The sequence below is a fragment of the Xenopus tropicalis genome, chromosome 4 (genome assembly GCF_000004195.4).
Source record: "Xenopus tropicalis strain Nigerian chromosome 4, UCB_Xtro_10.0, whole genome shotgun sequence".
NCBI lineage: Eukaryota > Metazoa > Chordata > Amphibia > Anura > Pipidae > Xenopus > Xenopus tropicalis.
The window spans coordinates 153,017,032-153,087,452 of record NC_030680.2 but is presented as its reverse complement, the minus strand read 5'-3'; the positions used below and the strand labels follow the sequence as shown (position 1 = coordinate 153,087,452).

Genomic DNA, 70,421 nt, shown 5'->3' with positions numbered 1-70,421 from the left:
GTAACGCTGGGGCATCACAGAGCCCTTATGTGTAACGCTGGGGCATCACAGAGCCCATATGTGTAACGCTGGGGCATCACAGAACCCTTATGTGTAACGCTGGGGCATCACAGAGCCCATATGTGTAACGCTGGGGCATCACAGAGCCCATATGTGTAACGCTGGGGCATCACAGAGCCCATATGTGTAACGCTGGGGCATCACAGAGCCCATATGTGTAACGCTGGGGCATCACAGAGTCCCTTTGTGTAACGCTGGGGCATCACAGAGCCCATATGTGTAACGCTGGGGCATCACAGAGTCCCTTTGTGTAACGCTGGGGCATCACAGAGCCCATATGTGTAACGCTGGGGCATCACAGAGCCCCTATGTGTAACGCTGGGGCATCACAGAGCCCATATGTGTAACGCTGGGGCATCACAGAGCCCATATGTGTAACGCTGGGGCATCACAGAGCCCATATGTGTAACGCTGGGGCATCACAGAGCCCATATGTGTAACGCTGGGGCATCACAGAGTCCCTTTGTGTAACGCTGGGGCATCACAGAGCCCCTACGTGTAACGCTGGGGCATGACAGAGCCCATACGTGTAACGCTGGGGCATCACAGAGCCCCTATGTGTAACGCTGGGGCATCACACAGCCCATATGTGTAACGCTGGGGCATCACACAGCCCATATGTGTAACGCTGGGGCATCACACAGCCCCTATGTGTAACGCTGGGGCATCACAGAGCCCTTATGTGTAACGCTGGGGCATCACAGAGCCCTTATGTGTAACGCTGGGGCATCACAGAGCCCTTATGTGTAACGCCGGGGCATCACAGAGCCCATATGTGTAACGCCGGGGCATCACAGAGCCCTTATGTGTAACGCTGGGGCATCACAGAGCCCTTATGTGTAACGCCGGGGCATCACAGAGCCCCTATGTGTAACGCTGGGGCATCACACAGCCCATATGTGTAACGCTGGGGCATCACACAGCCCCTATGTGTAACGCTGGGGCATCACAGAGCCCCTATGTGTAACGCTGGGGCATCACAGAGCCCTTATGTGTAACGCTGGGGCATCACAGAGCCCTTATGTGTAACGCTGGGGCATCACAGAGCCCATATGTGTAACGCTGGGGCATCACAGAGCCCCTATGTGTAACGCTGGGGCATCACAGAGCCCTTATGTGTAACGCTGGGGCATCACAGAGCCCTTATGTGTAACGCTGGGGCATCACAGAGCCCTTATGTGTAACGCTGGGGCATCACAGAGCCCCTATGTGTAACGCTGGGGCATCACAGAGCCCTTATGTGTAACGCTGGGGCATCACAGAGCCCTTATGTGTAACGCTGGGGTATCACAGAGCCCCTATGTGTAACGCTGGGGCATCACAGAGCCCTTATGTGTAACGCTGGGGCATCACAGAGCCCTTATGTGTAACGCTGGGGTATCACAGAGCCCCTATGTGTAACGCTGGGGCATCACACAGCCCTTATGTGTAACGCTGGGGCAGGGAACAGTTTATTACAATGTAGGAAAATGAAACATTTGCACAATTTAACTGTAAATGCCATTTGGGTTGTACAGTCCCCCCCAAACCTACTGTCACTAATGGAATAATTCCCTGTAGTGTTTGTGGGGGGTTGTTCTTTATGATCCTGAGTTTAATGTACTTGTGCAGTTTGTTCTGTTTCTCCATTTGCCCCCTGTTGTGTTGCAGGCAGAGGGGGAGGAGCTGAGGCATCTCACGTGGGCATCACTGCTGCTTTATGGGACCCCCGATACAGAGTTTCCATCCTGCATTTTACTTTCAACACAAGCTGTTTATTTTCTCTTGGATGATACTCAGAACCCCAAAGAAGAAGGTGAGTAGGACGTCCCCTTCTGTTCCCCTTCCAAATCATAGCTGGGCTGTTCCCTGCTCTGATAGGCTCTCCCTGACTGAAGGGTGGTCCCTGTACTGCAGTCTCTGTACTGTACGGTGGTCTCTGTACGGCAGTCTCTGTACTGTACGGTGGTCTCTGTACCGCAGTCTCTGTACTGAAGGGTGGTCTCTGTATGGCAGTCTCTGTACTGTACGGTGGTCTCTGTACTGCAGTCTCTGTACTGAAGGGTGGTCTCTGTACTGCAGTCTCTGTACTGTACGGTGGTCTCTGTACTGCAGTCTCTGTACTGAAGGGTGGTCTCTGTACGGCAGTCTCTGTACTGTACGGTGGTCTCTGTACTGCAGTCTCTGTACTGAAGGGTGGTCTCTGTACGGCAGTCTCTGTACTGTACGGTGGTCTCTGTACTGCAGTCTCTGTACTGAAGGGTGGTCTCTGTACGGCAGTCTCTGTACTGTACGGTGGTCTCTGTACCGCAGTCTCTGTACTGAAGGGTGGTCTCTGTACTGCAGTCTCTGTACTGAAGGGTGGTCTCTGTACAGCAGTCTCTGTACTGTAGGGTGGTCTCTGTACTGCAGTCTCTGTACTGTAGGGTGGTCTCTGTACGGCAGTCTCTGTACTGTAGGGTGGTCTCTGTACTGCAGTCTCTGTACTGAAGGGTGGTCTCTGTACGGCAGTCTCTGTACTGTAGGGTGGTCTCTGTACTGCAGTCTCTGTACTGAAGGGTGGTCTCTGTACGGCAGTCTCTGTACTGTACGGTGGTCTCTGTACTGCAGTCTCTGTACTGAAGGGTGGTCTCTGTACGGCAGTCTCTGTACTGTAGGGAAGTTCTATTATACAATGTTACACATAACTCCCTAGTTCATTCACTGCTGATTAATAATTCATAATGCTCTGTGTGTTGTTGCAGTAAACTGGGCAGAAAACTGTCAGAATAGTCAGAAAACTGGCGGAATAGTCGGAATGGGTAGAAAACTGTCGGAATGGGCAGAAAACTGTCAGAATGGGCAGAAAACTGTCGGAATGGGCAGAAAACTGTCGGAATACTCACAAGACTCACAAGAATTGGCAGAAAACTCAGAATAGGTAGAAAACTGTTGGAATGGGTACAAAAACTGTCGGAATGGTCATAAAATTGTCGAAATGGTCATAAAACTGTCGGAATAATCAGGAAACTGTCGGAATAGTCACAAGATGGGTGGAAAACTGGTGGAATTGGCAGAAAACTGTCGGAATGGGCAGAAAACTGGTGGAATAGTCACAAGACTGTCAGAATGGACAGAAAACTATTGAAATGGGCAGGAAACTGTTGGAATAGTCAGAAAACTGGCGGAATAGTCACAAGACTGTCAGAATGGGAAGGAAACTGTCGGAATGGGCAGAAAACTGTCGGAATGGGCAGAAAACTGTCTGAATGGGCAGAAAACTGGTGGAATGGGCAGAAAACTGTCGGAATGGGCAGTTTTTGTAGAAAACTGTCAGAATAGCCAGAAAACTGGTGGAATAGTCACAAGACTGTCAGAATGGGAAGGAAACTGTTGGAATTGGCAGAAAACTAGTGGAATTGGCAGAATGGGCAGAAAACTGGCAGAATGCTGGCAGAATGGGCAGAATACGGGCAGAATAGTCAGAAAACTGGTGGAATGGGCAGAAAACTGTCGGAATAGTCAAAAAACTGGTGGAATAGTTACAAGACTGTCAGAATGGGAAGGAAACTGTCGGAATGGGCAGAAAACTGGCGGAATAATCAGAAATCTGGTGGAATAGTTACAAGACTGTCAGAATGGGCAGAATACTGATAGAATGGGCAGAAAACTGTCGGAATAGTCAAACTGGTGGAATGGGCAGAAAACTGTCGGAATGGGCAGTTTTTGTAGAAAACTGTTGGAATAGTCACAAGACTGTCAGAATGGGAAGGAAACTGTCGGAATGGGCAGAAAACTGTTGGAATAGTCAGAAAACTGGCGGAATAGTCACAAGACTGTCAGAATGGGAAGGAAACTGTTGGAATGGGCAAAAAACTGGTGGAATTGGCAGAAAACTAGTGGAATTGGCAGAAAACTGGCAGAATGGGCAGAAAACTGGCAGAATGGGCAGAAAACTGGCGGAATGGGCAGAAAACTGGCGGAATGGGCAGAAAACTGACTGAACAGTCAGAAAACTGGCGGAATAGTCAGAAGACTGTCAGAATGAGAAGGAAACTGTCGGAATGGGCAGAAAACTGGCGAATAGTCAGAAAACTGGCGGAATAGTCAGAAAACTGGTGGAATAGTTACAAGACTGTCAGAATGGGAAGGAAACTGTCGGAATGGGCAGAAAACTGGCGGAATAATCAGAAATCTGGCGGAATAGTCACAAGACTGTCAGAATGGGCAGAAAACTCAGAATAGGTAGAAAACTGTTGGAATGGGCAGAAAACTGTCAGAATAGTCAGAAAACTAGCGGAATAGTCACAAGACTGTCAGAATGGGTAGAAAACTGTTGGAATAGTCACAAGACTGTCAGAATGGGAAGGAAACTGTCGGAATGGGCAGAAAACTGGCGGAATAGTCAGAAAACTGGCGGAATAGTCAGAAAACTGGCGGAATAGTCAGAAAACTGGCGGAATAGTCAGAAAACTGTCAGAATGGGAAGGAAACTGTCAGAATAGGTTGAAAACTGTTGGAATAGTCAGAAAACTGGCGGAATAGTCACAAGACTGTCTGAATGGGCAAAAAACTGGTGGAATTGGCAGAAAACTAGCGGAATGGGCAGAAAACTGGCAGAATGGGCAGAAAACTGGCAGAATGGGCACAAAACTGTTGGAATGGGCAGAAAACTGTCAGAATAGTCAGAAAACTGGTGGAATAGTCACAAGACTGTCAGAATGGGAAGGAAACTGTTGAAATGGGAAGGAAACTGTTGGAATTGGCAGAAAACTAGTAGGAATTGGCAGAATGGGCAGAAAACTGGCGGAATAGTCAGAAAACTGTCAGAATGGGAAGGAAACTGTCGGAATGGGCAGAAAACTGGCGGAATAGTCAGAAAACTGTCAGAATGGGCAGGAAACTGTCAGAATGGGCAGAAAACTCAGAATAGGTTGAAAACTGTTGGAATAGTCAGAAAACTGGCGGAATAGTCACAAGACTGTCAGAATGGGCAGGAAACTGTCAGAATGGGCAGAAAACTCAGAATAGGTTGAAAACTGTTGGAATAGTCAGAAAACTGGCGGAATAGTCACAAGACTGTCAGAATGGGAAGGAAACTGTTGGAATGGGCAAAAAACTGGTGGAATTGTTAGAAAACGAGTGGAATTGGCAGAAAACTGGCAGAAAACTGGCGGAATGGGCAGAAAACTGGTGGAACAGTCAGAAAACTGGCGGAATAGTCAGAAGACTGTCAGAATGGGAAGGAAACTGTCGGAATGGGCAGAAAACTCAGAATAGGAGGAAAATTGTCCGAATGGGCAGAAAACTGTCGGAATGAGCAGAAAACTGTCGGAATGAGCAGAAAACTGTCGAAATGAGCAGAAAACTGGCGGAATCGGCAGAAAACTGTCAAAATGAGCAGAAAACTGGCGGAATCGGCAGAAAACTGGCGGAATAGTCACAAGACTGTCAGTTATAGTTATAGGCCTGGGCAGTTATCCTCCCTGGTTTAATGAAGGGCACATAAAGTTGTAATGGAGACACACACACTCTCTCTCTCTCTCCTCTCTCTCTCTCTCTCTCTCTCTCTCTATATGCAGTTGGGGCACCATTTGCAGGTAATTCTGTTGAATGAGGGGCAAATCATGTCAAACAACTTTACTTGCTTTTTATGACAAAGGATGTTTGACAGTGGGGGGTGCAGTAGTCAGAAAGTGGGGGTACAGTAGTTGGACGGTGGGGGTTTAGTAGTTTTACAGCGGGGGGGGGTGCGGTAGTTGTGCAGCCAGGGGTACAGTAGTGGGACGGCGGGGGAGGTGCAGCAGTGGGACGGCGGGGGTGCAGCAGTGGGGCGGCGGGGGTGCAGCAGTGGGACGGCGGGGGTGCAGCAGTGGGGCGGCGGGGGTGCAGCAGTGGGATGGCGGGGGTGCAGCAGTGGGACGGCGGGGGTGCAGCAGTGGGACGGCGGGGGTGCAGCAGTGGGACGGCGGGGGTGCAGCAGTGGGACGGCGGGGATGCAGCAGTGGGGCGGCGGGGGTGCAGCAGTGGGGCGGCGGGGGTGCAGCAGTGGGACGGCGGGGGTGCAGCAGTGGGACGGCGGGGGTGCAGCAGTGGGGCGGAGGGGGTGCAGCAGTGGGACGGCGGGGGTGCAGCAGTGGGACGGCGGGGGTGCAGCAGTGGGGCGGCGGGGGTGCAGCAGTGGGACGGCGGGGGTGCAGCAGTGGGACGGAGGGGGTGCAGCAGTGGGACGGCGGGGGTGCAGCAGTGGGGCGGCGGGGGTGCAGCAGTGGGGCGGCGGGGGTGCAGCAGTGGGGCGGCGGGGGTGCAGCAGTGGGACGGCGGGGGTGCAGCAGTGGGACGGCGGGGGTGCAGCAGTGGGGCGGCGGGGGTGCAGCAGTGGGACGGCGGGGGTGCAGCATTGGGACGGCGGGGGTGCAGCAGTGGGACGGCGGGGGTGCAGCAGTGGGGCGGCGGGGGTGCAGCAGTGGGGCGGCGGGGGTGCAGCAGTGGGGCGGCGGGGGTGCAGCAGTGGGACGGCGGGGGTGCAGCAGTGGGACGGCGGGGGTGCAGCAGTGGGACGGCGGGGGTGCAGCAGTGGGACGGCGGGGGTGCAGCAGTGGGACGGCGGGGGTGCAGCAGTGGGGCGGCGGGGGTGCAGCAGTGGGGACGGCGGGGGTGCAGTAGTGGGACGGCGGGGGTGCAGTAGTGGGGCGGCGGGGGTGCAGTAGTGGGGCGTCGGGGGTGCAGTAGTTGAGATGTATTTGGATGGTGCCCCACAAATGGCTGCTTACCAAGCTGCGGGCTGTTGGGTAGAATGACTGTATATAATATATATAATAATTCTGTATAAGATACACGGGGCTGAGTTAGTAATGGGGTAACAGGGGTAACAAGGGCACCTTCCCTATTGGGGTCTCTGCTTTTATTCCCACAGATTATTGGAGGAAGAGACCAGCGCGCAGCCCCCTCCAGATTTCCTTCTGTTTCGCCATCAAATTCAGCAGTTTACAGTCCGTCAATATCGGACTTTTTGATCAGTATTTCAGGATAACAGGTACGAGCATCTGTGCCAATGGCTTGGTATAATGGGTGGCACTGGGGCACGACTGGCACCGACACCCTCACCCTGACGGATAAACAGCGGAGAAAGCCGGGTGGCACAGCACTGGGTGTTACATAGATCTACACTAATACATGCCTGGCTTCTGCCCCAGGGCATTAATGCATCTCAGGTTTGTACCCCTGGGCACCTCATACATCTCAGGTTTGTACCCCTGGGCACCTCATACATCTCAGGTTTGTACCCCTGGGCACCTCATACATCTCAGGTTTGTACCCCTGGGCACCTCATACATCTCGGGTTTGTACCCCTGGGCACCTCATACATCTCAGGTTTGTACCCCTGGGCACCTCATACATCTCAGGTTTGTACCCCTGGGCGCCTCATACATCTCAGGTTTGTACCCCTGGGCACCTCATACATCTCAGGTTTGTACCCCTGGGCACCTCATACATCTCGGGTTTGTACCCCTGGGCACCTCATACATCTCAGGTTTGTACCCCTGGGCACCTCATACATCTCAGGTTTGTACCCCTGGGCACCTCATACATCTCAGGTTTGTACCCCTGGGCACCTCATACATCTCAGGTTTGTACCCCTGGGCACCTCGTACATCTCGGGTTTGTACCCCTGGGCACCTCATACATCTCGGGTTTGTACCCCTGGGCACCTCATACATCTCGGGTCAGTACCTCAATGTGTCTCAATGACAATTTATGTTCCTGCTCAGTTTGGGGGGAACGGTGCCAGTGCTGTGCCAGTCCGTAGTGCCAACTGTACCAACCGTATTTAGGATTCACACAAACTGCTCAGTGGAAATAAGAATCTTTTTGAATTTGTTGTTTTCAGGTTCTTCCCCCAGTCAGGTGGTCACGTGTCTGACCAGGGACAGTTACAGCACCCACTCCTTCATCCAGCAGCTCATGTCTGCCCTGTCCCTCCTGGCACGGGCCCCGTCCCCCGAACCCCTGGAGAAGGATTTCTACTCGGAATTTGGTACAAAGAACACGGGTAAATAATACAGACCCTGCCGTTCCTACCCCTGCCCTGGTCTCCCTACCGGCACCGCCCCTCCCCTAGGGCTCGGCACAAAGTACAAACAGGGATATAATATAAGGATTTGGTTTCCAGAATGTGACTTGGCTCCATCCCTGGTTTGGGCTTCTATCCCGTGCCGTTAGCCAGGATTGGGCAGGAAGTACATGGGATAATGGCCCCTCTCCCATTGGTTTCTGTGCCAGGGTTACGCCCCTATCCCGTGCCGTTAGCCAGGATTGGGCAGGAAGTACATGGGATAATGGCCCCTCTCCCATTGGTCTCTGTGCCAGGGTTACGCCCCTATCCCGTGCCGTTAGCCAGGATTGGGCAGGAAGTACATGGGATAATGGCCCCTCTCCCATTGGTTTCTGTGCCAGGGTTACGCCCCTATCCCGTGCCCTTAGCCAGGATTGGGCAGGAAGTACATGGGATAATGGCCCCTCTCCCATTGGTCTCTGTGCCGGGGTTACGCCCCTATCCCGTGCCCTTAGCCAGATTGGGCAGGAAGTACATGGTATAATGGCCCCTCACCCATTGGTTTCTGTGCCAGGGTTACGCCCCTATCCTTTGCCCTTAGCCAGGATTGGGCAGGAAGTAAATGGGATAATGGCGCCTCTCCCATTGGTTCAATCGCTCCTATCCTGTGCCATTAGCCAGGATTGGGCAGGAAGTACATGGTATAATGGCCCCTCTCCCATTGGTTTCTGTGCCAGGGTTACGCCCCTATCCCGTTCCGTTAGCCAGGATTGGGCAGGAAGTACATGGGATAATGGCGCCTCTCCCATTGGTCTCTGTGCCAGGGTTACGCCTCTATCCCGTGCCGTTAGCCAGGATTGGGCAGGAAGTACATGGGATAATGGCCCCTCTCCCATTGGTCTCTGTGCCGGGGTTACGCCCCTATCCTGTGCCCTTAGCCAGGATTGGGCAGGAAGTACATGGGATAATGGCCCCTCTCCCATTGGTCTCTGTGCCGGGGTTACGCCTCTATCCCGTGCCGTTAGCCAGGATTGGGCAGGAAGTACATGGGATAATGGCGCCTCTCCCATTGGTTCAATCGCTCCTATCCTGTGCCGTTAGCCAGGATTGGGCAGAAAGTATATGGGATAATGGCCCCTCTCCCATTGGTTTCTGTGCCAGGGTTACGCCCCTATCCCGTGCCCTTAGCCAGGATTGGGCAGAAAGTATATGGGATAATGGCGCCTCTCCCATTGGTTTCTGTGCCAGGGTTACGCCCCTATCCCGCGCCCTTAGCCAGGATTGGGCAGGAAGTACATGGGATAATGGCGCCTCCCCCATTGGTTTCTGTGCCAGGGTTACGCCCCTATCCTGTGCCCTTAGCCAGGATCGGGCAGGAAGTACATGGGATAAAGTCCCCTCTCCCATTGGTCTCTGTGCCAGGGTTACGCCTCTATCCCGTGCCGTTAGCCAGGATTGGGCAGGAAGTACATGGGATAATGGCCCCTCTCCCATTGGTTTCTGTGCCAGGGTTACGCCCCTATCCCGTGCCGTTAGCCAGGATTGGGCAGGAAGTACATGGGATAATGGCCCCTCTCCCATTGGTTTCTGTGCCAGGGTTACGCCTCTATCCCGTGCCGTTAGCCAGGATTGGGCAGGAAGTACATGGGATAATGGCGCCTCTCCCATTGGTTTCTGTGCCGGGGTTACGCCTCTATCCTGTGCCGTTAGCCAGGATTGGGCAGGAAGTACATGGGATAATGGCGCCTCTCCCATTGGTCTCTGTGCCAGGGTTACGCCCCTATCCTGTGCCCTTAGCCAGGATTGGGCAGGAATTACATGGGATAATGGCCCCTCTCCCATTGGTTTCTGTGCCAGGGTTACGCCCCTATCCCATGCCCTTAGCCAGGATTGGGCAGGAATTACATGGGATAATGGCCCCTCTCCCATTGGTCTCTGTGCCAGGGTTACGCCCCTATCCTGTGCCCTTAGCCAGGATTGGGCAGGAATTACATGGGATAATGGCGCCTCTCCCATTGGTTTCTGTGCCGGGGTTACGCCCCTATCCTGTGCCGTTAGCCAGGATTGGGCAGGAAGTACATGGGATAATGGCGCCTCTCCCATTGGTCTCTGTGCCAGGGTTACGCCTCTATCCCGTGCCGTTAGCCAGGATTGGGCAGGAAGTACATGGGATAATGGCCCCTCTCCCATTGGTTTCTGTGCCAGGGTTACGCCCCTATCCTGTGCCGTTAGCCAGGATTGGGCAGGAAGTACATGGGATAATGGCCCCTCTCCCATTGGTCTCTGTGCCAGGGTTACGCCCCTATCCCATGCCGTTAGCCAGGATTGGGCAGGAAGTACATGGGATAATGGCCCCTCTCCCATTGGTTTCTGTGCCAGGGTTACGCCCCTATCCCGTGCCCTTAGCCAGGATTGGGCAGGAAGTACATGGGATAATGGCGCCTCTCCCATTGGTTTCTGTGCCAGGGTTACGCCCCTATCCCGTGCCGTTAGCCAGGATTGGGCAGGAAGTACATGGGATAATGGCGCCTCTCCCATTGGTTTCTGTGCCGGGGTTACGCCCCTATCCCGTGCCGTTAGCCAGGATTGGGCAGGAAGTACATGGGATAAAGTCCCCTCTCCCATTGGTCTCTGTGCCAGGGTTACGCCCCTATCCCGTGCCGTTAGCCAGGATTGGGCAGGAAGTACATGGGATAATGGCGCCTCTCCCATTGGTTTCTGTGCCAGGGTTACGCCCCTATCCCGTGCCGTTAGCCAGGATTGGGCAGGAAGTACATGGGATAATGGCCCCTCTCCCATTGGTCTCTGTGCCAGGGTTACGCCCCTATCCCGTGCCGTTAACCAGGATTGGGCAGGAAGTACATGGGATAATGGCCCCTCTCCCATTGGTTTCTGTGCCAGGGTTACGCCCCTATCCCGTGCCGTTAGCCAGGATTGGGCAGGAAGTACGTGGGATAATGGCGCCTCTCCCATTGGTTTCTGTGCCAGGGTTACGCCCCTATCCCGTGCCGTTAGCCAGGATTGGGCAGGAAGTCCATGGGATAATGGCGCCTCTCCCATTGGTTTCTGTGCCAGGGTTATGTCCCTATCCCGTGCCCTTAGCCAGGATTGGGCAGGAAGTACATGGGATAATGGCCCCTCTCCCATTGGTTTCTGTGCCGGGGTTATGCCCCTATCCCGTGCCCTTAGCCAGGATTGGGCAGGAAGTACATGGGATAATGGCCCCTCTCCCATTGGTCTCTGTGCCAGGGTTACGCCTCTATCCCGTGCCGTTAGCCAGGATTGGGCAGGAAGTACATGGGATAATGGCGCCTCTCCCATTGGTTTCTGTGCCAGGGTTACGCCCCTATCCTGTGCCCTTAGCCAGGATTGGGCAGGAAGTACATGGGATAATAGCCCCTCTCCCATTGGTCTCTGTGCCGGGGTTACGCCTCTATCCTGTGCCGTTAGCCAGGATTGGGCAGGAAGTACATGGGATAATGGCGCCTCTCCCATTGGTTTCTGTGCCAGGGTTACGCCCCTATCCTGTGCCCTTAGCCAGGATTGGGCAGGAAGTACATGGGATAATGGCCCCTCTCCCATTGGTCTCTGTGCCGGGGTTACGCCTCTATCCTGTGCCCTTAGCCAGGATTGGGCAGGAAGTACATGGGATAATGGCCCCTCTCCCATTGGTCTCTGTGCCGGGGTTACGCCCCTATCCCGTGCCCTTAGCCAGGATTGGGCAGGAAGTACATGGGATAATGGCCCCTCTCCCATTGGTTTCTGTGCCAGGATTACGCCCCTATCCTGTGCCGTTAGCCAGGATTGGGCAGGAAGTACATGGGATAATGGCCCCTCTCCCATTGGTTTCTGTGCCAGGATTACGCCCCTATCCTGTGCCGTTAGCCAGGATTGGGCAGGAAGTACATGGGATAATGGCCCCTCTCCCATTGGTTTCTGTGCCAGGGTTACGCCCCTATCCCGTGCCGTTAGCCAGGATTGGGCAGGAAGTACATGGGATAATGGCCCCTCTCCCATTGGTTTCTGTGCCAGGGTTACGCCCCTATCCCGTGCCGTTAGCCAGGATTGGGCAGGAAGTACATGGGATAATGGCGCCTCTCCCATTGGTTTCTGTGCCAGGGTTACGCCCCTATCCCGTGCCCTTAGCCAGGATTGGGCAGGAAGTACATGGGATAATGGCCCCTCTCCCATTGGTTTCTGTGCCAGGGTTACGCCCCTATCCCATGCCGTTAGCCAGGATTGGGCAGGAAGTACATGGGATAATGGCCCCTCTCCCATTGGTTTCTGTGCCAGGGTTACGCCCCTATCCCGTGCCGTTAGCCAGGATTGGGCAGGAATTACATGGGATAATGGCGCCTCTCCCATTGGTCTCTGTGCCAGGGTTACGCCCCTATCCCGTGCCATTAGCCAGGATTGGGCAGGAAGTACATGGGATAATGGCGCCTCTCCCATTGGTTTCTGTGCCAGGGTTACGCCCCTATCCCGTGCCCTTAGCCAGGATTGGGCAGGAAGTACATGGGATAATGGCGCCTCTCCCATTGGTTTCTGTGCCGGGGTTATGCCCCTATCCCACGCCCTTAGCCAGGATTGGGCAGGAAGTACATGGGATAATGGCGCCTCTCCCATTGGTTTCTGTGCTGGGGTTACGCCCCTATCCCGTGCCCTTAGCCAGGATTGGGCAGGAAGTACATGGGATAATGGCGCCTCTCCCATTGGTTTCTGTGCTGGGGTTACGCCCCTATCCCGTGCCCTTAGCCAGGATTGGGCAGGAAGTACATGGGATAATGGCCCCTCTCCCATTGGTTTCTGTGCTGCGGTTACGCCTCTATCCTGTGCCCTTAGCCAGGATTGGGCAGGAAGTACATGGGATAATGGCGCCTCTCCCATTGGTTTCTGTGCCAGGGTTACGCCTCTATCCTGTGCCCTTAGCCAGGATTGGGCAGGAAGTACATGGGATAATGGCCCCTCTCCCATTGGTTTCTGTGCCAGGGTTACGCCTCTATCCCGTGCCGTTAGCCAGGATTGGGCAGGAAGTACATGGGATAATGGCGCCTCTCCCATTGGTTTCTGTGCTGGGGTTACGCCTCTATCCTGTGCCCTTAGCCAGGATTGGGCAGGAAGTACATGGGATAATGGCCCCTCTCCCATTGGTTTCTGTGCCAGGGTTACGCCTCTATCCCGTGCCGTTAGCCAGGATTGGGCAGGAAGTACATGGGATAATGGCGCCTCTCCCATTGGTTTCTGTGCTGCGGTTACGCCTCTATCCTGTGCCGTTAGCCAGGATTGGGCAGGAAGTACATGGGATAATGGCCCCTCTCCCATTGGTTTCTGTGCCAGGGTTACGCCTCTATCCTGTGCCCTTAGCCAGGATTGGGCAGGAAGTACATGGGATAATGGCGCCTCTCCCATTGGTTTCTGTGCCAGGGTTACGCCTCTATCCCGTGCCCTTAGCCAGGATTGGGCAGGAAGTACATGGGATAATGGCCCCTCTCCCATTGGTTTCTGTGCCAGGGTTACGCCTCTATCCCGTGCCCTTAGCCAGGATTGGGCAGGAAGTACATGGGATAATGGCGCCTCTCCCATTGGTTTCTGTGCCAGGGTTACGCCTCTATCCCGTGCCCTTAGCCAGGATTGGGCAGGAAGTACATGGGATAATGGCGCCTCTCCCATTGGTTTCTGTGCCAGGGTTACGCCTCTATCCCGTGCCCTTAGCCAGGATTGGGCAGGAAGTACATGGGATAATGGCGCCTCTCCCATTGGTTTCTGTGCCAGGGTTACGCCCCTATCCCGTGCCCTTAGCCAGGATTGGGCAGGAAGTACATGGGATAATGGCGCCTCTCCCATTGGTTTCTGTGCTGGGGTTACGCCTCTATCCCGTGCCCTTAGCCAGGATTGGGCAGGAAGTACATGGGATAATGGCCCCTCTCCCATTGGTCTCTGTGCCAGGGTTACGCCCCTATCCCGTGCCCTTAGCCAGGATTGGGCAGGAAGTACATGGGATAATGGCGCCTCTCCCATTGGTCTCTGTGCTGGGGTTATGCCCCTATCCCGTGCCGTTAGCCAGGATTGGGCAGGAAGTACATGGGATAATGGCCCCTCTCCCATTGGTCTCTGTGCCAGGGTTACGCCCCTATCCCGTGCCCTTAGCCAGGATTGGGCAGGAAGTACATGGGATAATGGCCCCTCTCCCATTGGTCTCTGTGCCAGGGTTATGCCCCTATCCCGTGCCGTTAGCCAGGATTGGGCAGGAAGTACATGGGATAATGGCCCCTCTCCCATTGGTCTCTGTGCTGGGGTTATGCCCCTATCCCATGCCGTTAGCCAGGATTGGGCAGGAAGTACATGGGATAATGGCCCCTCTCCCATTGGTCTCTGTGCTGGGGTTACGCCCCTATCCCGTGCCGTTAGCCAGGATTGGGCAGGAAGTACATGGGATAATGGCCCCTCTCCCATTGGTTTCTGTGCCAGGGTTATGCCCCTATCCCATGCCGTTAGCCAGGATTGGGCAGGAAGTACATGGGATAATGGCCCCTCTCCCATTGGTCTCTGTGCTGGGGTTACGCCCCTATCCCGTGCCGTTAGCCAGGATTGGGCAGGAAGTACATGGGATAATGGCCCCTCTCCCATTGGTCTCTGTGCCAGGGTTATGCCCCTATCCCGTGCCGTTAGCCAGGATTGGGCAGGAAGTACATGGGATAATGGCCCCTCTCCCATTGGTCTCTGTGCTGGGGTTACGCCCCTATCCCGTGCCCTTAGCCAGGATTGGGCAGGAAGTACATGGGATAATGGCCCCTCTCCCATTGGTCTCTGTGCCAGGGTTATGCCCCTATCCCGTGCCGTTAGCCAGGATTGGGCAGGAAGTACATGGGATAATGGCCCCTCTCCCATTGGTCTCTGTGCTGGGGTTATGCCCCTATCCCATGCCGTTAGCCAGGATTGGGCAGGAAGTACATGGGATAATGGCCCCTCTCCCATTGGTCTCTGTGCTGGGGTTATGCCCCTATCCCATGCCGTTAGCCAGGATTGGGCAGGAAGTACATGGGATAATGGCCCCTCTCCCATTGGTCTCTGTGCTGGGGTTATGCCCCTATCCCATGCCGTTAGCCAGGATTGGGCAGGAAGTACATGGGATAATGGCCCCTCTCCCATTGGTTTCTGTGCCAGGGTTACGCCCCTATCCCGTGCCGTTAGCCAGGATTGGGCAGGAAGTACATGGGATAATGGCCCCTCTCCCATTGGTTTCTGTGCCAGGGTTACGCCCCTATCCCATGCCGTTAGCCAGGATTGGGCAGGAAGTACATGGGATAATGGCCCCTCTCCCATTGGTCTCTGTGCTGGGGTTACGCCCCTATCCCGTGCCGTTAGCCAGGATTGGGCAGGAAGTACATGGGATAATGGCCCCTCTCCCATTGGTTTCTGTGCCGGGGTTACGCCCCTATCCCGTGCCCTTAGCCAGGATTGGGCAGGAAGTACATGGGATAATGGCCCCTCTCCCATTGGTTTCTGTGCCGGGGTTACGCCCCTATCCCGTGCCGTTAGCCAGGATTGGGCAGGAAGTACATGGGATAATGGCCCCTCTCCCATTGGTCTCTGTGCCAGGGTTACGCCCCTATCCCGTGCCGTTAGCCAGGATTGGGCAGGAAGTACATGGGATAATGGCCCCTCTCCCATTGGTTTCTGTGCCGGGGTTACGCCCCTATCCCGTGCCGTTAGCCAGGATTGGGCAGGAAGTACATGGGATAATGGCCCATAAATCTAGTAAATATGAAAATAAACCCCCCAAACCCACGCAATGTTCTTTTCCCAAGACGGGTGGGTTGGGCCAGTTGTAGTTATGGGTCTGTGTGGTTCTGCTCATTGGCCCATAACATTCAGCCCGTGACTTCATTCGTCTCTTTAACCCTTTCAGGGAGAATGGAAAACTACGAACTGATCCATTCCAGCAGAGTGAAATTCGTTTACCCAAACGAGGAGGAGATGGGAGACCTGACGTTCATAGTGTCGGAGAAGATGGACCCTTCCAGCCCCATCCAGTCGCTAAACATTCTGCTGTACGTATTGGGCTTCCGGGTCTCTTGTGTGGGCAGAACCGACCCGCCGCCCTCCCTGCAGCCCAACAGCCTCATCCTCACCAGCTCCGACCTGTTTCTGTTCAATGAGGATTATATCAGTTACCCGCTGCCAGACTTTGCCAAGGAACCCCCCAAGAAGGACAAATACCAGTTAGTTGATGGGAGGAGAATCAGGGATTTGGACCGGGTGCTGATGGGATACCAGACCTACCCTCAGAACCTCACCTTGGTGTTTGATGATGTTCACAAGCAGGATTTCATGCACAGCGTCTCTCTCGATCACTTTGGGGAGACGCTGGGGGGCTCTCCCGGGGCTGTGGGAGCCAATAAAGAGATCCAGTGGAACATTTTTATCCCAAGCGCAGACTCCCGGGAGAAGCTGATCTCTCTGCTCGCCCGCCAATGGGAGAGCTTGTGCGGCAGGGAGCTTCCCATCGAACTCACCGGCTAATAGAACGGCAAAATATTATATATATATATATGTAAATACAGTATATACAGCTGGGATTGTATCATGTGTGGCCTCCTGTTGTACAGCCTGTACTCTAACACTCACACTGGGGCCTCCTGTTGTACAGCCTGTACTCTAACACTCACACTGGGGCCTCCTGTTGTACAGCCTGTACTCTAACACTCACACTGGGGCCTCCTGTTGTACAGCCTGTACTCTAACACTCACACTGGGGCCTCCTGTTGTACAGCCTGTACTCTAACACTCACACTGGGGCCTCCTGTTGTAAAGCCTGTACTCTAACACTCACACTGGGGCCTCCTGTTGTACAGCCTGTACTCTAACACTCACACCGGGGCCTCCTGTTGTACAGCCTGTACTCTAACACTCACACTGGGGCCTCCTGTTGTAAAGCCTGTACTCTAACACTCACACTGGGGCCTCCTGTTGTACAGCCTGTACTCTAACACTCACACCGGGGCCTCCTGTTGTAAAGCCTGTACTCTAACACTCACACTGGGGCCTCCTGTTGTACAGCCTGTACTCTAACACTCACACTGGGGCCTCCTGTTGTACAGCCTGTACTCTAACACTCACACTGGGGCCTCCTGTTGTACAGCCTGTACTCTAACACTCACACTGGGGCCTCCTGTTGTACAGCCTGTACTCTAACACTCACACTGGGGCCTCCTGTTGTAAAGCCTGTACTCTAACACTCACACTGGGGCCTCCTGTTGTACAGCCTGTACTCTAACACTCACACCGGGGCCTCCTGTTGTACAGCCTGTACTCTAACACTCACACTGGGGCCTCCTGTTGTAAAGCCTGTACTCTAACACTCACACTGGGGCCTCCTGTTGTACAGCCTGTACTCTTAACACTCACACTGGGGCCTCCTGTTGTAAAGCCTGTACTCTAACACTCACACTGGGGCCTCCTGTTGTACAGCCTGTACTCTAACACTCACACCGGGGCCTCCTGTTGTACAGCCTGTACTCAATGGGGATAAGGGGTATATTCCATATAACTGAGGGATTGGGCCGGTATAGGGAGCGCAGGTACCACAGGGCTCCCCCCCCCCACACAGTAACCATGGGGATAAGGGGTATATTCCATATAACTGAGGGATTGGGCCGGTATAGGGAGCGCAGGTACCACAGGGCTCCCCTCCCCCCCCACACAGTAACCATGGGGATAAGGGGTATATTCCATATAACTGAGGGATTGGGCCGGTATAGGGAGCGCAGGTACCACAGGGCTCCCCCCCCCCCCCCCCACACACAGTAACCATGGGGATAAGGGGTATATTCCATATAACTGAGGGATTGGGCCGGTATAGGGAGCGCAGGTACCACAGGGCTCCCCCCCCACACAGTAACCATGGGGATAAGGGGTATATTCCATATAACTGAGGGATTGGGCCGGTATAGGGAGCGCAGGTACCACAGGGCTCCCCCCCCCCCACACAGTAACCATGGGGATAAGGGGTATATTCCATATAACTGAGGGATTGGGCCGGTATAGGGAGCGCAGGTACCACAGGGCTCCCCCCCCCCACACAGTAACCATGGGGATAAGGGGTATATTCCATATAACTGAGGGATTGGGCCGGTATAGGGAGCGCAGGTACCACAGGGCTCCCCCCCCCACACACAGTAACCATGGGGATAAGGGGTATATTCCATATAACTGAGGATTGGGCCGGTATAGGGAGCGCAGGTACCACAGGGCTCCCCCCCCCCCACACAGTAACCATGGGGATAAGGGGTATATTCCATATAACTGAGGGATTGGGCCGGTATAGGGAGCGCAGGTACCACAGGGCTCCCCCCCCCCACACAGTAACCATGGGGATAAGGGGTATATTCCATATAACTGAGGGATTGGGCCGGTATAGGGAGCGCAGGTACCACAGGGCTCCCCCCCCCACACAGTAACCATGGGGATAAGGGGTATATTCCATATAACTGAGGGATTGGGCCAGTATAGGGAGCGCAGGTACCACAGGGCTCCCCCCCCCCACACACAGTAACCATGGGGATAAGGGGTATATTCCATATAACTGAGGATTGGGCCGGTATAGGGAGCGCAGGTACCACAGGGCTCCCCCCCCCCACACAGTAACCATGGGGATAAGGGGTATATTCCATATAACTGAGGATTGGGCCGGTATAGGGAGCGCAGGTACCACAGGGCTCCCCCCCCCCCACACACAGTAACCATGGGGATAAGGGGTATATTCCATATAACTGAGGATTGGGCCGGTATAGGGAGCGCAGGTACCACAGGGCTCCCCCCCCCCCCACACAGTAACCATGGGGATAAGGGGTATATTCCATATAACTGAGGGATTGGGCCGGTATAGGGAGCGCAGGTACCACAGGGCTCCCCCCCCCCCCACACAGTAACCATGGGGATAAGGGGTATATTCCATATAACTGAGGATTGGGCCGGTATAGGGAGCACAGGTACCACAGGGCTTCCCCCCCCCCCCCCCCCCACAGTAACCATGGGGATAAGGGTATATTCCATATAACTGAGGGATTGGGCCGGTATAGGGAGCGCAGGTACCACAGGGCTCCCCCCCCCCCCACACAGTAACCATGGGGATAAGGGGTATATTCCATATAACTGAGGATTGGGCCGGTATAGGGAGCGCAGGTACCACAGGGCTCCCCCCCCCCCCCACACAGTAACCATGGGGATAAGGGGTATATTCCATATAACTGAGGATTGGGCCGGTATAGGGAGCGCAGGTACCACAGGGCTTCCCCCCCCCCCCCCCCCCCACAGTAACCATGGGGATAAGGGGTATATTCCATATAACTGAGGATTGGGCCGGTATAGGGAGCGCAGGTACCACAGGGCTCCCCCCCCCCCACACAGTAACCATGGGGATAAGGGGTATATTCCATATAACTGAGGGATTGGGCCGGTATAGGGAGCGCAGGTACCACAGGGCTCCCCCCCCCACACAGTAACCATGGGGGATAAGGGGTATATTCCATATAACTGAGGGATTGGGCCGGTATAGGGAGCGCAGGTACCACAGGGCTTCCCCCCCCCCCCCCCCACAGTAACCATGGGGATAAGGGGTATATTCCATATAACTGAGGGATTGGGCCGGTATAGGGAGCGCAGGTACCACAGGGCTCCCCCCCCCCCCACAGTAACCATGGCGATAAGGGGTATATTCCATATAACTGAGGGATTGGGCCGGTATAGGGAGCGCAGGTACCACAGGGCTCCCCCCCCCCACACAGTAACCATGGGGATAAGGGGTATATTCCATATAACTGAGGATTGGGCCGGTATAGGGAGCGCAGGTACCACAGGGCTCCCCCCCCCACACAGTAACCATGGGGATAAGGGGTATATTCCATATAACTGAGGGATTGGGCCGGTATAGGGAGCGCAGGGTACCACAGGGCTCCCCCCCCCCACACAGTAACCATGGGGATAAGGGGTATATTCCATATAACTGAGGGATTGGGCCGGTATAGGGAGCGCAGGTACCACAGGGCTCCCCCCCCCCCCCACACAGTAACCATGGGGATAAGGGGTATATTCCATATAACTGAGGGATTGGGCCGGTATAGGGAGCGCAGGTACCACAGGGCTCCCCCCCCCCCCCCCACACAGTAACCATGGGGATAAGGGGTATATTCCATATAACTGAGGATTGGGCCGGTATAGGGAGCGCAGGTACCACAGGGCTCCCCCCCCACACAGTAACCATGGGGATAAGGGGTATATTCCATATAACTGAGGGATTGGGCCGGTATAGGGAGCGCAGGTACCACAGGGCTCCCCCCCCCACACACAGTAACCATGGGGATAAGGGGTATATTCCATATAACTGAGGGATTGGGCCGGTATAGGGAGCGCAGGTACCACAGGGCTCCCCCCCCCCACACAGTAACCATGGGGATAAGGGGTATATTCCATATAACTGAGGGATTGGGCCGGTATAGGGAGCGCAGGTACCACAGGGCTCCCCCCCCCACACAGTAACCATGGGGATAAGGGGTATATTCCATATAACTGAGGGATTGGGCCGGTATAGGGAGCGCAGGTACCACAGGGCTCCCCCCCCCCCCACACACAGTAACCATGGGATAAGGGGTATATTCCATATAACTGAGGGATTGGGCCGGTATAGGGAGCGCAGGTACCACAGGGCTCCCCCCCCCACACAGTAACCATGGGGATAAGGGGTATATTCCATATAACTGAGGGATTGGGCCGGTATAGGGAGCGCAGGTACCACAGGGCTCCCCCCCCCCCACACACAGTAACCATGGGGATAAGGGGTATATTCCATATAACTGAGGGATTGGGCCGGTATAGGGAGCGCAGGTACCACAGGGCTCCCCCCCCCCACACAGTAACCATGGGGATAAGGGGTATATTCCATATAACTGAGGATTGGGCCGGTATAGGGAGCGCAGGTACCACAGGGCTCCCCCCCCCCACACACACACAGTAACCATGGGGATAAGGGGTATATTCCATATAACTGAGGGATTGGGCCGGTATAGGGAGCGCAGGTACCACAGGGCTCCCCCCCCCCACAGTAACCATGGGGATAAGGGGTATATTCCATATAACTGAGGGATTGGGCCGGTATAGGGAGCGCAGGTACCACAGGGCTCCCCCCCCCCACACAGTAACCATGGGGATAAGGGTATATTCCATATAACTGAGGGATTGGGCCGGTATAGGGAGCGCAGGTACCACAGGGCTCCCCCCCCCCCCACACACAGTAACCATGGGGATAAGGGGTATATTCCATATAACTGAGGGATTGGGCCGGTATAGGGAGCGCAGGTACCACAGGGCTCCCCCCCCCACACAGTAACCATGGGGATAAGGGGTATATTCCATATAACTGAGGATTGGGCCGATATAGGGAGCGCAGGTACCACAGGGCTCCCCCCCCCCCACACAGTAACCATGGGGATAAGGGGTATATTCCATATAACTGAGGATTGGGCCGGTATAGGGAGCGCAGGTACCACAGGGCTCCCCCCCCCCCCACACACAGTAACCATGGGGATAAGGGGTATATTCCATATAACTGAGGGATTGGGCCGGTATAGGGAGCGCAGGTACCACAGGGCTCCCCCCCCCCACACAGTAACCATGGGGATAAGGGGTATATTCCATATAACTGAGGGATTGGGCCGGTATAGGGAGCGCAGGTACCACAGGGCTCCCCCCCCCCCACACACACAGTAACCATGGGGATAAGGGGTATATTCCATATAACTGAGGATTGGGCCGGTATAGGGAGCGCAGGTACCACAGGGCTCCCCCCCCCCACACAGTAACCATGGGGATAAGGGGTATATTCCATATAACTGAGGATTGGGCCGGTATAGGGAGCGCAGGTACCACAGGGCTCCCCCCCCCCCCACACACAGTAACCATGGGGATAAGGGGTATATTCCATATAACTGAGGATTGGGCCGGTATAGGGAGCACAGGTACCACAGGGCTCCCCCCCCCCACACACAGTAACCATGGGGATAAGGGGTATATTCCATATAACTGAGGGATTGGGCCGGTATAGGGAGCGCAGGTACCACAGGGCTCCCCCCCCCCCACACAGTAACCATGGGGATAAGGGTATATTCCATATAACTGAGGGATTGGGCCGGTATAGGGAGCGCAGGTACCACAGGGCTCCCCCCCCACACAGTAACCATGGGGATAAGGGGTATATTCCATATAACTGAGGGATTGGGCCGGTATAGGGAGCGCAGGTACCACAGGGCTCCCCTCCCCACACAGTAACCATGGGGATAAGGGGTATATTCCATATAACTGAGGGATGGGCCGGTATAGGGAGCGCAGGTACCACAGGGCTCCCCCCCCACACAGTAACCATGGGGATAAGGGGTATATTCCATATAACTGAGGATTGGGCCGGTATAGGGAGCGCAGGTACCACAGGGCTCCCCCCCCCACACAGTAACCATGGGGATAAGGGGTATATTCCATATAACTGAGGATTGGGCCGGTATAGGGAGCGCAGGTACCACAGGGCTCCCCCCCCCCCACACAGTAACCATGGGGATAAGGGGTATATTCCATATAACTGAGGGATTGGGCCGGTATAGGGAGCGCAGGTACCACAGGGCTCCCCCCCCCCCACACAGTAACCATGGGGATAAGGGGTATATTCCATATAACTGAGGGATTGGGCCGGTATTGGGAGCGCAGGTACCACAGGGCTCCCCCCCCCCACACAGTAACCATGGGGATAAGGGGTATATTCCATATAACTGAGGGATTGGGCCGGTATAGGGAGCGCAGGTACCACAGGGCTCCCCTCCCCCCCACAGTAACCATGGGGATAAGGGGTATATTCCATATAACTGAGGGATTGGGCCGGTATAGGGAGCGCAGGTACCACAGGGCTCCCCCCCCCCCACACAGTAACCATGGGGATAAGGGGTATATTCCATATAACTGAGGGATTGGGCCGGTATAGGGAGCGCAGGTACCACAGGCTCCCCCCCCCCACACAGTAACCATGGGGATAAGGGGTATATTCCATATAACTGAGGGATTGGGCCGGTATAGGGAGCGCAGGTACCACAGGGCTCCCCCCCCCCCACACACAGTAACCATGGGGATAAGGGGTATATTCCATATAACTGAGGGATTGGGCCGGTATAGGGAGCGCAGGTACCACAGGGCTCCCCCCCCCCCCCACACACAGTAACCATGGGGATAAGGGGTATATTCCATATAACTGAGGGATTGGGCCGGTATAGGGAGCGCAGGTACCACAGGGCTCCCCCCCCCCACACAGTAACCATGGGGATAAGGGGTATATTCCATATAACTGAGGGATTGGGCCGGTATAGGGAGCGCAGGTACCACAGGGCTCCCCCCCCCCCACACACAGTAACCATGGGGATAAGGGGTATATTCCATATAACTGAGGGATTGGGCCGGTATAGGGAGCGCAGGTACCACAGGGCTCCCCCCCCCCACACAGTAACCATGGGGATAAGGGGTATATTCCATATAACTGAGGATTGGGCCGGTATAGGGAGCGCAGGTACCACAGGGCTCCCCCCCCCACACAGTAACCATGGGGATAAGGGGTATATTCCATATAACTGAGGGATTGGGCCGGTATAGGGAGCGCAGGTACCACAGGGCTCCCCCCCCCCCACACACAGTAACCATGGGGATAAGGGGTATATTCCATATAACTGAGGGATTGGGCCGGTATAGGGAGCGCAGGTACCACAGGGCTCCCCCCCCCCCCCCACAGTAACCATGGGGATAAGGGGTATATTCCATATAACTGAGGGATTGGGGCCCGGTATTGGGAGCGCAGGTACCACAGGGCTCCCCCCCCCCACACAGTAACCATGGGGATAAGGGGTATATTCCATATAACTGAGGGATTGGCCGGTATAGGGAGCGCAGGTACCACAGGGCTCCCCCCCCCCCCACACAGTAACCATGGGGATAAGGGGTATATTCCATATAACTGAGGGATTGGGCCGGTATAGGGAGCGCAGGTACCACAGGGCTCCCCCCCCCACACACACAGTAACCATGGGGATAAGGGGTATATTCCATATAACTGAGGGATTGGGCCGGTATAGGGAGCGCAGGTACCACAGGGCTCCCCCCCCACACACAGTAACCATGGGGATAAGGGGTATATTCCATATAACTGAGGGATTGGGCCGGTATAGGGAGCGCAGGTACCACAGGGCTCCCCCCCCCCCACACACAGTAACCATGGGGATAAGGGGTATATTCCATATAACTGAGGGATTGGGCCGGTATAGGGAGCGCAGGTACCACAGGGCTCCCCCCCCCACACACACAGTAACCATGGGGATAAGGGGTATATTCCATATAACTGAGGGATTGGGCCGGTATTGGGAGCGCAGGTACCACAGGGCTCCCCCCCCCCCCACACACAGTAACCATGGGGATAAGGGGTATATTCCATATAACTGAGGGATTGGGCCGGTATTGGGAGCGCAGGTACCACAGGGCTCCCCCCCCCACACACACAGTAACCATGGGGATAAGGGGTATATTCCATATAACTGAGGGATTGAGCAGTCACTATCCCCAGTAATAAGAAAGATCTTTATTAGAAGTTCCAATGAGAAACTACAGGCCGGTAGAGAGCGGGCAGCCAATCCCCTGCCTCCATTCGCTGCGCTACACGTTTCCTCACGTCACTCCATCCTACTCACGCCCACTCCCCAACCACGCCCACTCGTTCGCTCCTTCCTCCTTCCCAGTCCCGCACTGACCCCCGGAGTCCTCCCCCCCTACAGGTGGCGCTGTGTAACCTTGGCCCTGCTGCGCATAAGGAAGCGCTCATTCGCCCCATTCCGCGCCTGCGCATAAGGAAGCGCCCTCTGCTCCCAGCCCTATTCTGCGCCTGCGCGTCCCTGTCCTGTGCTAATGTCAGCGGGAAGATGGCGGCTTCAGTGTGCAGAGCCGGTAGCTCAGTAGGGAAAGCGCTGTTACGGGCCCGCTCGGTGAGTAGCTGTGGGGGGCAGGGCTCTGAGTGGGACAGGGGGGTGCTTGGGGCACACGGGTTTCCCGGAGCGGTAGGTGCTGCCCGGAGTGGGGGAGAGACTGTTGGGGGGAAGGTCACACACACACTTACTGACAGGATCTGAGGGCAAAGTCCCAGGCATAAGGGGAACCGCCCCCCAGCCCCTCTCTGTGTCTCCTTATAAACTGCTGCTCATTCATGGCTACTTATATCCCAGCGCAGCCTTAATACCCTGTGAGTGTGAGTCCCCTTGGCCCTCACTGCTCCCCCCCCCCCCCAGCCCCTCTCTGTGTCTCCTTATAAACTGCTGCTCATTCATGGCTACTTATATCCCAGCGCAGCCTTAATACCCTGTGAGTGTGAGTCCCCTTGGCCCTCACTGCTCCCCCCCCCCCCAGCCCCTCTCTGTGTCTCCTTATAAACTGCTGCTCATTCATGGCTACTTATATCCCAGTGCAGCCTTAATACCCTGTGAGTGTGAGTCCCCTTGGCCCTCACTGCTCCCCCCCAGCCCCTCTCTGTGTCTCCTTATAAACTGCTGCTCATTCATGGCTACTTATATCCCAGTGCAGCCTTAATACCCTGTGAGTGTGAGTCCCCTTGGCCCTCACTGCTCCCCCCCCCCCCCAGCCCCTCTCTGTGTCTCCTTATAAACTGCTGCTCATTCATGGCTACTTATATCCCAGTGCAGCCTTAATACCCTGTGAGTGTGAGTCCCCTTGGCCCTCACTGCTCCCCCCCCAGCCCCTCTCTGTGTCTCCTTATAAACTGCTGCTCATTCATGGCTACTTATATCCCAGTGCAGCCTTAATACCCTGTGAGTGTGAGTCCCCTTGGCCCTCACTGCTCCTCCCCCCCCCAGCCCCTCTCTGTGTCTCCTTATAAACTGCTGCTCATTCATGGCTACTTATATCCCAGTGCAGCCTTAATACCCTGTGAGTGTGAGTCCCCTTGGCCCTCACTGCTCCCCCCCCCCCCCCCAGCCCCTCTCTGTGTCTCCTTATAAACTGCTGCTCATTCATGGCTACTTATATCCCAGTGCAGCCTTAATACCCTGTGAGTGTGAGTCCCCTTGGCCCTCACTGCTCCCCCCCCCCTCACTGCTCCCCCCCCCCCAGCCCCTCTCTGTGTCTCCTTATAAACTGCTGCTCATTCATGGCTACTTATATCCCAGTGCAGCCTTAATACCCTGTGAGTGTGAGTCCCCTTGGCCCTCACTGCCCCCCCCCCCCCAGCCCCTCTCTGTGTCTCCTTATAAACTGCTGCTCATTCATGGCTACTTATATCCCAGCGCAGCCTTAATACCCTGTGAGTGTGAGTCCCCTTGGCCCTCACTGCCCCCCCCCCCCCAGCCCCTCTCTGTGTCTCCTTATAAACTGCTGCTCATTCATGGCTACTTATATCCCAGCGCAGCCTTAATACCCTGTGAGTGTGAGTCCCCTTGGCCCTCACTGCTCCCCCCCCCCAGCCCCTCTCTGTGTCTCCTTATAAACTGCTGCTCATTCATGGCTACTTATATCCCAGTGCAGCCTTAATACCCTGTGAGTGTGAGTCCCCTTGGCCCTCACTGCTCCCCCCCCCCAGCCCCTCTCTGTGTCTCCTTATAAACTGCTGCTCATTCATGGCTACTTATATCCCAGTGCAGCCTTAATACCCTGTGAGTGTGAGTCCCCTTGGCCCTCACTGCTCCCCCCCCAGCCCCTCTCTGTGTCTCCTTATAAACTGCTGCTCATTCATGGCTACTTATATCCCAGTGCAGCCTTAATACCCTGTGAGTGTGAGTCCCCTTGGCCCTCACTGCTCCCCCCCCAGCCCCTCTCTGTGTCTCCTTATAAACTGCTGCTCATTCATGGCTACTTATATCCCAGTGCAGCCTTAATACCCTGTGAGTGTGAGTCCCCTTGGCCCTCACTGCTCCCCCCCCCCCCAGCCCCTCTCTGTGTCTCCTTATAAACTGCTGCTCATTCATGGCTACTTATATCCCAGCGCAGCCTTAATACCCTGTGAGTGTGAGTCCCCTTGGCCCTCACTGCTCCCCCCCCCCCCCAGCCCCTCTCTGTGTCTCCTTATAAACTGCTGCTCATTCATGGCTACTTATATCCCAGCGCAGCCTTAATACCCTGTGAGTGTGAGTCCCCTTGGCCCTCACTGCTCCCCCCCCCCCCCCCCCAGCCCCTCTCTGTGTCTCCTTATAAACTGCTGCTCATTCATGGCTACTTATATCCCAGTGCAGCCTTAATACCCTGTGAGTGTGAGTCCCCTTGGCCCTCACTGCTCCCCCCCCCCCAGCCCCTCTCTGTGTCTCCTTATAAACTGCTGCTCATTCATGGCTACTTATATCCCAGCGCAGCCTTAATACCCTGTGAGTGTGAGTCCCCTTGGCCCTCACTGCTCCCCCCCAGCCCCTCTCTGTGTCTCCTTATAAACTGCTGCTCATTCATGGCTACTTATATCCCAGTGCAGCCTTAATACCCTGTGAGTGTGAGTCCCCTTGGCCCTCACTGCTCCCCCCCCCCCAGCCCCTCTCTGTGTCTCCTTATAAACTGCTGCTCATTCATGGCTACTTATATCCCAGCGCAGCCTTAATACCCTGTGAGTGTGAGTCCCCTTGGCCCTCACTGCTCCCCCCCCCCCCCCCCAGCCCCTCTCTGTGTCTCCTTATAAACTGCTGCTCATTCATGGCTACTTATATCCCAGCGCAGCCTTAATACCCTGTGAGTGTGAGTCCCCTTGGCCCTCACTGCTCCCTCACTGCTCAGTTACACTGGGACCCCCCCAGTTCCCTCTGACTCCCCCATAAGCACATTTACACATTAAACCTTTATTATCCATAGCAGCCTTTTCCATGGGTCCCACTGTCTAAGCTTGTTGGGCGCCCGGCCGCTTTGCCCCACCCCCCTAGGTGTCCCGGCCACTTGTCTGCCTCCCCCCCCCGACCACTTTGTCCTGTAGGGGGCGCACTCCTACAAGAAGAAGAGCTGACAGGAAGTAGAGTTCATTGTCCCTCTGTGCCACTGTACACTCACTGATCATTGGTTGATTTCCCAGCCGGCGTTGCTGAACCCCCAGAGGAATGGCAGCGCGGTGCCCTATACCCGGGCAGTACAGAACATCCCCGAGACCCAGATCTCCAGCCTGGCCAATGGGCTACGTGTTGCCTCCGAGGAGTCTGGCCAAGCCACCTGCACTGTAAGTACAACTGTTGTTACTTTAAAGGGGCGGTTCACCTTTAAGTCACATTTTACTGTTATAGAACGGCCAATTCTAAGCAACTTTCCAATTGGTCTTCATTATTTATTTGTTATAGTATTTAGGCTATTCGCCTTCTTCTTCAGACTCTTTGCAGCTTTCAAATGGGGGTCACTGACCCCGGCAGCCAAACCCTATTGCTTTGTGAGGCTCCAGTTTTATTGTTACTTTTAATCATTTGTTTTTCTATTCAGCCCCTCTCCTATTCCTATACCAGCCTCTCATTGCTAAGGTCATTTAGACCCTAGCAACCAGACAGCGGCTGGAACTCCAAACTGGAGAGCTGCTGAACAAAAATTTAAATAATGGGAAAAAACCCCACAAAAAAATAAAAAATGAAGACCAATTGCAAATTGTCTCAGAATATCACTCTCTACATCACTTTATAAGTTAACTTAAAGGTGAACCCATCCCTGTAGGTTAGTTACCCTTTATAAAGGCAGAGAGGGGAGGTGTTTGTGTCCCTATGGGCCCCACATTAGTTATGTGTGTGTTACAGTAGGTTAGTTACCCTTTATAAAGGCAGAGAGGGGAGGTGTTTGTGTCCCTATGGGCCCCACATTAGTTATATGTGTGTTACAGTAGGTTAGTTACCCTTTATAAAGGCAGAGAGGGGAGGTGTTTGTGTCCCTATGGGCCCCACATTAGTTATATGTGTGTTACAGTAGGTTAGTTACCCTTTATAAAGGCAGAGAGGGGAGGTGTGTGTCCCCCTATGGGCCCCACATTAGTTATATGTGTGTTACAGTAGGTTAGTTACCCTTTATAAAGGCAGAGAGGGGAGGTGTTTGTGTCCCTATGGGCCCCACATTAGTTATATGTGTGTTACAGTAGGTTAGTTACCCTTTATAAAGGCAGAGAGGGGAGGTGTTTGTGTCCCTATGGGCCCCACATTAGTTATGTGTGTGTTACAGTAGGTTAGTTACCCTTTATAAAGGCAGAGAGGGGAGGTGTTTGTGTCCCTATGGGCCCCACATTAGTTATATGTGTGTTACAGTAGGTTAGTTACCCTTTATAAAGGCAGAGAGGGGAGGTGTGTGTCCCCCTATGGGCCCCACATTAGTTATATGTGTGTTACAGTAGGTTAGTTACCCTTTATAAAGGCAGAGAGGGGAGGTGTTTGTCCCCTATGGGCCCCACATTAGTTATATGTGTGTTACAGTAGGTTAGTTACCCTTTATAAAGGCAGAGAGGGGAGGTGTGTGTCCCCCTATGGGCCCCACATTAGTTATATGTGTGTTACAGTAGGTTAGTTACCCTTTATAAAGGCAGAGAGGGGGAGGTGTGTGTCCCCCTATGGGCCCCACATTAGTTATATGTGTGTTACAGTAGGTTAGTTACCCTTTATAAAGGCAGAGAGGGGGAGGTGTGTGTCCCCCTATGGGCCCCACATTAGTTATATGTGTGTTACAGTAGGTTAGTTACCCTTTATAAAGGCAGAGAGGGGGAGGTGTGTGTCCCCCTATGGGCCCCACATTAGTTATATGTGTGTTACAGTAGGTTAGTTACCCTTTATAAAGGCAGAGAGGGGGAGGTGTGTGTCCCCCTATGGGCCCCACATTAGTTATATGTGTGTTACAGTAGGTTAGTTACCCTTTATAAAGGCAGAGAGGGGAGGTGTGTGTCCCCTATGGGCCCCACATTAGTTATATGTGTGTTACAGTAGGTTAGTTACCCTTTATAAAGGCAGAGAGGGGAGGTGTGTGTCCCCCTATGGGCCCCACATTAGTTATATGTGTGTTACAGTAGGTTAGTTACCCTTTATAAAGGCAGAGAGGGGAGGTGTTTGTCCCCTATGGGCCCCACATTAGTTATATGTGTGTTACAGTAGGTTAGTTACCCTTTATAAAGGCAGAGAGGGGGAGGTGTGTGTCCCCCTATGGGCCCCACATTAGTTATATGTGTGTTACAGTAGGTTAGTTACCCTTTATAAAGGCAGAGAGGGGGAGGTGTGTGTCCCCCTATGGGCCCCACATTAGTTATATGTGTGTTACAGTAGGTTAGTTACCCTTTATAAAGGCAGAGAGGGGAGGTGTTTGTCCCTATGGGCCCCACATTAGTTATATGTGTGTTACAGTAGGTTAGTTACCCTTTATAAAGGCAGAGAGGGGAGGTGTGTGTCCCCCTATGGGCCCCACATTAGTTATATGTGTGTTACAGTAGGTTAGTTACCCTTTATAAAGGCAGAGAGGGGAGGTGTTTGTCCCTATGGGCCCCACATTAGTTATATGTGTGTTACAGTAGGTTAGTTACCCTTTATAAAGGCAGAGAGGGGAGGTGTTTGTCCCTATGGGCCCCACATTAGTTATATGTGTGTTACAGTAGGTTAGTTACCCTTTATAAAGGCAGAGAGGGGAGGTGTTTGTGTCCCTATGGGCCCCACATTAGTTATATGTGTGTTACAGTAGGTTAGTTACCCTTTATAAAGGCAGAGAGGGGGAGGTGTTTGTCCCTATGGGCCCCACATTAGTTATATGTGTGTTACAGTAGGTTAGTTACCCTTTATAAAGGCAGAGAGGGGGAGGTGTGTGTCCCCCTATGGGCCCCACATTAGTTATATGTGTGTTACAGTAGGTTAGTTACCCTTTATAAAGGCAGAGAGGGGAGGTGTTTGTGCCCCTATGGGCCCCACATTAGTTATATGTGTGTTACAGTAGGTTAGTTACCCTTTATAAAGGCAGAGAGGGGAGGTGTTTGTCCCTATGGGCCCCACATTAGTTATATGTGTGTTACAGTAGGTTAGTTACCCTTTATAAAGGCAGAGAGGGGAGGTGTGTGTCCCCCTATGGGCCCCACATTAGTTATATGTGTGTTACAGTAGGTTAGTTACCCTTTATAAAGGCAGAGAGGGGAGGTGTTTGTCCCTATGGGCCCCACATTAGTTATATGTGTGTTACAGTAGGTTAGTTACCCTTTATAAAGGCAGAGAGGGGAGGTGTTTGTGCCCCTATGGGCCCCACATTAGTTATATGTGTGTTACAGTAGGTTAGTTACCCTTTATAAATGCAGAGAGGGGAGGTGTTTGTGTCCCTATGGGCCCCACATTAGTTATATGTGTGTTACAGTAGGTTAGTTACCCTTTATAAAGGCAGAGAGGGGAGGTGTTTGTGCCCCTATGGGCCCCACATTAGTTATATGTGTGTTACAGTAGGTTAGTTACCCTTTGAATGCCCTACTTGCCCCCTATGTAAGAGGATTTGTGCAGATATTTGCCCCGTTACAGTAACTGGGTTTCTTGCTGTTTCCAGGTGGGCGTATGGATCGGAACTGGCAGTCGCTATGAGAACGATAAAAACAACGGCGCTGGCTATTTCCTAGAACATCTGGCATTTAAGGTTTGTGCCGCGATATCATTATGGGTTTCCCTAGTGTGGGATCGGCTTCCTGTAGGAAAGGGCTTTTTCACCTTTGCAGTTGGTCTTTTTTTTTTTTTAATTTCACTTTTTGTTCACTTTTTGTTACACAGTTTGGATTTAGAGCAGCTATCTGGTTGCTAGGGTTCAAGTTACCTTAGTAACCAGAAAGTGGTTTGAATAAGAGACTGGTATAGAAAAATTAGTAATATAAAGTAAAACTGGAGCCTCACAGAACAATAGGATTTGGCTGCTGGGGTCAGTGACCCCCATTTGAAAGCTGCAAAGAGTCGGAAGTAGAAGGCAAATAATTAAGACACTATACAAAATAAATAAGGAAGACCAATTGCAAAGTTGCTTAGAAGTGGCCATTCTTTGACATACTGAAAGTTTGTATTTCATTTCTGGGAAATGGCAGATATAAGAGACAGATAATATTGTTTGTTCCGAATTTCCCCCAGGGAACAAAGAAACGCCCCCAGGCAGCATTGGAACAGGAAGTGGAGAGCTTGGGTGCCCACCTAAATGCCTACACCACTCGCGAGCAGACTGCTATATACATCAAAGCCCAGTCCCAGGACCTGCCCAAGGGTGAGTGGGGTGTCACTGTCCCAGCACTGGGGTGTCGCTGTCGGGGGTCCCAGCAATATACTGATATACAGAATATAAATGTGATAATCAGCCAGTCCCGTAACATCAGTTTATGACAGGGGAACCTCATTTTCTGCTTGATAATTTGCCCCGACCCCTAAGCTCAGCTTCTCAGAGAGTCGTCCACTGAGCATGTTCGGTGCCACCGACACTCCTAACAGACCAAGATGGGGAGGTCCTGTGTAACTGTAAAGCCCTGTATCATTACTGCTAGGGCAGTCAGTTATATATAATATGGCATTTCTAGCCATCTTCATTTTTAGTGTTTAGTTCTCCTTTAAGCTCTAAACTCCCATTGTTATAAATCTAATAATGTGAACATCCCTGTATAAACATATTTTATATCTTATTATTTAGCTGTGGAGATATTGGCCGACGTGGTGCAGAACTGCAGCCTGGAGGACTCTCAGATAGAGAAGGAGCGGCACGTGATACTGCGGGAGATGCAGGAAATAGACTCCAACCTACAGGAAGTGGTGTTCGACTACCTCCATGCCACTGCCTACCAGGGCACCGCTCTGGGCCGCACTGTGGTTGGGCCGTCAGAGAATGCCAGGTTAGTGCCGAGTATTCCTGCAGCTGCATGGGGTATATCTGTGGGCTCCACCTACATCTTCTGTCCCTCGGGTCTGTACAACTGGCTCTCTGGGGGTCCGTCTATACCAAATGTACAGTGCAAAAGAGAAAAAAAAACAAAATACAGTTTTTTGCAAGATTAAAGGGGAAGTAAACCCTCCACTTGATCACCATCTCGGGACAAAATACAGAAACAGCAAAGGAAAAAATTCTGAGGGTTTTCTTTCCCTTTAATCTGGCAAAAAAGCTGTATTTTCTCTGGGGATCAGATCTGTCTGACAGCAGCACAGGGAGCCCTCGTCAGTATCCACTGTCACTTGGCCAAGCGCTGCTCCTGGTGCCCCCCAACATTATGCCAGTTTAGCCCCAGTGCAGCGCAGGCCCCTCCTCAGCCACACAGCAACTCCATAACTTCAGTGGGGACTCGGATATTTGCAATAGTAGGAACTTTTCTTCCATATGGATTTAGGCAAATACACACAAACTGCGCATTCGCTCCCTGCCCCAACTGCCCCGCTCCCTGCCCCAACTGCCCCGCTCCGTGCCCCAACTGACATTGGGAGTCTCACTAAGTTCAGGTGATGGGCCGGTATTGGGCCGGGTTCTGCAGATGTTACAGGGATTTCGCTCAGAGACACCAGATATGTGTGAGTGCTGAGCATTGTGGGAACCTTTTGTTTTGTAGGAGGCTGAACCGAGCGGATCTGGTGGACTATGTGAGCAGCCACTTCAAAGCCCCTCGGATGGTTCTGGCAGCGGCCGGAGGTAACGCTCTGCGTGTCTGTGCGCTTCCTTAGCCCCTCCTACCATAGGCCCCTCCCCTAGCACTGCTCCATAGAGACAATGGCGTTTGTGTGAGCTGTTTGTGTTGTTCCCCAGGAGTGAATCACAAGGAGCTGTGTGACTTGGCTCAGCGACACTTCTCTGGCCTCTCCTATGAGTATGAGAAGGATGCCGTCCCGCTGCTGCCGCCCTGCAGGTTCACTGGCAGCGAGGTACAGTCTCACCCCTAATATTTACTCTTTCTACTTTCTCACATATAAGGAGACATATAGGATAAAGGAATAAACCCATAACCCTGTAGGCAGTTATGAATAATATCCGGTGCTGGTTTCCCTGTAACAATGGCCCCTTTATTGGGGCTCCCTATAGATCCTCTCAGGTCCCTGTCTGGGATTCAAATGAGGGGTGGGCGTGTCCTAAAGGTCCCTGTAGGAGGGGGAGAGCCAATCATAGCCCAGCAGTCACCCAAGCACAGGCAGGCTTCAGTTCCCTATCGGGTCAGCCTAGCTGCTGATTGGTTCCTATCCTACAGTGCCACAGCCTGGGAAAGGAAGCAGCAGGAAGTGGAACAGATGGGCGGGCTAGTGGGGTTTTGGGGGAATTTCTCAATGAATCAGTCTGAAGCACCGCCCTTCTATATGTAGAGGCGTATAATTCACTGGCGCATTTTCCCATGATTCCTCTCCTTTAAGCTTGTGTTGCTTTTTTCCTACTTAGATTCGTGCTAGAAACGACGACCTCCCATTGGCTCATTTAGCTATTGCTGTGGAAGGGCCCGGCTGGAACAGCTCCGATAATATTCCCCTGCTTTTAGCCAATGCGATCGTTGGTAGCTACCATGTGACGTACGGAGGCGGCAAGGTGAGAATAAGCTCTGGGGGAGTAACAGAGGCAGAATTATAGGGGACCCCCCCACATAAACATCTGTAGAATAAAAGCACGGAACCCAAATTCTTTTTAACTAAATCTCCCATACCTTTTATATATGTTATTTAATCATATATTGCCTGCCCCGCCTCTGGGCCTGCCCCGCCTCTGGGCCTGCCCCGCCTCTGGGCCTGCCCCGCCTCTGGGCCTGCCCCGCCTCTGGGCCTGCCCCGCCTCTGGGCCTGCCCCGCCCCTGGGCCTTGGGCAATAAGTTTGTTCTCAAACTTCCCTTTCTAGTTGTTGTTGTTACTTTTTCTGACTTATCTTTCTACACAGCCCCTCTCCTATTCATATCCCATCTCTCCTTTAAACCACTGCCTGGGTGCTAGGGTAAATAAGACCCTAGCAACCAGATAGCTGCTAAAATACCAAATGGAGAGCTGCTGGACAAAAAGTTAAATAACTAACTACATCATATTAAAAGCTACTTTAAAGGTGAACTTCCCCTTTAAAGCAAATACATGTTAAATGAACTGACTGTAGAGTTCCCAGTAAAGCTTTCTGATAACAATAGATCCTTTCTCCTTGTTGCCCGTGGGTAGAACCTGTCGAGCCGAGTGGCCAGCGTGGGGCGGAACACAAGCTGTGCCAGAGTTCCCAGTAAAGCTTTCTGATAACAATAGATCCTTTCTCCTTGTTGCCCGTGGGTAGAACCTGTCGAGCCGAGTGGCCAGCGTGGGGCGGAACACAAGCTGTGCCAGAGTTCCCAGTAAAGCTTTCTGATAACAATAGATCCTTTCTCCTTGTTGCCCGTGGGTAGAACCTGTCGAGCCGAGTGGCCAGCGTGGCGGCGGAACACAAGCTGTGCCAGAGTTCCCAGTAAAGCTTTCTGATAACAATAGATCCTTTCTCCTTGTTGCCCGTGGGTAGAACCTGTCGAGCCGAGTGGCCAGCGTGGGGCGGAACACAAGCTGTGCCAGAGTTCCCAGTAAAGCTTTCTGATAACAATAGATCCTTTCTCCTTGTTGCCCGTGGGTAGAACCTGTCGAGCCGAGTGGCCAGCGTGGCGGCGGAACACAAGCTGTGCCAGAGTTTCCAGCCGTTTCACATTCGATATTCCGACACGGGGCTGTTCGGACTGCACTTCGTTACAGACAGACACAACATTGAGGATATGTTGCACATCGCCCAGGGAGAATGGTGAGGACCTTATCACTGCCTCTACCGATTGGCTGTATCCAAAGCTCCGCCCTCAGTATCCACCTGCCAGCTTACTGTGAGCTCTAACCATGTGACTAACGGCTTCTCTCATTGGCAGGATGCGCCTCTGTACCGGAGTAACAGACAGCGAGGTGGCACAAGCTAAAAATGCCCTGAAAACTGCCCTGCTCGCCCAGCTGGATGGTAGGTACCCCCCGTGCCTCTGGGCCATTCCCCTGCTGCTGGGAGCCCCTCCCACTCACTCACTCACTGACATTCCCCTGCTGCTGGGAGCCCCTCCCACTCACTCACTCACTGACATTCACTTGCTGCTGGGAGCCCCCTCCCACTCACTGACATTCCCCTGCTGCTGGGAGCCCCTCCCACTCACTCACTCACTGACATTCCCCTGCTGCTGGGAGCCCCTCCCACTCACTCACTCACTGACATTCCCCTGCTGCTGGGAGCCCCTCCCACTCACTCACTCACTGACATTCCCCTGCTGCTGGGAGCCCCTCCCACTCACTGACATTCCCCTGCTGCTGGGAGCCCCCCCCCTGTACTTACTGCCATTCTCCTTCTCTAACAGGAACAACCCCCGTGTGCGAGGACATTGGGCGCCAGGTCCTGACCCTCGGCCAGCGCATCTCATTGGAGGAACTGAATGCCAGGATTGACGTGAGTCGGCCGCCATTTTCTCTTTCCCAAATGAAATTCATTGGGGCTCATTTATAAAGAGGGGGGCAGGTTTGCCCGTGGGAAGTAACACTGCAACCAATCAGCAATTGACTTTATCCAGCGAACTGCAGTTGGAACAATGAAAGCAAACAGTTTATTGGTTGCCATGGGTTACTACCCAGTGTATATAAATGGAGCCCCACTGTGTGTAAATATTGTTACCCAGCTGGGTTATTATTTCATGAATTCTTAAAGGGTAGTTCATGTTTAACCCTTTAACTGCCAGCCATTTTGGTCAAAGTGGAAGGTGTATTGCCAGACATTGAACATTTTGCGCTCTTTCAATTTCCTTGGGGCCTTTCCTTGGGGGGGGCTTTTAGTTTACCCAGGAAAACTATATATCGTTTTTTTCAGGACAACCTAAGCTTTCAAAATATGGTAGAATTTTTCTGTAATTCCAATTCTGTAACAAGATGAAGAAAATCAGATTTTCCATAATATAAACACACATACCAGAAACAATTGTATGTAGGAAAATCCAACTGATTGGGAAAGTCCTATCCCTGCTGATGGTGCCAATACCAAACACATATAGTTTTATGGGGAATTCCCACGTGTATAGGCCACAAACTCCCGGCAGGACCAAATCCCCAAAACACTGCGCCAGATGTCAAGGACAAATATTCCACTTAGAGAAGGTTTTCCCTTGAAAACTGTACATTTTTGCAAAGAGCAGATTGTGGGGAATCCAGAATAGGTAGAACTGTCTGTCTGCTCCAGACTACCGAGTCGCAATGCTTTCTTAAATGTACCAGTTTTTATAAAAAAAAATGTGAAATTTGTGAAAAGCATTTCAAAGCTTCCACTTTGCAGCATCTTATCTCCCACATAGCATTAGGTACCAAGATAAAACCCCCTAAATATGAACGCCAGGGGTCCCCTGAACAGTTTGATGCCCAATATGTATAGGTTTAGCTAAGTATGTGGCATGTAGGGGCCCAATGGGAACCCCCATATGTACTGTCATTTCTGTCATTTCAGCTCCTGCAAAATCAACACATTGACAGTTTTTTTTATAGCTTTACCCCCATAAAATACAAAGTTTACCCCAGAAAGCCATATATTTTTGGAAAGTACACATCCCCCCGAATCTAAAATGGGCACCCATGTCCTTCTACACCAAAGTACCAAGCCGCACAGCTTTCCTAAATTTAGCATTTTTTGTCATTTCTGAAAGTCACTTAAAACGTTGCAATTTGTCGTTTTTATCTCACACAAGTTTTTACATACAATGGCAAATCTCCCCAAATATCAGCGCCATAGGCCTACTGAACACTCTGATGCCCAATATGCATAGATATACCAACGCATGGGGGTGAATGTGTGTGTGTGTGTGTGTGTGTGTGTGTGTGTGTGTGTGTGTGTGTAAGTGTGTAAATATGTAGAAAAGCAAAAAGCAACAAAAGGCAGAAAAGCAGAACAAAAGCTCCATTTGGTAAAATGAGACTTGTGTGTGTTGTGGGTAAATGTGTGTGTGTGTGGGTAAATGTGTGTGTGTGTGGGTAAATGTGTGTGTTGTACTGTAAATGTGTGTGTGTGTGTGTTGTACTGTAAATGTGTGGGGGTAAATGTATGTGTGTGTGTGTGTGTTGTACTGTAAATGTGTGGGGGTAAATGTATGTGTGTGTGTGTGTTGTACTGTAAATGTGTGGGGGTAAATGTATGTGTGTGTGTGTTGTACTGTAAATGTGTGTGTTGTACTGTAAATATGTGGGGGTAAATGTGTGTGTGTGTGTGTGTGTGTATGTGTGTGTGTTGGTAAATGTGTGTGTGTTGTACTGTAAATGTGTGTGTGTTGTACTGTAAATGTGTGGGGGTAAATGTATGTGTGTGTGTGTTGTACTGTAAATGTGTGGGGGTAAATGTATGTGTGTGTGTGTGTTGTACTGTAAATGTGTGGGGGTAAATGTATGTGTGTGTGTGTGTTGTACTGTAAATGTGTGGGGGTAAATGTATGTGTGTGTGTTGTACTGTAAATGTGTGGGGGTAAATGTATGTGTGTGTGTGTTGTACTGTAAATGTGTGGGGGTAAATGTGTGTGTGTATAGGTAAAAAAAAAAAGGTTACTTACTTTGTTTGTGAGCTGGAGAGTCCTTGGCTGTAAACATTGTCCCATGATGGAGTCTCTGCAGCGGGTGGGCGGGATCAGCAGGGCTGGGGGAGGAGCTCTAACAGCAGACACCATGCCATCTGCCATTCTGTCTGCTGTTAAAAGTCAGTCCTGCGACAATCAAGTTGCAGGACTGACTTGCCAGCCCCCTTGGCTCATTGCCTGGGGGGTTTGGGGTGCGATGGACTCTCTGCACTGGTGGCAAAAGCCAACAGAGAGAGGCTTTATTTCTGAAACACGTATGTCATACGTGCTTGGCAGGAAAAGAGTTAAAAGGACTGTTCACCTTTAAGTTCACTTTTAGTTACACAGTGGCCTATTTCTAGCAACTTTGCAATTGGTTTTTATTTTATATTTCTTATAGTTGTTTGAGTTATTTCCCTTCTTCTTCTGCCTCTTTGCAGCTTCCAAATGGGGGTCACTGACCCCGGCAGCCAAACCCTATTGCTCTGTGAGGCTCCAGTTTTATTGTTATTGTTACTTTTTATTCCTTATCTTTCTATTCAGCCCCTCCCCTATTCATATACCCGTCTCTCATTCAAACCTCAGCCTGGTTACTAGGGTACATAAGACCCTAGCTACTAAATTCCTAGTAATGGCCTACCCAGACTCCCCTGGCATTGCCCCCCATCTGGGCCCATAGAGGGTGGGGCAGTAGCAATGGGCATTACCCCCCCATCTGGGCCCATAGAGGGTGGGGCAGTAAAAATGGGCATTACCCCCCCATCTGGGCCCATAGAGGGTGGGGCAGTAACAATGGGCATTACCCCCCCCCATCTGGGCCCATAGAGGGTGGGGCAGTAACAATGGGCATTACCCCCCCATCTGGGCCCATAGAGGGTGGGGCAGTAACAATGGGCATTACCCCCCCATCTGGGCCCATAGAGGGTGGGGCAGTAACAATGGGCATTACCCCCCATCTGGGCCCATAGAGGGTGGGGCAGTAGCAATGGGCATTACCCCCCCATCTGGGCCCATAGAGGGTGGGGCAGTAACAATGGGCATTACCCCCCCATCTGGGCCCATAGAGGGTGGGGCAGTAACAATGGGCATTACCCCCCCATCTGGGCCCATAGAGGGTGGGGCAGTAGCAATGGGCATTACCCCCCCATCTGGGCCCATAGAGGGTGGGGCAGTAACAATGGGCATTACCCCCCCCCATCTGGGCCCATAGAGGGTGGGGCAGTAACAATGGGCATTACCCCCCCCATCTGGGCCCATAGAGGGTGGGGCAGTAACAATGGGCATTACCCCCCCATCTGGGCCCATAGAGGGTGGGGCAGTAACAATGGGCATTACCCCCCCATCTGGGCCCATAGAGGGTGGGGCAGTAACAATGGGCATTACCCCCCCCCATCTGGGCCCATAGAGGGTGGGGCAGTAACAATGGGCATTACCCCCCCCATCTGGGCCCATAGAGGGTGGGGCAGTAAATGCCTTGTTACCCTGCCAATGTGCCCTAGTGACATATTCCCTTATTACTATTTCCTACATATTAAATAGATTGGGTGGGGCTCCATAAAGCCAAACTGTAAGGGGCCGGCCCCTTTGCTCTGTTCCCATTGGCTGAGCCAATCTGCCTTCTCTTCCCCCCCTGACAGGCTGTGAGTGCTAAGAAAGTGAGTGAGATCTGCTCCAAGTACCTGTACGACAAGTGCCCCGCCGTAGCCGGAGTGGGTAAGTCTCTCCCCCCCCCCGTGTCCCTCTCTCACGGAGCCGCTCTGATTGGTTCCCTGCCGGTAACCACCTTTGTCTTCCTCCCCCAGGGCCCATTGAGCAGATCCCCGACTATAACCGGATCCGCAGTGCCATGTATTGGCTGCGCTTCTAGCTCCGCCCACCCAGCGGCTGAACCAACCGACAGAGAGGAGATGCGCATCTCTGCCCATTCGCTACCAGTTAACCCTTGTGTTTCCGACAGCAACATCAGAAAGAGTTAATAAATGTAATTTAAATGTACACAATTCTGCTGGTTTGTCTTCCCTTCATGGCTTTTGTTTTTATTGCATAATAAATAAAAATATATATATATATATATATATATATATATATATATATATATATATAGATAGGGTGTGGCTTATAGAGACTAAATATATATAGTAGATAGGGTGTGGCTTATAGAGACTATATACAGTATATAATATATATAGTGTGACATAACAAACTGTATAAGTTGGATGAAACTATTAGATATTTCTGTTTATGCTGAAATGTACCCCCTGCCCCCCTCCTACCTGTTGTACAAATGCATTGTGTAGGTTAATCTCATCTAGGTGTGTATTGTGTGTAGCCAGCCGGCTCTGTCTGGCCCTCCCCATGTAATTGCCCCTATTGTGAGGGCACACAGAGCCAGACCCCATAGTGACACAATACACATAGTTACCCCTTGTGAGAGCAATGCTCTGTCTAGTAAATGCAATAGACTGAACTGGGCATGCTCACTAGGTGGCTTCCCATAGGCCCAGTGGGATTAGCTATCATTGGCCCCTCTGGAAGCTGCCTTTGGGTTGGCAGAAGGAATCAAACCCTGTTTTGGTTTTACGACAGGGGCTGTTCCCTTTCTGGCTACAAAGGTGGCTGCCAAGAGTTCCAAGGGGCCTTTTGTCTGGGGTGTAACCTTAGCTACGGCAGGACCCCCTCCCCTGTGTTCCCCTGGAATCTACCTTAGCTGGGGCAAGAAGATTCCCCCCAACTGTGTGTATTTCCCTACTCCCTAAGGAACAAGAGTGCAGGCTGGCTACCACCTACTGGCTTATGGGAACCTGCTGATGGCTACTTGCCATTTCTCCAATAAATGCCTCATCCTGTGATACCAACTGTTTGCTCTTTGGGTCCTGCCCTATGTCTGGGAACTCACGGCCCTGAGGTTGTAACAATCCTCAGCACCCTCTACTTTCTGCTGCCTCTGCAATAGCATAGGGAGAGAGGGCCGCACAGCTTAGGTAGCCTTGGCGGCTAGCAATCCTCAGCGCCCTCTACTTTCTGCAGCCTCTGCATTAGCATAGGGAGAGAGGGCTGCAGAGGGCCGCAGAGCTTAGGTAGCCTTGGTGGCTAGCAATCCTCGGCGCCCTCTACTTTCTGCTGCCTCTGCTAATGCAGAGAAAGTAGATGGCGCCGAGGATTGTTAGCCGCCAAGGCTAGCTAAACTGGCCGGCCCTCTCTCCCTATGCTAATGCAGAGACAGCAGAAAGTAGAGGGCGCCACGGATTGCTAGCCGCCAAGGCTACCTAAGCTCTGCAGCCCTCTGCAGCCCTCTCTCCCTATGCTAATGCAGAGGCTGCAGAAAGTAGAGGGTGCTGAGGATTGCTAGCCGCCAAGGCTACCTAAGCTGTGCGGCCCTCTGCGGCCCGCTCTCCCTATGCTAATGCAGAGGCAGAAGAAAGTAGAGGGCGCTGAGGATTGCTAGCCGCCAAGGCTACCTAAGCTGTGCGGCCCTCTGCGCCCCTCTCTCCCTATGCTTATGCAGAGGCAGCAGAAAGTAGAGGGCGCTGAGGGTTGCTAGCCGCTAAGGCTAGCTAAACGAGGCAGAGGCAGAGGCAAGTAGAGGGCGCTGAGGAATGCTAGCCGCCGAGGCTAGCTGAACTGGCCGGACCTCTCTCCCTATGCTAATGCAGAGGCAGCAGAAAACGGAAAATCATATCATACTTACCGAGATTTTCGTTTCCTGGACTGGAACATGGCAGTGGGCACCAATGGGTTAATCCCCCCTGCCGTGAGGAAGGTACAGGAAATGACACATTATAAAAGACTTCCCCTTCCCCCAGCGCCCCATCTCTACTGACTGAGTGCAAAACTTAGGGTGGGAAGTCCCGTGCCCACTGCCATGTTCCAGTCCAGGAAACGAAAATCTCGGTAAGTATGATATGATTTTCCGTTTTCCTGTTCCTTCCACATGGCAGTGGGCACCAATGGGACATAACAAGCTTACGACATAGGGAGGGTAAACAATTATTTATTAGCAGTAGCCTCCGATAGAATAGCCCATCCAGAGCCAGCTAATTTAGAAGCAAAAAGTATCAAATACAGATGCAGCAATAAAGTTGTACCATAAAGCGGTGGACACTAAAGGGTATGACAACCTTCTTGTTAATATACTCACCACTTTTTGGCCTTAGGATTACATTTGCGGCACTATAGGACTGAGCCTTCCAAATCCATGTAAGGAATGATATACTTACAGTTTGTTTGGTGAAACCATGGCCAAGCCTGCTGTAGAGAGATTATTAATTCAACATAGTAAAATGTTAATGCAGACCATTAATGCAGTATCATATGAGCAATAGACAAAAGTACCAAATAGTAATGCATTATTACTATATTTGCCGTACTATAATATAGTTATTTATCAATACACAATGAAGAAACACCTCAATGGCAGAGCGCAATAGTGCCCTAATAATGGGCTGCAGACGATACAGGTAAATAATAGCCTCAAAAAATATACTGAAGCAGATTATATTAATGTGCCTGACATCTCATCTCTGAACTGTAAAGGGAAAATACACAATATTATAACAAAGAATGTAATAGAAATCAATGATAAGCCGCACTGAAATTCAAATGCTACCATACTTAATAGTCAGGCAACACTATGTGGTAGAACTGAAAATACCTAATTCACCATATTATATTAAAATCTGGCTAAACAGCTTCAATTAGGAAAAATCTGTTGAAACACATACTGTATTCAATAGAATGACCAGACTTCCTGCAGCTTTACATGTGCAGTAATGTATAGATAGGAACAGAAGGAAAATAGTCAAAAGCGGCCATAGTGTAACACTAGGTCAATACCCCAGGGAAATAAACCAAGAAAAATATGCCAAGAATCTTTTGGTGAAACACTGCGCCCATAAATAGCAGTTTAGGAGTTAAAAACTTAACCAGACTAAATATATGGTAAAAGACCATAAAGAGCTTGCCCCCATGTATCCCAATACAAAATGTAACTGCAGGGCTGTGTATACAAAAATGAAATTATCTGCTACGTAAAGAATTCTACTAGTACTAGTTTTGTATACTGGTATACGGAATGTGGGACATTATAGGAAATGTAATGATGAATTACAAATCAATTTAAATATTACACTATAAAGATTTAAAAACTGCATCACAGAGTAACAATGAGAGAATATACATAACGACTTTATGTGCCACCCAACTTGAAATGATTCTCTCAAATAAACATTATGATATAATGATAATAAACTGTAGGACTGAATATAGAAACCAAATAGCTATTGGCTAATTATTAGATACAGGATAGCCCACTGTATGCAGACTACAGGAACGCTGATGAGCAATATAACTGTAGTGATTACCAGATTATTGAATACCTTGGTAACTAGCAGGTTAGTAAACTGCAGAAATGTGCCCAGCAATTATACACTGGATACTTGTACCATAGTAATGACAACTAATGTCAACTACTCAATATTGATATATCTCGAAACTAGTGTTATACCAGTATCAATATACTTTAGTTATTACAAGATAATAAAATATGGTACTTAGAAACTAACATTAAACATCTGTGATATGAAAAATGATCCACAAAGGATGCACCGCTGTAGATAAAACACTATTAGAATAGAGATTCTTAACCAGTGCTACTGGAAGCTCGCGGCTGGATGTAGCCCCTCAGATGCCCTCTATCGTGCCCAGATTGCTTGAAGGCTTCGACATAAAACATTTTAATTTAATCTGGCCTTCGAACATGCTGCTTGAGAAATAACTGGCCCACTATATGAGATAAGTGGAACATAACCGTGCTTAACCGTTATAAGATAACCTGCAGAGAAACAAAGAATGAAATAAATGTATGGTAACCGGTATCATTTAAAGAGAGGTAAACCCGAAAAGAGAGCTGCAATGTCCCCCATGAATATGTTGCAATATGGGGGTGAGATGAGCGACAATGAACTGACTGGTGCATCATGATGACTGCACTGAACCATACTAAGTGGTTACAGAAGGCAGTATGCACTGTTGAATTACTGTATTAATATACTGCATGAATATTTTACACTGAATACCAATGGCTGCATGAGTTGAACTACAGACACTTTGTTTTAATGTGCTGCATAGCTATATCCAGATAGTACTGGAAACTACCGAAATTGCAATGTGGAATACAATGAATTGTAGGAATGCACATAGTATCTATGTGCTGAATAGCTATATCAAAAAGGCAGGACCTGGGAGGGATTGAAGCACAGGGGCCAAACCCTCACAGTCGATGTGCTCAGCATGCCGAAGTTTGCAATTTTACCTTGAAAGTTGACCTCCTTGCTGTTTAGCTGCCAACAATGCAACAGAATATACAGAACGGGTTTCCAGGTTTATGCTACATGACAAAAACACAAAAGATGCAATAGTCATAATGAACTGTACTACATTTGATATCAATATTGTGAATGACTATATCTTAATTATACTGGTTAATTTCAGACATTTAAATATGGTTGTCAAAGAAACTGCAGGAGACTGCACTGCAATAGAACTGTTGTATGCAGGGGTCTCCTTTCCAAGCCCCGCTTAGCTTCCCAGATCTATCAAGATGAGGTTCATTCGGGCCGCAGGTCACCAGCTAAATGGCTACGTAATGGTAGTACTGCATCTACTACAATTGCAGTATAGTATAATACTATATAGTGATAGCCCTAACTTGGGGCAGCTGCAGTACAAATAAACTACAGATGTGCACTTAGTATTACCCTACAGACTGGCTATATATCAGTAGCCCCACTCAGTATTAACCTGCAGAAAAGGCTATATAGTAATAGCCCCACTTAGTATTAACCTACAGAAAGGCTATATATCAGCAGCCCCACGTAGTATTAACCTGCAGAAAGGCTATATATCAGTAGCCCCACTTAGTATTAACCTGCAGAAAAGCTATATATCAGTAGCCCCACTTAGTATTAACCTGCAGAAAAGGCTATATAGTAATAGCCCCACTTAGTATTAACCTACAGAAAGGCTATATATCAGCAGCCCCACGTAGTATTAACCTGCAGAAAGGCTATATATCATTAGCCCCACATAATATCAACCTGTAGAATGGCTATATAGCAATAGCCCCAAATCTGGAACAGTTGCAGCAAATGCTGACTATATATCAGTAGTCCTGCAGAAGTGTCATCAGGACTAATACTGTATGGCTATAACCTCATAGCACAGGTTAACATTTAATAAGTTGTATCAACACACAAAATGACATCAGGAAGAATCCCAGTATCGACAGAGAATATCTGAACTCAAAGTAGTGCCTTCCCCAGACAACTTCCCATAAGCCATATCCATGTAACAGGCTTAAATAGAGGCTGTGCATGTGGAGCCCAATGCTATTTGGGAGGCAATACACTATGCGTGTCCCAATGTTTGAATACATAGGCTTACCAGCCATAAATGAATCACTTAATCCAAGATAAGCTTGCATCTGGCAGGCCTCTGAGGTGTTCGGGTACCTCACTGATATAAGCAGAGCCCATTACACTCAGCAGCACCTGAGGAACCTGACGGGCTCAGAATCCAATCAAGCCATTACAGCTGGAAGGCAATTAATCTGCACCAACCTCTCCTCACAATAGGAGCTTCTCCCTCAAATAGGTATACAGCTTATCTGCTCCATGAAGTTGTGCAGAAATAATTACAATTTCCCCAAGGTTGGAGATCAATCGCAAATCAGCAGGTGATTAGACTGCAAACTCCTCTGTTGATGTTGAAAACTTTTCACTTACCTGATAAACGTATAAATGTATAGTTGCACAACAACGTATAAATTTCTTGATGAATTATTTTCCCAGTTTCCGACGAGAACAAACAACTACACTTAAGTAGCACAATGCAGGATGAATATCATAACCTTCTGTGACAGCTCTGATGCGAGACTTACCCAATCTCCTCCCAGTCTCAATACCAGGGGAGACAAATGAACAAACACACTCTGGTGTACTGGTCCCATGCTCTCATAAGTTATAGAGCTTACCCCCTGGAGCCAGAGTGTGCTAGTCTGAGACTCATTACAGACAGCCTGTAAAATACATTACACACACACAGGTTAAAATTCAAGCAACCTAAAGCTCCATCCGTAAAATAAACCCAATGGATAATAACTTACACCCAGGATCAGTTTTGGTCAAATATTCCACACCATTTAAATTTCAAATTTGGCGCCAACCATCCCTTTAAAACATACCCGGAGGTTCGCGCATTTCACCACCAGCGTTGTAGACAGGGGCGCTCAGCGTCTTAACGCGCATGCGCCTCGCCAAAAGGATCGGCATTGCGGCTTACTGCGCTGCAGGCAACGGATGGCCATAAGCCCGCCGGCTTCTCTCTGCGCACACAAAAGATAAAGATCTCGGCTGCAGGAGCATCAGACAGAGGAGAGCTACTCTGCTGGTAACGGGGGTTTGCACGACAGGAAGAGAAGAGATGGGGCGCTGGGGGAAGGGGAAGTCTTTTATAATGTGTCATTTCCTGTACCTTCCTCACGGCAGGGGGGATTAACCCATTGGTGCCCACTGCCATGTGAAAGGAACAGGAAAGTAGAGGGCGCCGAGGATTGCTAGCCGCTAAGGCTAGCTAAACTTGCCGGCCCTCTCTCCCTATGCTAATGCAGAGGCAGCAGAAAGTAGAGGGAGCCGAGGATTGCTAGCCGCCAAGGCTAGCTTAACTGGCTGGCCCTCTGCGGCCCTCTCTCCCTATGCTAATGCAGAGGCAGCAGAAAGTAGAGGGCTCCGAGGATTGCTAGCCGCCAAGGCTAGCTAAATTTGGCCGGCCCTCTCTCCCTATGCTAATGCAGAGGCAGCAGAAGGTAGAGGGAGCCGAGGATTCCTAGCCGCCAAGCCTAGCTAAACTGGCCGTCTCTCTCTCCCTATGCTTATGCAGAGGCAGCAGAAAGTAGAGGGCGCTGAGGGTTGCTAGCCGCTAAGGCTAGCTAAACGAGGCAGAGGCAAGTAGAGGGCGCCGAGGAATGCTAGCCGCCGAGGCTAGCTGAACTGGCCGGACCTCTCTCCCTATGCTAATGCAGAGGCAGCAGAAAGTAGAGGGCGCCGAGGATTGCTAGCCGCCAAGGCTAGCTAAAGTGGCCGGCCCTCTGCGGCCCTCTGCTCTCCCTGTGCTAATGCAGAGAATTGTTAGCCGCCAAGGCTAGCTAAACTGGCCGGCCCTCTGCGACCCTCTCTCCCTATGCTAATGCAGAGGCAGCAGAAAGTAGAGGGCGCCGAGGATTGCTAGCTGCAAAGGCTAGCTAAACTGGCCGGCCCTCTGCGGCCCTCTCTCCCTATGCGATCGCTTCTCGGCCTTTTGGCTCAGACCAAGTGTAGGACTGAGTCAGAGGTGCTCGGAAACATCGCCCCTTGGCCTTGTGGCATCGGCACTTAGTGTCTTAAGCCACATGCTGCTTTTGGGGGGCGTTCTATTCCGGGCAACGAGAGGCGATCACCCTTCACTACAGTGAAAGCTGTGAGTGTTCTACAATGGCTGCAGAAGATGGTTCGGTTCCTGCGTTCGTCCGAGTGAAGCACTCAGTGAGAATCATCGCGGCAGATCCTGAAAATCGGGAGAAAGGCTTGGCATACGTCGTGCAAGTCGTTTTGGAGGAGTTCGGCAGGGTATCGAGGAGAGAAATCCTTGCGATCCAGGACTACCCTAAGAGAGGCATCTACGATATCACCTTCGATGGCGAGGGTATTTATCGCAGCTTCGTGGGAATCCTGGAGGAGTGTCCGAACGATCCTCGGCTGGGAGGTTTTAAGATTGTGCCCCATTTTGCAGAGGAGGAGAAGTTCTTGGTGGTTAAGTCCTACTCTCCTTTTGTTCCGCTTAAGGAGATAGAAGCGGTTTTGAGCAGGTACTGTAAAAAGCTTGTTTTTTCAGGAAAGATTCTTAACGAGCTGGGTATCTGGACATCGAAATATCGTTTCAAAGCTGTGTTCGAGAAAGGTGTCTTCCCGCCCGCAAGATTCCGTCTCGGTACAGTTAACATCGATTGTTTCTTCAATGGAATGCCTGAGTTCTGTAAGAGATGTCGTTTATACGGACATGTGACAGACGGCTGTGTTCGTTGCCAGAATTGTGGTAAGGATGGACATGAGGTAAAGTCTTGTTCTGTCCCAAAGAAATGCAATTTCTGTTTACAGGAGGGTCATCTCTACGCGGGGTGCCCTCAGAGGAAAGCTAAGGAAGAGAAACCTAAAGGCAATGCTGGTAAGTTACCTGTACAGGTTGAACCAACGACTGAGTCATCTGGTGAGGAGGCGTCAGCAGGTAAAGCATCACAAGGGAAGCTGGCAGTGAAAAGAAAAAAAGTGGAGAAGAAAGGAAAACAAAAGCCTGAAGTAAGTGCTACTGTTGAGACTGTTGAAACTATGGTGGTTGAATCTCTTTCCAGAGGGGAGAGACTGTACAATTTCTTTAAAGAGAAGTCTAACCCAGAGATCCAGGCAGCGTTGAGCGATTGGTCAGATGAAGATGAGTACGATTATTTAGCGAAGTGCATCAACGAAACTCCGGAGAAAAAAGACATTCGGAAAAAGGTGTTGGATTACATGAGAAGTTTAAAGTAGTTCTTTTAATAAAAATACAAAAAATATATATATAATAAAAAGGAAAAAATATATACGGTTTCTAAATGATTTTGTAAAGTGATTGGTGGTTATTCACTATGATACTTTATTACTGAGAGAAACCCTATGCTAATGCAGAGAATTGTTAGCCGCCAAGGCTAGCTAAACTGGCCGGCCCTCTGCGACCCTCTCTCCCTATGCTAATGCAGAGGCAGCAGAAAGTAGAGGGCTCCGAGGATTGCTAGCCGCCAAGGCTAGCTAAATTTGGCCGGCCCTCTCTCCCTATGCTAATGCAGAGGCAGCAGAAAGTAGAGGGAGCCGAGGATTGCTAGCCGCCAAGCCTAGCTAAACTGGCCGGCCCTCTCCGGCCCTCTCTTCCTATGCTAATGCAGAGAATTGTTAGCCGCCAAGGCTAGCTAAACTTGCCGGCCTCTGCGGCCCGCTCTCCCTATGCTAATGCAGAGGCAGCAGAAAGTAGAGGGCTCCGAGGATTGCTAGCCGCCAAGGCTAGCTAAATTTGGCCGGCCCTCTCTCCCTATGCTAATGCAGAGGCAGCAGAAAGTAGAGGGAGCCGAGGATTGCTAGCCGCCAAGCCTAGCTAAACTGGCCGGCCCTCTCCGGCCCTCTCTTCCTATGCTAATGCAGAGAATTGTTAGCCGCCAAGGCTAGCTAAACTTGCCGGCCCTCTGCGGCCCGCTCTCCCTATGCTAATGCAAAAGCAGCAGAAAGTAGAGGGCGCCGAGGATTGCTAGCCGCCAAGGCTCGCTAAACTGGCCGGCCCTCTGCGGCCCTCTCTCCCTATGCTAATGCAGAGAATTGTTAGCCGCCAAGGCTAGCTAAACTGGCCGGCCCTCTGCGGCCCGCTCTCCCTATGCTAATGCAGAGGATTGCTAGCCACCAAGGCTAGCTAAACTGGCCGGCCCTCTGCGGCCCTCCGCTCTCCCTATGCTAATGCAGAGGCAGCAGAAAGTAGAGGGCGCCCAGGAATGCTAGCCGCCAAGGCTAGCTAAACTGGCCGGCCCTCTGCGGCCTTTACTCCCTATGCTAATGCAGAGGCAGCAGAAAGTAGAGGGCGCTGAGGATTGCTAGCCGCCAAGGCTAGCTAAATTTGGCCGGCCCTCTCTCCCTATGCTAATGCAGAGGCAGCAGAAAGTAGAGGGCGCCCAGGAATGCTAGCCGCCAAGGCTAGCTAAACTGGCCGGCCCTCTGCGGTCTTTACTCCCTATGCTAATGTAGAGGCAGCAGAAAGTAGAGGGCGCTGAGGATTGCTAGCCGCCAAGGCTAGCTAAATTTGGCCGGCCCTCTCTCCCTATGCTAATGCAGAGGCAGCAGAAAGTAGAGGGAGCCGAGGATTGCTAGCCGCCAAGGCTAGCTAAACTGGCTGGCCCTCTGCGGCCCTCTCTCCCTATGCTAATGCAGAGAATTGTTAGCCGCCAAGGCTAGCTAAACTGGCCGGCCCTCTGCGACCCTCTCTCCCTATGCTAATGCAGAGGCAGCAGAAAATAGAGGGCTCCGAGGATTGCTAGCCGCCAAGGCTAGCTAAATTTGGCCGGCCCGCTCTCCCTATGCTAATGCAGAGGCAGCAGAAAGTAGAGGGAGCCGAGGATTGCTAGCCGCCAAGGCTTGCTAAACTGGCCGGCCCTCTGCGGCCCGCTCTCACTATGCTAATGCAGAGGATTTCTAGCCACCAAGGCTAGCTAAACTGGCCGGCCCTCTCTCCCTATGCTAATGCAAAAGCAGCAGAAAGTAGAGGGCGCCGAGGATTGCTAGCCGCTAAGGCTAGTTAAATTGGCCGGCCCTCTCTCCCTATGCTAATGCAGAGGCAGCAGAAAGTAGAGGGCGCCGCGGATTGCTAGCCGCCAAGGCTAGCTAAACTGGCCGGCCCTCTGCTCTCCCTATGCTAATGCAGAGGCAGCAGAAAGTAGAGGGTGCTGAGGATTGCTAGCCAGTGATCGCTTCTCGGCCTTTTGGCTTAGATCTCGTGTCTGAGTCATTGGGTGCTTGAGGACACCTTCCCTCGGCCTTCAGGCATCGGTGGTACTACCATCTTAAGCAACGAGAGGCGATCAACCACTCTAGTGGAAACCCTATATTACGGGTGGAAACTAGGAGTGTGACATGGATACGGGAGAGGATATCGTTCCGGCGTTCGCACGCATTAAGAACTCGATCCGAATCATCGCAGAGGACGTTTCGACTGCCGATAAGAAGTTGTCGTTTGTGGTTAATGTGATTCTGGGGGAATTTGGACGAGTACAGAAAGAAGAAATCCTCGCTATCCAAGACTACCCCAAGCGTGGGGTGTTTGACGTGACCTTCACTGGAGAAGGTATTTTCTCTAGTGTTTTGCAGATTTTGGCTGATAACAAGAAGGATCCAAGACTGACTGGCTATAGGATTTTTCCACATGTTCCGGAAGAGATAATTCTAGTGGCTAAGTCTTATTCTCCCTTAGTTCCGCAAAGGGAAATTGATCTGGTCCTAAGTAAGTACTGTGACAAATTGACTTTTTCAGGTAAAATTCTCAACGAATTGGGCATTTGGACATCTAAGTACAAGTATAAGGCTAAGTTCAAAAAGGGAGTCTACCCTCCGGCGAGGTTTCGTCTGGGAAACGTCAACCTAGATTGTCACTTCAACGGGATGCCTATTTTTTGTCGAAAGTGTCGAGCATATGGCCACTCAATGGAGGACTGTAATTCATGCACAAATTGTGGTGAGTTATCTCATGCGGTGAAAGATTGTCTGCAAGCTAAAAAGTGTTTTCTCTGTTTTCAGTTTGGCCATTTATATGCGAGCTGTCCAATGAGGGAAAAACAAGAGAATCGAGAGGAAGAGATGGTAGTTCCTATGGAGCATTTTGCAGCTTCTCCAGATTTGGGGGACTTGAGTGCCTCTCCGAATCTTGTCATTTTCAGTGACGGTTTTTCAGATGTGTCTAGCCAGTGTTCTCAAAAGAAAGTGGAATTTATTCCGGTAGAACAGGGTAAGTTGCCAGATCCAGTTGTTTTATCCCGCAGGGTTTCTAGTGAGGGAGAGTTTTCTAGAGATGATCCGCAGGAAGGACCCGCAGTAAAGCGTAAAAAGGAGAAAAAAGAGAGGAAAAAAGAGAAAATTCCTGATGTAAGTTCTAGTAGAGATTCGAGTAGTTCTACTGATGTGTTGCAATCTCTTTCTAGAGGTGAAAGACTTTATGAGTACTATAAGGACAAATCGCAAAAAGAGATCCAGGAGTTCATTTTTGATTTATCAGATGACGACGAGATTGAAAGGATAAATCATTGCATTAGGAATTATGATCATAAAAAAGCCAGGGAGGAAATATTGAAGGTTATGAGAGATTTAAAATGAGTTCTTTTTAAAAAAAATATATACAAAAAAATAATAAAAGTTAAATATGGTTTCAGATGATGCTGTAGAGTAATTTGGTGGATTTTATCTGCTGTATTGCTTTATTACTGAGAGAAACCCTACTGAGTCAGAGGTGCCCAGGGACATTGCCCCTTGGCCTTGTAGCATCGGCTATCAGCCTTAAGCTACATGCTGCTTTTGGGGGGCCTTCTACCCTGGGCAACGGGAGGCGATCACCCATCACTGCAGTGATAACCCTGATCTGAGGGGGAAACTGCGAGTGTTCTTTCGAGATGGCAGCGAAGGATGACGTTGTCCCTGTTTTCGGCAGGATAAAGAATTCGGTGAGAGTCATCGCAGCTGACCCTTTGAACGTGGAGAAGAGTTTGGTCTACGTTGTACAAGTGATTCTGGAGGAGTTCGGGAGAGTCTCCAAGAACGAAATTTTGGCGATCCAGGATTATCCAAGGAAAGGCATCTATGATGTTACCTTTGAAGGGGAAGGTGTTTTCCACAGCTTCATAAGAATCTTGGAGGAGAATCCGATGGATCCGCGGTTAAGTGGCTTTAAGGTCTTTCCGCATTTTGCAGAGGAGGAAATATTCTTGGTGGTTAAAACGTATTCACCATTTGTGCCTCTTAAAGAAATTGAATCGGTCCTAGGAAGGTATTGTAAAAAGCTGACCTTTGGTGGTAAGATTATGAATGAGCTGGGAATATGGACCTCAAAATATAGGTTCAAAGCTGTGTTCAAGAAAGGTATGTACCCACCAGCAAGGTTCCGACTGGGAACTGTTAATATTGACGTTTTTTTCAGTGGTATGCCGGAATTCTGCAGGAGATGCAGACAATATGGTCATCTATCAGATGGATGTGTTCTATGCCAGAACTGTGGTAAGACTGGGCATGAGTTAAAAAGTTGTCCTTTTCCGAGGAAATGTAACTTTTGCTTTCAGGAGGGACATCTATATGCAGGCTGTCCTCAAAGAAATGGGAAACCAAAAGAGGATACAGTAGTTCTTGGTAAGTTGCCTGTTCCAGCTGATTTTTCCAGGTCTCTGACAGAGGAAGAGGGAGAAGTATCACAAGAAGAGCACGTGGTAAAGCGTAAGAAAGAAAAAAAGGAAAAGAAGTCAGTGGACATTGAAGTAAGTCCTTCTATGGAAACTGTTGAACCTGTAACTGTTCAGTCTTGTTCCAGAGGTGAAAAGCTTTATGAGTTCTACAAGGACAAACCAAACAAGGAGATTCAAGAGTTTATCTTTGAGCTTTCGGATGATGATGAGATAGAAGGAGCAAATGCATGTATTGATAGTTCGCCTGATAAAACAGTGGTAAGGAATGCAATACTGCAGTTTATTAAAGGTTTAGAATGATTTTTAAAATAAAAATATGTACAAAAAAATAAATAAAAGTTAAATGGTTTCAGATGATGCTGTAAAGTAATTTGGTGGATTTTTCTGCTATGTTGCTTTATTACTGAGAGAAACCCTACTGAGTCAGAGGTGCCCAGGGACATCGCCCCTTGGCCTTGTAGCATCGGCTATCAGCCTTAAGCTACATGCTGCTTTTGGGGGGCTTTCTACCCTGGGCAACGAGGAGCGATCACCCCTTGCTGCAGTGAGAACCCTAACCCGTGGGGGAAACTGCGAGCATTCCTAAGATGGCTACGAGTGAGGATTCGGTTCCAGTCTTCGTGAGAGTCAGGAATTCGATCAGAATCGTTGCTGTGGATCCTTCGAACGCCGAGCAGAATCTGAAGTATGTGGTGCAGAAGGTTCTAGAGGAATTCGGCCGAGTCTCCAGGAGGGAAATTTTCGCTATTCAAGACTACCCGAAGAGAGGAGTGTATGATGTTACCTTCGATGGAGAGGGAGTCTTTCGGAGCTTCATGAGTATCCTGGAGGGAAACTTGGCTGATCCGAGATTGGAAGGATTTAAAGTTTTCCCACATTTTGCTGAAGAAGAAGTCTTCTTGGTGGTGAAATCTTATTCACCGTTCATGCCGCTAAAAGAGATTGAAGCGGTCATTGGCAGGTACTGTAAAAAGCTTTCTTTTGCAGGTAAAATTTTGAATGAGTTGGGCATTTGGACTTCCAAGTACCGTTTTAAAGCAGTCTTTGAGAAAAAGGGTACGTATCCCCCTGCAAGATTCTGGCTGGGTACGGTAAATATCGATTGCTTTTTCAGTGGGATGCCAGATTTCTGCAAACGGTGTCGGCAGTACGGTCATGTTACAGACGGTTGTGTTCTGTGTCCAAATTGTGGTAAGGAAGGCCATGAGGTTGTGAACTGTTCTCTTCCGAGAAAATGTCATTTTTGCCTACAGGAAGGACATTTATATTCAAAGTATCCGCAGAGGAAAGATAAACCTGAAAAGATTGTAAAACCTGCTGGTAAGTTAACTATTGTAGAATCAGAGACCTCTGGAGAGGAGTCGGAGCCAAGACAAGTTTCACAGGAGAGCCCTACTGTGAAGCGTACAAAGAAAGAGGAAAAGACAAAGGAAGATGGAAGTTCTGGAAGCAGTAGAGTAAGTACGCCTGCTAAATCTAGTAAATCTGTTTCTAAGTCTGTTTCTAAGTCTCTTTCTAAAGGTGAAAAGTTGTATCAGTATTACAAGGACAAGCCAGACAGAGAAGTTCGAGAGTTTTTTGAAGAATGGTCGGATGAAGAGGATTTTGATAGAATTAAAGGACAAATGAAAGGACTGACTCAAAATGAAATAAGGGAAATGGTACTGGGTCATATTAGGAATTTAAAGTAATTTTAAAATTTAAAAATAACAAAAAATTTAATAAAATTTAAAAATTGGTTTTTCTGTGATGTTGTAAAGTAATCAGTGGGTTTTCCTACGAAGTTGCTTTATTACTGAGTTAAAACCCTCCGCTCTCCCTATGCTAATGCAGAGGCAGCAGAAAGTAGAGGGCGCCGCGCATTGCTAGCCGCCAAGGCTAGCTAAACTGGCCGGCCCTCCGTGGCCCTACGCTCTCCCTATGCTAATGCAGAGGCAGCAGAAAGTAGAGGGCGCCGCGCATTGCTAGCCGCCAAGGCTAGCTAAACTGGCCGGCCCTCTGTTGCTCTCCGCTCTCCGCTCTCCGCTCTCCGCTCTCCGCTCTCCGCTCTCCGCTCTCCGCTCTCCGCTCTCCGCTCTCCGCTCTCCGCTCTCCGCTCTCCGCTCTCCGCTCTCCGCTCTCCGCTCTCCGCCCTCCCTATGCTAATGCAGAGGCAGCAGAAAGTAGAGTGCACCGCGGATTGCTAGCCGCTAAGGCTGGCTAAACTGGCCGGCTCTCCCTATGCTAATGCAGAGGCAGCAGAAAGTAGAGGGTGACGCGGATTGCTAGCCACCAAGGCTAGCTAAACTGGCCGGCCCTCCGCTCTCCCTATGCTAATGCAGAGGCAGCAGAAAGTAGAGGGCGCCGCGGATTGCTAGCCAGTGATCGCTTTTCGGCCTTTTGGCTCAGACCAAGTGTAGGACTGAGTCATTGGGTGCTGAAGGACACCTCTCCTCGGCCTTTGGGCATCGGTGGGTAACACCACCTTAAAGGACAACTAAAGCCTAAAAAAGAATATGGCTAGAAATGTTTAGCTATGTGTTTTGGGCCCTTGTACCAGCCCAAAATCCCCAAAGCTATATAGAAATAAAGATTCATGCCCCTGAAGATGCCCACAGTAGCTCTCCATCTTTTGCCTTGCCCAACTACTGCACATGCTCAGTTTGCTCTTGACTGATGTCAGTGACCTGAGCTTAGGGATCGACTCACAATATTTTTCCTGTTCCTTCCACATGGCAGTGGGCACCAATGGGTTAATCCCCCCTGCCGTGAGGAAGGTACAGGAAATGAAACAATATAAAAGACTTCCCCTTCCCCCAGCGCCCCATCTCTTTTCTTCCTGTCGTGCAAACCCCCGTTACCAGCAGAGTAGCTCTCCTCTGTTTGATGCTCCTGCAGCCGAGATCCTCATCTTTTGAGTGCGCAGAGAGAAGCCGGCGGGCTTATGGCCATCCGTTGCCCACAGTGCAGTAAGTCGCAATGCCGATCCATCAGGTGAGGCGCATGCGCGCTAAGACGCTGAGCGCCCCGGTCTGGAAAGCTGAAGCTGATTTGCGCTTCTGCGCATGCGCGAACTTCCGGGTAAGATTTAAAGGGACGGTTGGCGCCAAATTTGAAATTTAAACGGCGTTTTTTTCCCTGTTTGGCTTTTGGTGTCTTTCCAGATCAGAAACTTTGCCAATTGTGCTTATTGACCAAAATTGATCCTGGGTGTAAGTAATTAACCCATTGGTTTTATTTTACGCATGGAGCTTCAGGTTGTTTAAATTTTTAACCTGTGTGTGTAATATATTTTACAGGCTGTCTGTAATGAGTCTCAGACGATCACACTCTGGCTCCAGGGGGTAAGCTTTATAACTTGTGAGAGCATGGGACCATTTTTTAAAAAAGAATGTTTTTTATGGTAAGTATTATTTTATTGTTGTTGCAGGAGCTCACCGCAAGGTGAAAGACCTAGCAAAAGCAAGTCACTCAGAAAGCAATGTGAAGCTTGTGGTGACCCGGCCTGGCAAGATAAAAGGCTATGCAAAAAGGGTCTCTCTGACATCGCTGGACCATCCGATCAGATGAATACCATGATGGATTGGATGCAATCTACCTTCAAACAATCTATGGCTTCTATGGTAGATGAGGTGACAGAGAAAGTTATGCGCAACATGGATAAGCATTATCCTACCCCTGCGACGGCAGTTGGCGAGCAGCCTGAACGGGAGATTAGATTCTCCAGTATATCTGAAGGGGAAGTGTCCTTCTCGGACAACGAATCAGAAGGTTCCGATGAGACTTGCTTTAATATTGATTTTGTTGAACCTCTTATTAAACATATGAGAGCCACTTTGGATCTAGATGTTGTTGATCCCCCTTTGAAAAAAGACAAAATGTTCAAGGCTTGTGGAAAAAAGAATCATACGTTCCCAGTGCACGAAGTTATTTCCAATCTGATGCTTCATGAATGGGAAACACCAGACAAAAAACTGGCAGAATCAAGAAAAAAACAAGAAAATGTACCCGTTTGCAGAACAGGATGTTCGCCACTGGACTGCAGTTCCTAAAGTTGATGCTTCCATCACTAGGGTAGCCAGACGTACTACTTTACCTGTTGATGAAGGGGTTTCTCTCAGAGATGCCATGGAAAGAAGGCAGGATGCCACGCTCAGAAAACTCTATCTGGTTGATGGAATGGCCTGTAAAACATCTGTCGCTATTACTTCATTGGCCAGAGCCAATAATATTTGGCTTGCTGACATAGAAAGTGCCCTCAAGTCTGGGGTAGAGAGAGAGAAAATTATTGAGCTCATTCAAGATGTAAAGATGGTCAACGACTTTACTTCGGAAGCTTCATTGGATGGAGTTAGATTCGCAGCCAAAGCCATGGGGTTGGCTGTGGCAGCTAGAAGAGCCTTGTGGTTGCGTCATTGGCATGCAGATTCTCAGTCTAAACATAATCTTTGCTCCCTCCCATTCAAAGGAAATTTGCTTTTTGGAGAAAAGTTGGAGCAGATTATATCCAAAGCTTCTGCTGGAAAATCAGCTTTTTTACCTCAAGATAAGAGAGAAAGAAAACCATTCAGAAATCCCAAACAGTCCTTTCGTGATTCCAAACAGTACAAGCCAGGGAAACCTTTTCAAAGGCAACCATGGAGATCCAGATTCCAGAATTACGACAAGAAAGATCAGAAAACAGATAAAAAATCAGCATGATGGTGCGAGAGCCCCTCTGTCTCGAGTAGGAGGAAGATTAAATATGTTTGGGGCAGTGTGGGCTCAACATACAAAAGATGCCTGGGTCATCAAAACCATCACAGAAGGATATGCTTTGGAATTAAAGAGTTATCCCAAGAGAAGCTTCGTGTCATCAGAAAAAAACAGGTCTTCAGAGGCCATCAAGAAGCTTCGCTCCATTCTCTCAGACCTTTTAAGAAAAGGAGTAATTTCAGAAGTGCCCAAACAAGAGAGGTTTGGAGGAATATATTCTCATCTGTTTCTAAGGAAAAAACCAAACGGTCAGTTTCGGGTTATTCTGAACTTAAGAGTACTCAACCAAGTCCTGTTAATTCGTTCATTCAAAATGGATTCGATCAGGGTTATATCACAACACATCTGCCGTGGAGATTGGATGGCAAAGATAGATCTCGCAGATGCGTATCTCCATGTTCCCATATGGAAACCTCACAGGAAGTTTCTCAGGTTTTTCATCCTGGGAAAACATTTTCAATATCAAGCCATGCCCTTCGGTCTGTCTACGGCTCCCAGAGCTTTCACCAAGGTGTTAGCCCCGCTTTTAGCTCATCTCAGGCTTCGGGGGATCCAGATTTTCGGATATTTAGACGATCTCCTAGTCAAAGCTCAAACAAGGCAACTCCTCCTAGATCATCTTCAAATTGTGATCAAAACCCTTATGGATTGGGGATGGCTAGTGAATTGGGAGAAATTAATGTTGAAACCCACTCAAGAAATCACTTTTTTGGGAACCATCATCAACACAAAGAAATTTCACCTCAGTCTGCCCACAGAGAAAATTCCAGATATTCAAACACAGGTGTTATCCATCATTCATCACCCTGTCACCACAGCGAAAGTTTGCCAACAAGTTATAGGGAAACTCAATTCCACTATAGATTCGATCAGATGGGCAAGAATACACTTGAGACAGCTACAAGTAGATTTCCTCAATCAATGGGACAAAGATTATCGGAGGGATTCCCAGATAATTTCATTATCAGATCACACCATCAACACATTGAACTGGTGGATGGAGACCCAGAATCTTCTAGTCCCAGTGTCCTTAACTCCTCCTTCGTGGGAGATCATTACCACGGATGCCAGTCTCAAGGGCTGGGGAGCTCACTACAAGGGACTCACTTGCCAAGGGACTTGGGAAAAAACAAGATGTGAAGAAATCTTCCAATTGGAGGGAGCTAAATGCAGTGCTTCAGAGTCTACTTTACTTTCGTCCCCTTATCTTAGGGAAGGAAGTGCTTATCAGGTCAGACAACCAAACTACGGTAAATTACTTAAACAAACAGGGAGGCACCAAATCTGTAAGTTTGTTGAACACGACCACAATTATTCTGAATTGGGCAGAAAAGAATCTCAAACTTCTAGCGGCCTGTTACATACCGGGGACCCAGAACCAATTAGCAGATCGGCTCAGCAGAAAATTCTCAACAAGAGAATGGGAACTCAATCAAAAGGTTTTCAAAACGATTTCCAACAAATGGGGTCCATTTTCCATAGACCGCATGGCGAATTTTCACAACAAGAAGATTCCAGTTTTTTGTTCCTGGAGACAGGACAAAAGAACCATCTTTTGGGACGCTTTTTCTTTCCAGTGGAACTTCAGTCTAGCCTACGTATTTCCTCCCACTGCAATGATCTCCAAAACAATCAAGAAGATCAGGGAAGACAAAGCAAATGTAGTTCTGTTTACTTTGGTGCCCACTGCCATGTTCCAGTCCAGGAAACGAAAATCTCGGTAAGTATGATATGATTTTCTGTTTTCTTTCCCCTGCCTGCTTGGTCTGGTCACTATTAAACATGCATACTAGCCAACCAATCACAGTCCTGTCTGGCTGCTCTCTTAAAAACTAAAGGCCTTTTGAGCTTGGGGTGAGACTTTAGCTGAATCCTTAGTGTGGCTTCTCTTTCCCCCTTGTAATGATCCCAAATACTGAGCTGTGTAACAAATATAAGTTACAAAGGTTGGAAACAGAGGCAGAAGCTGAGACAAAAGCTTTAGTCACTTTGCTGTTACAAACAGCCCCTCTGGGAATAAACTGCCCCATTGGAAAGGTTTCTCTGTATGTAACACAGTGACTGTATCTGCCCCTTACACTCCCCCCCCCCAGGGCTAAGGTACAGAATATTATTCACTTTAGTGCCCATCAGCCCATTAACTTCTCTGTATGTAACACAGTGAGTGTATCTGCCCCTTACACTCCCCCCAGGGCTAAGGTACAGAATATTATTCACTTTAGTGCCCATCAGCCCAATAACTTCTCTGTATGTAACACAGTGAGTGTATCTGCCCCTTACACTCCCCCCCAGGGCTAAGGTACAGAATATTACTCACTTTAGTGCCCATCAGCCCAATAACTTCTCTGTATGTAACACAGTGACTGTATCTGCCCCTTACACTCCCCCCCCCAGGGCTAAGGTACAGAATATTATTCACTTTAGTGCCCATCAGCCCAATAACTTCTCTGTATGTAACACAGTGACTGTATCTGCCCCTTACACCCCCCCCCCCAGGGCTAAGGTACAGAATATTATTCACTTTAGTGCCCATCAGCCCAATAACTTCTCTGTATGTAACACAGTGAGTGTATCTGCCCCTTACACCCCCCCCCCCCCCAGGGCTAAGGTACAGAATATTATTCACTTTAGTGCCCATCAGCCCAATAACTTCTCTGTATGTAACACAGTGAGTGTATCTGCCCCTTACACTCCCCCCCCCCCCAGGGCTAAGGTACAGAATATTATTCACTTTAGTGCCCATCAGCCCAATAACTTCTCTGTATGTAACACAGTGACTGTATCTGCCCCTTACACTCCCCCCCAGGGCTAAGGTACAGAATATTATTCACTTTAGTGCCCATCAGCCCAATAACTTCTCTGTATGTAACACAGTGACTGTATCTGCCCCTTACACTCCCCCCCCCCCCAGGGCTAAGGTACAGAATATTATTCACTTTAGTGCCCATCAGCCCAATAACTTCTCTGTATGTAACACAGTGACTGTATCTGCCCCTTACACCCCCCCCCCCAGGGCTAAGGTACAGAATATTATTCACTTTAGTGCCCATCAGCCCAATAACTTCTCTGTATGTAACACAGTGACTGTATCTGCCCCTTACACCCCCCCCCCAGGGCTAAGGTACAGAATATTATTCACTTTAGTGCCCATCAGCCCAATAACTTCTCTGTATGTAACACAGTGACTGTATCTGCCCCTTACACTCCCCCCCAGGGCTAAGGTACAGAATATTATTCACTTTAGTGCCCATCAGCCCAATAACTTCTCTGTATGTAACACAGTGACTGTATCTGCCCCTTACACCCCCCCCCCCCCAGGGCTAAGGTACAGAATATTACTCACTTTAGTGCCCATCAGCCCAATAACTTCTCTGTATGTAACACAGTGACTGTATCTGCCCCTTACACTCCCCCCCCCCCCCCCCAGGGCTAAGGTACAGAATATTATTCACTTTAGTGCCCATCAGCCCAATAACTTCTCTGTATGTAACACAGTGACTGTATCTGCCCCTTACACCCCCCCCCCCCCCCCCCAGGGCTAAGGTACAGAATATTATTCACTTTAGTGCCCATCAGCCCAATAACTTCTCTGTATGTAACACAGTGACTGTATCTGCCCCTTACACCCCCCCCCCCCCCCCCAGGGCTAAGGTACAGAATATTACTCACTTTAGTGCCCATCAGCCCAATAACTTCTCTGTATGTAACACAGTGACTGTATCTGCCCCTTACACTCCCCCCCAGGGCTAAGGTACAGAATATTATTCACTTTAGTGCCCATCAGCCCAATAACTTCTCTGTATGTAACACAGTGACTGTATCTGCCCCTTACACCCCCCCCCCCCCAGGGCTAAGGTACAGAATATTACTCACTTTAGTGCCCATCAGCCCAATAACTTCTCTGTATGTAACACAGTGACTGTATCTGCCCCTTACACTCCCCCCCCCCCCCCCCAGGGCTAAGGTACAGAATATTATTCACTTTAGTGCCCATCAGCCCAATAACTTCTCTGTATGTAACACAGTGACTGTATCTGCCCCTTACACCCCCCCCCCCCCCCCCAGGGCTAAGGTACAGAATATTATTCACTTTAGTGCCCATCAGCCCAATAACTTCTCTGTATGTAACACAGTGAGTGTATCTGCCCCTTACACCCCCCCCCCAGGGCTAAGGTACAGAATATTATTCACTTTAGTTCCCATCAGCCCATTAACTTCTCTGTATGTAACACAGTGACTGTATCTGCCCCTTACACCCCCCCCCCCCCCCCAGGGCTAAGGTACAGAATATTATTCACTTTAGTGCCCATCAGCCCAATAACTTCTCTGTATGTAACACAGTGACTGTATCTGCCCCTTACACCCCCCCCCAGGGCTAAGGTACAGAATATTACTCACTTTAGTGCCCATCAGCCCAATAACTTCTCTGTATGTAACACAGTGACTGTATCTGCCCCTTACACTCCCCCCCCCCCCCAGGGCTAAGGTACAGAATATTATTCACTTTAGTGCCCATCAGCCCAATAACTTCTCTGTATGTAACACAGTGACTGTATCTGCCCCTTACACTCCCCCCCCCCCCAGGGCTAAGGTACAGAATATTATTCACTTTAGTGCCCATCAGCCCAATAACTTCTCTGTATGTAACACAGTGACTGTATCTGCCCCTTACACCCCCCCCCAGGGCTAAGGTACAGAATATTATTCACTTTAGTGCCCATCAGCCCAATAACTTCTCTGTATGTAACACAGTGACTGTATCTGCCCCTTACACTCCCCCCCCAGGGCTAAGGTACAGAATATTACTAGCTTTAGCACTGGGGCTTGCTTTTTTTTTTTTTTTTTTCTTTTATATCCAACCACACAACAGACAAATAACTACTCTCAGTGTATATGAAGCAGTTGCATGGGGGTGTGTGTGCATTACACACGGGGAGAGGCCAAACTGTGCCAGTAGGTGTATAGGCAGAACAACATGTACAGGGGAACCTCTGCACAAACACTATGTTCCTTCCCAGGATGCAAAGTGACTGACACTGAGCTCAGAGTTTGTGTCTCACTATTATAAACAGGCTGTGTATGGCACCCCCAGGCTGTATGGTACCCCCAGTCTGTATGGAACCCCCCGTCTGTATGGCACCCCCAGTCTGTATGGCACCCCCAGTCTGTATGGCACCCCAAGTCTGCATATCTGCCCTTTGCTTTGGTCAGTGTAATGTGAGTATTAGAGAAAGTCATTTATAGAAGGAGAGAATTCAGAATGTGTTTATGTCAGAAAAAGCCCCAATTATCTCCTGAGCTGATATTTTGGGGGATGGGGATATGGGAATATTTGGGAGTCTGTTATAAACAAGTTATGTCTAAATACTGAGCTAAAGCTTGTTTGTATTGATATCCTGTAATACAATGTGTATAATAGGGCAGCACTAGTTTATATGTACCTGTACCCATGATGCACCTGTGTCTCTGTGCCAATGGGATCATTTGTAGGTTCCACCTAGTTCTCTATGTAGGTTGAAGGAAAAAATATATACACAAGAGCAGTGACCAATGAGAATGCTGATTAGATTCCCAGCACTATATCAGCCATTTTGATCTTATCTTACATATAGAGATAATGATGGCATTTTCCCGTCATTATATGGCACAGGAATCAGACATGGGGATAAAGGGACAGACTTGTTCAGTGCTGGGAAACTGTGCTTATTGCTCCCAACTCCAATTGCAGGAACAGAGAACAGGGAGCCGGATTTACTCACATCAGCTGGGATTCTCATTGGAGGATTCTTTTGCATATTTATGCAGCTACTGGCTTTGTGCTGTTGTTTTGATAATTTACTACATTCCCTAAGCTCCGCCTCCCAACAGCAGCCCAGAGCAAACTGAGCATGTGCAGGAGCCAGATCTTATAGAAGATGGTATAACAAAGTAACAAGATGGCCGCTCCCTGTGGACAACTTTGAAAGCGTAAATCATTATTTAAATAAGGCTTCTCAACCCCTGGGCTTGTGCAGTAAGTTCATAATGTTTATGTTTATGTTCAGTATATAAAATACAGCATTTCTAATGATTTTCTATTTTAGGGTTTAGTTCTCCTTTAAACTCTTCAGTGGGCCCCTGGCGTTCATATTTAGGGGGTTTTATCTTGGTACCTAATGCTATGTGGGAGATAAGATGCTGGAAACTGGAAGCTTTGAGTGGATTTTTGGAAATGTTATCAAAATTGCCAACTTTAGGAAAGCTTTGCGGCTTGGTACTGTGGAGTAGAAAGACATGGGTACCCATTTTAGATTCAGGGGAATGTGTACTTTCCAAAAATATATGGCTTTCTGGGGTGAGGGTACTTCATACTAGCTTTATCCCACATATAATGATGTAAATGTTGATTTTGCAGAAGCTGAAATGACAGTACATATGGGTGTATGTTCCCATTGGGGCCCCTACATGCCACATACTTAGCTAAACCTATACATATTGGGCATCAAACTGTTCAGGGGACCCCTGGCGTTCATATTTAGGGTGTTTTATTTGGTTACTTTATGACCTTTAGGAGATAAGATACTATAGACTGGAAGCTTTGAAGCGATTTTAAAAAAATTTCACAAATTTTGATAAAAACCAATAACTTTAGGAAAGCATTGCGACTTCATAGTTTGGAGTAGACAAACAGTTGTGCCTATTCTGGATTCCCCACAATCTGTTCTTTCTAAAAATGTAAAATTTTCTGGGATAAACTTTCTGTTAGTGGAATTTTTGGCCTTGAAATCTAAAGTATGCAGCTTTCTGGAGCAGTGCTTTGGAAATTTGGTAGTGTCCTGCTGGGTGTTTTTGACCTATAAAAGTGAGAAATCTCCATAAAACTATATATATTTGGTATTGGCACGTTCAGGAGACATGGGACTTTCCAAATCAGTTGTAATTTCATGCATAAACTAATTTTTGTTTCTGGTGCATGTGTTTATATTATGGAAAATATGATTTTTTTTCATTTTTTAGACATTTAGAAGCCTATATCTTGTTACAGAATTGGAATTACACAAATATTCTACCATATTTTAAAAGCTTAGGTTGTCCTGAAAAAAACAATATATAGTTTTCCTGGGTAAACTAAAAGTCCCCCCGAGGAAAGGCCCCTAAAGTGAAACAGTGCAAAATGTTCAAAAACTGTCTGGCAGTAGAAGTTCCGCTTTGTCCAAAACGGCTGGCAGTGAAGGGGTTAATGCCATTTTACTTGCCTATGCAGTACTGCTCTGTCCATTTACTTTGGAAGAGTCCAATATTGAAGGGGCATAGTAGAACCCCCACTCTGCAGGCAACTTCAACCGTCTCTTCAAAACATTATTTAGTAGAATTAAGTTTAAAACAACTGGAAGGGTGGATGGGTAGAATTCCCTACCAGCCATTTGAACTGAAGAAGCCGCTCGGATGAGGGTGAAATGTTTTCAAGAAAACTCAGAAAGTCCAGTTGTTTTAGACCTAATTCTACTAGATACTGTATATCATGGGCTGGGTGAATGAGAAGCTTCATAAACATCTCTTTAAAACATTATTAACCAACAATGGGCAAATCTGCCCCTTTTCACTGCGCAAATAAAATTGCGAAATGGCAAAAATTCACAAAGCACATTGAATTCACAAGGGTTTTTTTTTCCAATTCTTGGCATTTTATTTTCCAGAGCACAATACATTGGAGTCTATGGAGCAAAGCCCGGCAAAAAAAAAAGTTGCTTATCACTATTAGTAAATACAGCACCAACATATTCCTAAGGATTTGCAGACATGCTTGGATTTGTGCAACAAGTGACATCCTAGCCCAAAGCCATCGCTTGATAAGGTTATAGCAATAGGACAAGCCATATATACCCTACTGTACAAAACTCTAGTTCATGTTTTTATCTGTATAACTATATAGGCTGATGCCACACGGGGCTGAGGTACACACAGTGGATTTTGGTGTGGAAATGAATCCTCACATATGTACCTGCCCCGGGCCGGAGCAATGGTTCTGGGTGCAGACAAGGAAGGAGGTTGATGCCAGCATGGGGCTGATTCTCAGCCTGTGATTTTCCCACATTCACATACATTTGGCACAGCACATACATAATAATAGTAATAATAATGCTTTATACAATGTTAATTTTGCCTAAACCTTAACCTTAAGCTTTAGTGGCCTTTAAACTTGATTAGATCAGTGATTCTGCTCCTGTACAGCAGGGCCCCCCATAGAGTTACAAGGAAGAACGTTACCATTTAGAAGATGAGACAAATGACTTCTTGCTGCCAGAGATGCAAAATGGATCATTGCTCCTTCTATATTGCTGCAGTTGCAGTTGGTCAGTGCAGTTGGTGGAACAGACAGGGAGCTGCTCTATTTATTAGGACAGTGAGGGTGGGTATCATGGTGCTTATATACAGTTCCCTGTTTGCTGATGGCTCTTATGTGATGCTTGGAGCTACAGGGAAGAAATGATTCCCAAAATACCAGAGTTTAATACAGATATATAGAAAATTAAACATTTATAGGCACAAATGGAACTCACAGTAGATGGATTTGCTGAGGTAAAGAGGCCCAGGCACACTAAGTACCAGAGCATATCCCACACTCACACTCCTCTCTGGGGACTGAGCAGGATCCCACTCCCCTCTGTGTGACACCCTGTAGGGGGCCTGGGTCACTTCCAATGGAACCTCCAGACCCTCAGTCTTCGCAGTGAATTTCCACATTTCGCCATTGGCAAATTGTTTCGCGAAACTTCTGTGAAAATTCACCACGAAAAATTTGGCGCGTGGAAATTTTTTTGTTGCGGGTCAAATTGGGCATGGTCGCATCAAAATGGGCATGTCGTGTCAAAAAAGGGTGCGGTCACGTCAAATAAGCGAGGGCGACAAAAAAATAGACACGAGTGACAAAAAAATAGCCACAGGCGACAAAAAAATCACAGAACAAATGCGTGTCACTAATTTTTGGCCATTTCGCGAATTTTCTGGCAAAGCGAAATGGGACAGATTCGCTCATCACTACTGTTATGGCAAAGAAAGCAGCGCCAGAGTGAAGCCCCATGATTAATTACATCACAGAGTCAGTGCAAGTTCAGGAAGTGGTGGTTGCACCTACGTTGGGGGGGTGCCCCTTTCCAAACCCATGGCAGAGGGAAGCAGCCAGAAGGAATTGTGGGCCTCACTCAAATGGGTGCGGCTGAGCTTTAGAAGACCTGCTCAGAGCATGCAGCAGATGTGAAGGTGAGATCCAAACCTACAAGAGACACTAACCCCTGCCGTGCAACACTGCTCAACCAAACTTTACTCAGTTAGTAGTGAATTAAAAATCCCAGTGTAGGGGACTGGAAAAATATCTACCACTTTCTCGGGCAGTTTCTCCTAGACAAGGCTGGCACCAGGGGTAGGCAAAAGAGGCACCTGCCTAGGGCACAACTCTGGGGGGGCACCAGTCAAGTACCTCTCCTGCCTACCCCTGGTCCTAGGGCACCCAGTCAGCTTGGGCCTCCCCTGTTCCTTGATCTTAGAAAGCTAAGGAGGATCCTTGGGTATAGAAGGGCCCTAAAGTCCTGTTCCTAAGGTAAAGTTTGCCCCTGGCAGTTTAGAAACTAAACCACAGTCCAGAGAGAAAATCTGGAGAGTAACTTCTAAAACTTCTATATGCACCACATTAAAGGGAAACTAAAGTCTAAAATAGAAAATAATTAGAAATTCTGCATTTTGTATACAGAACATAAACATTATGAACTTGCTGCACCAGCCCAGAGATTGAGAAGCCTAATTAAAGTAAAGCTTTAGGGTTTCAAAGTTGTCCACAGGGGGCCGCCATCTTATTACTTTGTTAGACCTTTATTATAAGGGCTTGCACATGCTCAGTGAGCCCTGGGCTGCTGTAAGGAGGCGGAGCTTAGGGAATGTAGTAAATTATCAAAACAAACAACACAAGTCACATTACATCTGCCATAGAAGCTGATACAGCAAAGCTGATTAATAATAAGAATCATAATATGCAGCCTGCACTGGTTCCTGTGTTGCCCTGTAATGTAATGTGGGTTTTAGAGTTTTTTTCTTTTGTTTAATACAAGTTTTCCCAGCTCCTCAGTGTCAGTGGCTGCATTAATATGCAAAAGAATCCTCCAATGAGAATCCCAGCTGATGTGAGTAAATCCGGCTCCCTGTTCTCTGTTCCTGCAATTGGAGTTGGGAGCAATAAGCACAGTTTCCCAGCACTGAACAAGTCTGTCCCTTTATCCCCATGTCTGATTCCTGTGCCATATAATGACGGGAAAATGCCATCATTATCTCTATATGTAAGATAAGATCAAAATGGCTGATATAGTGCTGGGAATCTAATTAGCATTCTCATTGGTCAATGCTTTTGTGTATATATTTTTTCCTTCAACCTACAAATGACCCCATTGGCACAGAGACACAGGTGCATCATGGGTACAGGTACATATAAACTAGTGCTGCCCTATTATACACACTGTATTACAGGATATCAATACAAACAAGCTTTAGCTCAGTATTTAGACATAACTTGTTTATAACAGACTCACAAATATTCCCATATCCCCATCCCCCAAAATATCAGCTCAGGAGATAATTGTGGCTTTTTCTAATATAAACACATTCTGAATTCTCTCCTTCTACAAATGACTTTCTCTAACACTCACATTACACTGACCAAAGCAAAGGGCAGATGAACAGCCTGGGGGTGCCATGCAGCCTGGGGGGTTCCATACACAGCCTGTTTATAATAGTGAGACACAAACTCTGAGCTCAGTGTCAGTCACTTTGCATCCTGGGAAGGAACATAGTGTTTGTGCAGAGGTTCCCCTGTACATGTTGTTCTGCCTATACACCTACTGGCACAGTTTGGCCTCTCCCCGTGTGTAATGCACACACACCCCCATGCAACTGGCTTCATAAACACTTTGGGAGAAGTTATTGGGTGTTGTGTGGTTGTATATAAAAGAAAAAAAAAAAAAAAAACCCCAGTGCAAAAGCTAATATAAATATATATATATATATATATATATATATATATATATACAGGCTAAAAGGCCCACGCTTGAGGTGCTGAAAGTGATGTACTTGGCCTCATTAAAACTGTCCGGTAAGCTCCGAGCTAAAAATGCTAAAACAAAACTAACAGCTGCCAGAAGCCCCATATACCCAATAACTGAGTAAAAGCCAATAGCTGAGCCCTCATTGCACTGAATGATGATGGTTCCAGGGGAAGTGTGAATGTCCAGTTCCTGAAAGGGAGGAGAAATGGCCAACCAAGTCATGCAGATGATTATTTGAATGGATGAGCAGAACAAGACTGCAGAATTGGACAGTTTGACTCCCAGCCATTTTCTCCATGAGCTCCCTGGCTTGGTGGCTTTGAAAGCAACACAAACCATGATAGTCTTGGCCAGGAGAGAAGAGACAGCTATGGAGAAGGTGATTCCAAAAGTGATGATGCGCAGCATGCAGGTTATATCCACAGGGCGACCGAGGAACAGAAACACACTGAGGAAGCTCAGCTTGATGGAGACAAGGAGGAGGAAGCTCAGGCTCCGGTTGTTGGCTCTCACTATGGGGGAGTCCCGGTATGTAATGAAGACGCCTAATATTAGTAGAGTTGTAAGAAAAGACAGATCTGAAATTGATGAAAAAAACACAGAAATCCCATCATTAGTGCCCGAGAGAAATTGTTCTGTTCTTGCAATACACTGATTTTTTTCTCTCATTGGGCCATTCCATGTCTGGGGATCTGATGCAGTTCTCATTATCTGTAACAATAACAAAACAAATGCAAAATAAAATATATTTGGTTATCGGTGATAAACGATTAAAAGAATAAAATTGAGAGTGTACTTACTAATGCTAGCACTGCGCTATGAATACTGTCACGTACAATTAGGATAATTTGGTAGTTAAATGAACACAAATCCCAGCACTAAAGCTGCCCCACAGCGCCCCCTAGTCCTATAGAAGTTGATAAAAAAACATAATTT

At 49.6% G+C, this 70,421-nt stretch overlaps 5 protein-coding genes and 1 long non-coding RNA gene across 12 annotated transcripts in view; 5 read left to right on the top strand and 1 right to left on the bottom strand.

Annotated features, from left to right (window-relative positions):
• The window catches only part of nisch (nischarin), a 51,881-nt gene extending 35,218 nt beyond the window's left edge, over positions 1–16,663 (top strand). For 4 of the 6 annotated variants that reach the window (XM_031899903.1, XM_031899901.1, XM_031899900.1 and 1 more), the window contains 4 exons: positions 1,711–1,855; positions 6,935–7,054; positions 7,910–8,071; positions 15,984–16,663. In XM_031899903.1, the coding sequence (XP_031755763.1) occupies positions 1,711–1,855; positions 6,935–7,054; positions 7,910–8,071; positions 15,984–16,597 (1,041 nt within the window). In that variant the 3' untranslated portion in view covers positions 16,598–16,663. 6 annotated transcript variants of the gene reach the window in all.
• Positions 16,664–24,949: 8,286 nt separating this feature from the next.
• On the top strand, positions 24,950–40,642 carry uqcrc1 (ubiquinol-cytochrome c reductase core protein 1). 2 transcript variants are annotated; one of them, XM_031900093.1, is made up of 14 exons: positions 24,950–25,131; positions 28,200–28,340; positions 31,649–31,735; positions 32,215–32,344; positions 32,762–32,960; positions 33,666–33,745; positions 33,860–33,975; positions 34,481–34,624; positions 35,451–35,503; positions 35,723–35,830; positions 35,949–36,034; positions 36,420–36,508; positions 40,280–40,355; positions 40,445–40,642. In XM_031900093.1, the coding sequence occupies exons 1-14, from the start codon at positions 25,069–25,071 to the stop codon at positions 40,507–40,509; spliced, it is 1,437 nt and encodes a 478-aa protein (XP_031755953.1). In that variant the 5' UTR covers positions 24,950–25,068; the 3' UTR covers positions 40,510–40,642.
• A 2,826-nt stretch (positions 40,643–43,468) lies between these two features.
• Positions 43,469–47,216, bottom strand: LOC116410489. The gene is made up of 2 exons (XR_004222450.1): positions 45,610–47,216; positions 43,469–45,440 (listed from the first exon to the last, which is right to left on the bottom strand). It is a non-coding gene; the product is annotated as an uncharacterized LOC116410489 (long non-coding RNA).
• A 733-nt stretch (positions 47,217–47,949) lies between these two features.
• Positions 47,950–49,436, top strand: LOC100488231 (zinc finger CCHC domain-containing protein 3-like). The gene has a single exon (XM_012954483.3). The coding sequence runs from the start codon at positions 48,167–48,169 to the stop codon at positions 49,253–49,255; it is 1,089 nt and encodes a 362-aa protein (XP_012809937.2). The 5' UTR covers positions 47,950–48,166; the 3' UTR covers positions 49,256–49,436.
• A 3,247-nt stretch (positions 49,437–52,683) lies between these two features.
• LOC100487921 (zinc finger CCHC domain-containing protein 3-like) lies at positions 52,684–54,010 on the top strand. Its single transcript, XM_018090188.2, has one exon. It carries the CDS (start codon positions 52,900–52,902, stop codon positions 53,980–53,982), a length of 1,083 nt encoding a protein of 360 aa, XP_017945677.1. The 5' UTR covers positions 52,684–52,899; the 3' UTR covers positions 53,983–54,010.
• Positions 54,011–54,028: 18 nt separating this feature from the next.
• LOC116410520 lies at positions 54,029–55,373 on the top strand. The gene has a single exon (XM_031901366.1). It carries the CDS (start codon positions 54,270–54,272, stop codon positions 55,371–55,373), a length of 1,104 nt encoding a protein of 367 aa, XP_031757226.1. The 5' UTR covers positions 54,029–54,269.
• The last annotated feature ends 15,048 nt before the right edge of the window (positions 55,374–70,421 follow it).

Coding starts and splice junctions, on each gene's coding strand:
- LOC100488231 (XM_012954483.3), top strand. CDS start 48,167: ATGGCTGCAGAAGATGGTTCGGTTCCTGCGTTCGTCCGAGTGAAGCAC.
- uqcrc1 (XM_031900093.1), top strand. CDS start 25,069: ATGGCGGCTTCAGTGTGCAGAGCCGGTAGCTCAGTAGGGAAAGCGCTG. Junction 28,341..31,648: donor CTGGCCAAGCCACCTGCACT/GTAAGTACAACT, acceptor TGCTGTTTCCAG/GTGGGCGTATGGATCGGAAC. Junction 32,345..32,761: donor GTCCCAGGACCTGCCCAAGG/GTGAGTGGGGTG, acceptor CTTATTATTTAG/CTGTGGAGATATTGGCCGAC.
- LOC100487921 (XM_018090188.2), top strand. CDS start 52,900: ATGGCAGCGAAGGATGACGTTGTCCCTGTTTTCGGCAGGATAAAGAAT.
- LOC116410520 (XM_031901366.1), top strand. CDS start 54,270: ATGGCTACGAGTGAGGATTCGGTTCCAGTCTTCGTGAGAGTCAGGAAT.